The sequence below is a fragment of the Diadema antillarum genome, unplaced genomic scaffold (genome assembly GCF_040938485.1).
Source record: "Diadema antillarum isolate AM-2024a unplaced genomic scaffold, OU_Dant_1.0 seq00000526_RagTag, whole genome shotgun sequence".
Classification (NCBI taxonomy): Eukaryota; Metazoa; Echinodermata; class Echinoidea; order Diadematoida; family Diadematidae; genus Diadema; species Diadema antillarum.
The window spans coordinates 290,890-362,978 of NW_027271478.1; the positions used below are offsets into that span (position 1 = coordinate 290,890).

General features: G+C 38.1%; 3 protein-coding genes across 3 annotated transcripts in view; all 3 read left to right on the forward strand.

The window, feature by feature from the left end:
• LOC139734441 (histone demethylase UTY-like) overlaps positions 1 to 10,849 on the forward strand; it is a 24,778-nt gene extending 13,929 nt beyond the window's left edge. Inside the window, exons 12-23 of the mRNA XM_071645226.1 lie at positions 80 to 1,114; positions 2,441 to 2,689; positions 3,326 to 3,502; positions 4,592 to 4,726; positions 5,516 to 5,577; positions 6,058 to 6,135; positions 6,642 to 6,790; positions 7,304 to 7,418; positions 8,386 to 8,530; positions 9,063 to 9,374; positions 9,981 to 10,154; positions 10,729 to 10,849. Of these exons, the coding sequence (XP_071501327.1) occupies positions 80 to 1,114; positions 2,441 to 2,689; positions 3,326 to 3,502; positions 4,592 to 4,726; positions 5,516 to 5,577; positions 6,058 to 6,135; positions 6,642 to 6,790; positions 7,304 to 7,418; positions 8,386 to 8,530; positions 9,063 to 9,374; positions 9,981 to 10,154; positions 10,729 to 10,752 (2,655 nt within the window). The 3' untranslated portion in view covers positions 10,753 to 10,849. The remainder of the gene's footprint in view (positions 1 to 79; positions 1,115 to 2,440; positions 2,690 to 3,325; positions 3,503 to 4,591; positions 4,727 to 5,515; positions 5,578 to 6,057; positions 6,136 to 6,641; positions 6,791 to 7,303; positions 7,419 to 8,385; positions 8,531 to 9,062; positions 9,375 to 9,980; positions 10,155 to 10,728) is intronic.
• Positions 10,850 to 22,032: 11,183 nt separating this feature from the next.
• Positions 22,033 to 26,550, forward strand: LOC139734452 (transmembrane protein 254-like). The gene is made up of 4 exons (XM_071645237.1): positions 22,033 to 22,148; positions 23,503 to 23,606; positions 24,327 to 24,386; positions 26,292 to 26,550. Exons 1-4 carry the CDS (start codon positions 22,044 to 22,046, stop codon positions 26,548 to 26,550), a joined length of 528 nt encoding a protein of 175 aa, XP_071501338.1. The 5' UTR covers positions 22,033 to 22,043.
• Positions 26,551 to 41,346: 14,796 nt separating this feature from the next.
• Positions 41,347 to 45,181, forward strand: LOC139734427 (transmembrane protein 254-like). The gene is made up of 4 exons (XM_071645213.1): positions 41,347 to 41,480; positions 42,456 to 42,559; positions 44,146 to 44,205; positions 44,872 to 45,181. The coding sequence occupies exons 1-4, from the start codon at positions 41,394 to 41,396 to the stop codon at positions 44,993 to 44,995; spliced, it is 375 nt and encodes a 124-aa protein (XP_071501314.1). The 5' UTR covers positions 41,347 to 41,393; the 3' UTR covers positions 44,996 to 45,181.
• Positions 45,182 to 72,089: the final 26,908 nt, after the last annotated feature.

Here is a 72,089-nt window from a genome sequence, read left to right on the forward strand (position 1 = left end):
TCTTGAGTAAGTGTGTTCCTTTCTCAGTTGATATGTTTCATAATTAATGACATTTCATATTTTGTGCATCCGTTTTCAGAGTATAAACACCTTGCCTGGCTCTGATACCTCGATAAATGCCAACGCTGTGAGCTCCATGGGAAATGGGATTCCAAACATAGGCACACAGCCCGGAAATGTGGCCACCACCGTGGCAAGTTTGTTACAACAACAGCAGCAGCAACAGCAACAGCAAAGTGGTGGTGTCTCCGGCATGCCTGGTATTGGCCAGCAGCATCATGATGGCAACATTGTGCAGCCGATGTCGTCGGAGTTCTTCAACCCGCAGAAGTCGCAACAAGATCTGCCGCGCACGTTTTTCAATAACCAGATGCTCGGGAGCCCCATTAATTTAGGGGGACTACCAGGATCGTTACCGGGGCATTCGGGTGGAGCCCTTTCGCCGCTCCACACCCCAAAGGGTCTTTTGACACCGGTATCTTCAAACTCTACCAGTCCCAGACACATGGGTGCTGCTCCTACCCAGAATATCCTGGACTTCCCCGCGCCAAACGTTGTCGCACCCCAGAACCTTGACATGAGCCACAAACTCAAGGAGTTCAAATCGAGAACTGGTGCCGAGATCCGGCCGAACCTCATGTCGCCGCAGGAGATCGCGGACAACATGTTGGCGCAGCTCTCCCAGGGCGACCCACCAGCGAAACCAGCAACCTCATCATCATTCGGCGCCTCACCCGTAAACAGAACTTTGCACGGTCACCCGCAGAGTAGAACCAGTGTGGATTTACCTAGTGGGATGGGCGTTGCCACGAGCGGTATTCCTGCTGTAACGACGAATAGCGCGACGGACAATGGCCTATTTAAGACACCGCTGCCAGTCACCACCCCAAACCAGTTTTCTGCATCATTCCAGTCTGGTCTAACAGACAAGCAGTCGCAGGGGTCCATGGCGACAAACAGTGTGGCATTAAGTGAAGGAATCCAGCCGGCAACGAGGCCGCAAGTCGCGTCGCCCACTGGCATGCCACAAGCAATGAGGCAGGCAACCGACAATGGGGAGCTCCCCCAGCAGAACCATATAGGAGAGAAAACTTCAACTACAAACTTTGATGAGGTAATCAGGGGTTCCACAAAATCCTTGACAGAATCTTGTGTATTGTGGACCAAAAAACTGCAGCAAGATGTTGTACAATGATAATGATAATGAATAACATTTATATAGCGCTTAATACTGATGTTTCTAAGCGCATCAAATCGGGGAAAAATAATATATATAACGTAAAAACAAAATACAGCATTATGTACATATTATGATAACGACAGCAACAACAACAACAGCAAAATTAAGGTTGTGTAAACAGATGAGTTTTCAACAATGACTTAAACCTATCAACATTTTCAGCGTTACGAATATAAAAAGGGAGTTCATTCCAAAGAAGTGGGGAAATAACTGAAAAGGCCCTATCACCATAACGTGTACAGGTGCGGGGACCACGTGATAATTGGAGAGCGGAGGAAGAACGAAGAGAACGGGTTGAAGTGGAGGAGCGGAAGGAAATTAAATCTTTAAGATAAGATGGGGCAAGATTATTACATATCTTGTAAACAATAAGGAGGATTTTAAAAGTGATACGTTGATGGATGGGGAGCCAGTGGAGGGATTGGAAAACTGGAGTAATGTGGTCAGATCTTTTTGTAAGGGTCACAAGCCTAGCAGCTGTATTTTGAATTCTTTGAAGAGGTGCAGTACTTGAAGCAGGGAGACCAACAAGAAGGGAATTGCAGTAGTCAAGATGAGAGGAAACAAATGCGTGAATGAGACGTTCCGTGGAAGACTGATCCAATAATTTACGTATTTTACCAATTTTACAAATACCCCAAGCAGCAGAACGACATGAATTCTTAAGTAGATTTAGTAGATTAGTAGATTAAGTAGATAGATGAATTCTTCGTAGATGACAAATACAATAGTTGTCTTTCGAAATTTTGTCAATGTCAGTAACTTGTAACAGTTTGTCATGGGTATGCAGCTCGTTCATGTCTCTTGTAAAAGATTTAACCGCTAATTCCATAATGAGTAAACCGTAAACCAGAAACCATACAGAAATAATGTCAACCTTGTGTTTGTTGATCATACTGTCCAGATGGAAAACCTACTCAAATAGGCATTCCACAACTAGTCAAGGTTTCCATCTTACATTTTGCCTAGAAAATCAATAATGTTAAGACTGTGAAGACTAGTCCCCAGTATACTTGGGCAGGCTCCTGTGGGAAATGTGTGTCATAGCAAGATCAGATCATCCTCAAGGTGATGAACTCTAGCTGAATTCAAGTTTTGCATATGCAACTGTCCTGATATATTGTGCCAATACAAAGTTGACTGTACGTCATGGAGGGAGTGAACGGGAAGTACAATGCGGTTGTTTCTACTTTGATGCAGGTTTTGAGTGTGAACACCACCCTGAACTCGACGTCGGTCAAGTCGCTCACCTCGGCCCCCTCCCCGTCCTCCCTCTCCATCTACGCCAGCTCGGCCCGCATCCTGGAGGAGTGCCGGAAGCTGAAGGGGCGCAACGGTCTCCTCAACAACAGCATCTGGATGGAGAAGATGCCGCCGCCCGCCCCGCCCCAGATCCCCTACCCGCCCCTCCCCAAGGATCAACTGAATCCGCCAACACCAAGTGTCTATGTAAGCAGCGTCTCGCTACATGTAATCTTATTTCATTTGAAGTTCATGCTCTGTGTTTCAGGATGGTTTCATGGATTTTGTGTGTGTGTGTGTGTGTGTGTAAGTATGTGTGAATTTGATTGACCAATGGGAAATGATTGCTTTCCAGAATTAGCATCGTCCCAAAATATTACCTCTCATGACACGGTTGCATTGTCTATTGTCTCCAAGATGGAAAATTGGTAGCTGTATTGAAAAGGGATGGTACTTTTTTTGTGCATCCTATCGCTGTAGTTCTCGATTGGAAATCTAGCCCACCATGAAATTGTTGTAAATGTAAATATTGTGCCAATGAAAATATGTGATGTATAACAGTATGTGATGGTTTGTATAGACTATGGTACAACAAACTACATTGAAAGTACTGACGAGAATGTGAGGTCGGGAAGGCTGTGTGAAAACTTGTCATCAGGTGCAAGTGCATGCTTGGTGTTACCACATCACAAATATCGAGCATTCTGTAGTGTGCTATAGAATGGAATGGGGAAAAACATTAATGCAATGAATTCCATGAGATTTTCCTTTTGTAGCATGTGAGGCATTAGTTGATAGCGATGTTTTATGACAGTTGATACCTGATTGTCACAACCAACCCAGGTTCAGAACAAGACGGAAGCCTACTCGCAGGCGCTGGCCGACTACTGCATGTCCGCCGACCAGCCCATCACGGTCATCCGCGGTCTGGCCGCAGCACTCAAGCTGGACTTGGGTCTCTTCTCCACCAAGACGCTGGTGGAGACCCACGGTGACCACCCGGTGGAGGTCAGAACGCAGGTCAGTCAAGAAACACTGTGAGGTCAAGAGGTCAAGTTAGGCATCCATGTCTTTTCACTCTCTCTTTCTCTAGGGAGTTCCAAGAGCATTGGGGTGTTGGGGAAGGGAGGGAGGGGAAAATTCCTGAGAGATTTGTAGAATTGGGAGCATTGCGCTTATCGACGAATTGATTGAGATTAACGAGGCATTAAGCTGTTGTAGATTGTCTTTATGCACACTCGTCAAGACTGAATCCCATGACATCCCCATGCTGCTCGAGTCTTGAATTTGTCATTTTGATCAAAGGCAGTCCAGGTAATCATAAGTGCTTGCGTGTGAGGTATGATGAATCCATAGAGTGGATAGTGGGTGGAAAAATACATAGTTCTTTACACAGCTAGATGCTTCGATGGTCATAGGTCTTCCCTTGATGTAGTTCCAGTAATGTTCCAGCGTCCATTCTCATGGCAGTCTCGTTGGGAACTTCAGAACTTGTGGTGTAGTCATTTCATATGGTAGATAATGAGCTCAGAAATCATTCTGGTGGTGTGATATATGGCGGGCGGTGATGTTTAGAACTAGACATTTTCTGGAGAGGCGTTGGCAACCAGGTCGTGAAGGACCTTTGCTTATCTGTGGTTGCCATGCCTACGTCGAATGATCCTTGGAACGACGTCAGAGTTGAAGTGATAATCCTTACAGCACACGTAGTGAGAGAGAAAAAAAATTAGTCACTTTATGAATGATCATCGTATTTTGTCAAGACACTTGGCGCTGACGTGAATTAAGTTTTCATTGACGCAACGATTGGCCTTTTTGTATTTGTTATTTTTTTTTCTGTCATTCTTTTTTTATCTGATGCTTCTGTGGGCATAGGCACTAACATCATTACATGAGCGTATGTCATGAAGTACTGTATTGCAAGGACGTAGATGACAAATACTATGTAACTTTCTGCTGACGTAAATGATGAACATTACAAACTTTGTTTTATTGCGCTGTTTTTAATCTGGTGGCGGTGACGCGATCAGCAATATTGACGCGATGTTTTTGTTTTTCGGTTCTTTAAAAAATTGTATATGTTCGTTTTTTATCGGTTGCCACCAACAGAGGCAGCAGCCGCCTGACGAAAACTGGGACTCGCTGGGTCTGAAGAGGGTGTGGCGCTGCGAGAGCAGCCGCTCCTTCACCACCATCTCCAAGTACGCCCAGTACCAGGCGTCGTCATTTCAGGAATCACTCAGGGTGAGTCCCCTGTCCCCCCAGTCACCTGTGAGGGCGCCTTTGCATGCTGTCTTGTCCGTCCATCCATCCGTCTACCCATTCGTCTGGATGTCTGTTTGTGTGTCATTTGCCCTAGCTTCTTTTTTTTCTTTTTTTTTAACCTCCTCTGGTCATTCCCTGTTTGTGTGTGATTCACTTTTCTAATTCAGCTTCGTGGCATCCTGTTTTGCATTCTATTGCATGCTGGAAGGTGCTTCAGAATGATTTGAAGTGGGGGGGGGGGGTAATAATTTTGATATGGAAAGAAGATATGTTGTAGTTAGAACCTGATACAAAGAGATATTGCTCGTATAGCAATTAAATTTGATTAAGATGTTTCATATAACAATACATTTTCATCATCTCTCTCAAGATAACCATCAGGCAAGAAACAATCAACGGCTTGCAAAAGTGAGAGATATGAATGCTTTTAAGAAGAAGAAGAAGAAGAAGAAAAAAAAAAAAACAAGGCAGGAAGATGAAGAGGCTGGGAAATATGATTTTTTTTTTTTTAATATATAGTAAGCAGTAGGACTTAGCATCATAGGTAAACTTAGAGAAGATATATGAAAACAAAGCCGGAAAACAAAGAGGCTGAGAAAATTCTTATATTGTTTGATTTGTAATTAGTAGGAAGACCTAACCTTGTGAGCTTGGCTCTAAGAAATATTTTTAGTTTTGCTCACACAGTGAGATTAAGACAGAAAAAAAACAAAACATTCTCACTAAATTTGGCTGACCAAAGTTTTTGACCTTTTTCTCCTCGTGTAGGAAGAGGCCGAGAAGAATCAGAAGTATAACTCTGATAGCGACTCCTCGAGCACGTCAAAAAAGTGAGTATCAAGTTTGTCTTGGTCCTTGCGGGAATAAATGCTACTCAGTTGTTTTGCTACTTCAATCCTGTTATAATAGAAGACTGATTTACGGACTTGTTCTCATTTTGTGCCTTCCTTCGTGACAAGAGGTTGTTCCTTGACAACCAGTAAACTTGCCCACAGTTCTCCTGACGTAGCAGCAACTACAGCACAGATTCTGAATATTGGAAAAGTATCAAGTGCAAGCAGATGAATTAGAAATGAATGACAAGGTCCTTAGGGGACGATATCCAACCATGTTAATACATCAGAGGACTACCTTGCAATCCAAAAATGAACTGCTATGTGAGCTGGTGTTTGTTTGATCACTGATTTTGATGCAGAAACTGATATAACATCTCTGCTCCACTGTTTTGCTTTGGTTTTCACCTGTAGAAAATTCTTTATTATTTGCACACTATTTTCATCTTTTTGCTTTTCTTTTGTTTCCCATTACAGGAAAAAGAAGCACTCTGGAGGAAGAGAGTTCAAGATGTTGAAATTTGGCACCAACGTAGATCTCTCTGACGAAAGAAAGTAAGTCACACTACTGTCTCTGAGGCTTTGTGCTGTTATAGCATAGCTTTCAGTAATACTTAAACATCACATGAGATACTTGTAAATGCAGTTTGAATTAAAACTTCACTTCTTACCTTCAGCTTGTTTGCAGTAGGTACAGAAAGACTTGACTGTATGCCCATGGGAGAAGATAAATGCTAAACAAAGTTTTATATGAGATACACAGCACGCTTGATAATGCAATGTCAACTGCAGGTTGAAGTAACGATCCTGAGAGGACTGTCGTTGGCACTAGGATGATGTCAACCTAAATTTTGGTTTATTATTCCACCTCCCCCTTTACTCGGTGTACTGTTATTTATCAATTAAAAAAATAAAGAAACAAACATAGCCTTAATATTAGTTAGGAGGACTTCGAAGTTAAAAACCCATGGTGACCAAGAGCAATGTCCTGTTGGTCAAGTTAGCACCACTGTCCAGAGTTATCTTCACCATTCCATGTGTTCCTCCCCCCTCCTCCACAGGTGGAAAAAACAGCTGCAGGAGCTGACCAAGCTGCCGTCCTTCACGAGGGTCGTGTCGGCCGGCAACATGCTCAGCCACGTGGACTTCACCATCCTGGGCATGAACACCGTTCAGCTCTACATGAAGGTGCCTGGCAGCCGGACACCAGGTGAGGGCGCTGTTGACTATAGTTGAGATGTAGAGTCGTAGTTATTGTAGAGCCCTCTATGCTCTCCCTTCATAGATTCCTTTGTGAGTGAAAAGAGAATAACACTAAACATATGACAGTCTCTTTAGATGAATCCTGCATACCAGATAAATAAGGTTCCGCACCAACAAAAAAAGAAGTTTTTTATTTAGATGTAAAGAACCTTTTGCACCTGATGACATTAAAAACAAAAACACCTTCAACAATGTTTTAATAGTTGCTAAACAAAGATGAAATAGTCAAAGAGAAAAATTAAAATCCTTTGTGTCTCCCCTTCCAACATTTCAGTTTTTTCTTTGTTTTGTTTTGATCTAACTTGATGTCATATCAGGGCTTAAACCATAGACTTTCTTACTGATTGTGCACAGTGCAGAATCCACTAGACCTCAGTATCTTAATAAGCACTGTATGGGAAGTTCAATGAATTTGTCCATGGCATCTGATTGTGATTGACATTGTCTTCCCGGTTGACAGGCCACCAGGAAAACAACAACTTCTGCTCGGTGAACGTGAACATCGGTCCCGGCGACTGCGAGTGGTTTGCGGTGCCCGCCTCGTACTGGGGAGCCATCTACAATCTTTGTGAGAGGTACGCCTCGTGGGTTGGGTGCAGAGTTCTTGTTCTAGTCCAACAGACTGCTGACTGTTTGTCCATTCTTTATTTTGTTGCAATGTTTAAATTACAAGAGAGGCGAAGTAAATAGTAGATTGAGGGGATATGTCAACCCAATCTTGTGGACAGATTTTCTGGATTTTAAGTTTTTTCACCGCCTTAACTGTTTGTATATTAGTGTCATTCATCACGTAAACCCCTGGCGGCAGTTGATCACAATGACTTTCACTATTTCTTCACTGGATAGTAATCCCCAATTATTGATATCAATGTGGATAATAACTTTTAAAGGACAAGTTCACCTTCATAAACATAAGGATTGAGAGAATGTAGCAGTATTAGTAGAACACATCATTGAAAGTTTGAGGAAAATCAGACAATCCGTTCAAAAGTTATGAATTTTTGAAGTTTTTGTGCAGTACCCGCTGGATGAGAAGACTACTGCAGTGTATGAATAACTTAGATGTCACATGCGTACAACAATATAAGGAAAATATAAAGAGAATTTCACAAAATTCCATCTTTTGAAAAAAGCACACATTCCCCTGACTCGTTACCGACAAATGTTATGGGTAATATCATTCCCCCTGCCTATAGAAAGAGGCAAGTCAAGTGCTCTTTTATTATGCGAAAAAAGTGAAAATATGTTGAATTTTCTTTTACATTTTCTTTATACTGTTGTACGCATATGACTCACAAGCTGTAGTAGTCTCCTCATCCAGCGGTTCCAACACAAAAATTAAAAAAATTCATAACTTTTGCATCGATTGTCCAATTTTCCTCAAACTTTCATTGATGTGTTCTACTAATATTGTAGCATTTTCTCAATCCTTATGTTTATGAAGGTGAACTTGTCCTTTAAGCTAACTAATTGTTGTACTCCACATCGATGAATGTTTTAAAGATTGTGTGCCAACCTTTTTTTTCCCTGTGCAAATTGCAGAGCAAACATCAACTTCCTGAAGGGTTCGTGGTGGCCGGTGTTAGAGGATCTCTACGAGGAAGACATCCCCGTCTACCGCTTCATCCAGCGACCGGGGGACCTCGTCTGGGTCAACTCCGGCACGGTGCACTGGGTGCAGGCTGTGGTAAGTCCTGCTGCTTTTCACAAACATCCTCTCTAAAAGATGACTCTATATCTCCTGATGAAGAGCTGTTGGCAATGACTTATATGCAATTCCAGAAAACGGGAGTAGATTTGTCATATTGTCAGTCTGGAAAAAGATTGGAGATCATTCTGTGCTTGATTTTCTCTCTATGAATTGTTATTGAAAGAAAAACCCGAGAAGCATGCACATTTATACTGTTATTTATTCTAAATACTTTTCAGTTGTAGGAGTTTACTTTTATTCAGCCTTGCGCTTTTTGTGACTTCCCTGTCACATTATTTATTTCGTGTATTTATTTAAAAAAAAAAATGATTCCATTCGGTGCCACTTTGTTCTTTTTTTTTCTGTTAGTATTTTAATTAAAGTCTTTTTGTTTTGTTTCTGTTGAGATGTTTATTGTTAGAGGAAGATGATAAAAGATGCTGTGAAATCATAAGTATATCCAGCCTTTACTCATCATTTGTCCCTTCTTCCCCCACCCCCACCTCCTCTTTCTTGCTTGGAATTCTAGGGATGGTGCAATAACATTGCCTGGAACGTGGGCCCGCTGCTGTCCCACCAGTACAAGATGGCGGTGGAGCGCTATGAGTGGAACAAGCTGCAGCAGTACAAGTCCATCGTGCCCATGATCCACATGACGTGGAACATCGCCCGCAACATCCGCATCTCGGAGCCCAAGTACTTTGAGATGGTCAAGTACTGCCTGCTGCGGTCACTCAAGTACATCCAGATGACCAAGGAATACCTCAAGGACCTGAACATCGAGATCCACTGGCACGGCCGGGCCAAGAACGAGGCGGCGCACTACTGCACCAACTGCGAGGTGAGCTGGGAGATGGTGCACATTAGTCTGATGTTTGAAGCAGAATTTCAGGGCATGACTGTCTGTAGTTTGGGCTGATTGATTGATATTGCTGTTATAAAGGTCTGCATGATAGCAAGGTTTAGATCTGTGATGTGAACACTAAGATGAAGTTGTCATTCACAAAGTGGTGTTCAGCATATGCACAAGACGGCTGTTTACGTTGTACAACCCAAGAGGAGGCGTGTCATGAACACTGGCATTGCAGATCTAGAGCTTGCTATTATGGGACTAGGCAGCTTGCCTGAATAAGCCAAGAAACAAAATAACCATCAGACAAAACAAAAAGATAGATAAGCAGATACCACGCAGAATACCATGTACATTTCAGATCTGCCAATATGGGCAGGTACTGTTGGCACGATTTATTGTTAGCTGAAAGAAAACATTGTTATGGTGATTTGTAGCAATTTGGGATTAAAATACAATTTATTCAGAATTCATTTTGCCATTTGTGCAATAGTTTGTCTTCTGAGAAAAAGGGTACTTTGTCATAGTTTGTCAGAGACATTGTTTCTTCACTCTATGCTTTTTCTCTCAATTTGTTACCCCCTCCCCCCGAAACAGGTGGAAGTGTTTGACATCCTCTTCACGACGGAGAAGGACAAGAAGTACGAGGTGCACTGCCAGGACTGCGCCCGCAAGGCCAGCCCCGCCCTGGAGGGCTTCGTCATCCTGGAGCAGTACCGGCAGGAGGAGCTGATGGAGATCTACGACAACTTGGTGCTGCACACCAACGAGGTGAGTAGGGCGTTCACCGACGCGATAAGCGTGATTAAGGCAGTGAATACAAAGAATCAAATTCCTTGAGCTGTTAATGAATGGAGTCGCGTGGAGTTGAGTCGAGTTCAGCTTGAATTGAATGGAATCAACTGAATTTCTCTTGAAGAGAGAAAAGAGGAAAACGAAAATGATGATGCTGTTTCTACTTCTACTTCTGACAATAATGATAGTACAGTCCGAAGTACAGTCGGACTTTGATTATCCGGCCATCTCTTATCCGGATTATTACATCATCTGGACGATTCATAAACCTGTACATAAACATTGTTTCTCCTATATCTGGATGGGCGCCAGTCCCAACATGACTGGATAACAGAGTTCGGACTTTAATTCTGTCAGTTGTATTGATGATGAATGCTTATCTCATCTTGTGATAATTATCCTTGTTTATCTTTGTAGCTGTGGATGTGTGTGCTATAAACATGAGTTTATTTCTCCGAATTGCTGCCTTAGTGAGCATTTATACAATTTAGTAAACCTTTTCCTAATTTCTCCTTTTCCCTCCCTTTTTTCTTTCTCCGTGATCTGACAGAAAAGTGAATCTCAGCAGTCCTGACAACTAACGGAGCAGCCAGAGAGCTGCGCCATCCAGCCCGAGCGCTAGACAGTGTCGGCAGCGCCGGGGGTATGAAGCGGGGGAGATCGCGAAAACAAGGAAACGATGGACTCGACAAATCACTCAACATGCTGCCAACCTCTCTCCCAGAATCCCATCTCAGTATTGTGCCCCCCTTGACTTGATGCCCCCTGCCCCTAGCTACCCCCCTCTTCCCATGAGCCAACCTCTCACCCAGGATTCAGTCACGGTATTACGGCACTTCTCCTCCTCCGAACATCTCACTCATTCTTTCTAGGCATCGTTATTGCCACGATCACCCACTGTCAAAGAACACTTTTTTGTTTCCCTTCGACACACCTGCAAGGCAATCAAGGTGTCTTAACGAGGATGTCTACTTCTTTTGCAATTCTCAATCATATCGTGAATCTTTTGATGGTATTGTATTGAATAAGGAGAGTATAGAAATCTGTGGATGGCATTGTGTGATTCATTTTTTGTTTGTTTGTTTTTTCACGCTGAAAATTTTGGCGGTTTAGGAGCCTGCCACGAAAGAGCGTGTCTTGCAGATAACAGATTGCACCGTTTGCCTTAATATTCAGAGTTGTATGGGGCAACGTTTGACGCAAGTGTTCTCTTCGTGCATGTGTGTGTCCCGAGAATGCAGCACGCGACAGGAGGTAGCATTCTATCTGCCGAAGCATGATTGCAGCGGGGAACGCTTCTCTCGTTCCTCCCCCGTCTTATTTCGGCGGCGGTCTGAAAGAGTCCTACCTCAAGATCCCTGCAGAGTGTGCAAATCCCCGTAGACCTGTACACAGGATCAATGGAGCCACTGGGTACCCATGGTCAGTTGGGGGTTCAAGTGTTTGTAGCCACCACACAGCAAGATTGTCATGAAATATTTGAAGAGATTCTGTTTGCTAGTGGCTTTCTTTTTGGTTAAATTTTTCCTTGGCACTTTGACTTATTAGTAACTGACCTGTAGGCAGTTTTGCACATCTTTTATTGAGATTTTGCACTTTTTTGCACAGACAAAGAGCAATGATTATGCTCCCAGTTATTATGTATTTAGACAAAAATGATCGGTCAAATCTATGCAAATCATGTTGCCAGTCAACGACTGCGTGATCATATCTAGTTCGTGTTTTTTTTCTCTCATCCATGTTTTTTTCATTTCATTCATCAGTTCGGTCCATTTATATACCTTGACCTTTGCCAGTCAAGGGGGATAAATTGTATGAGTTATACACCACAAGTGTTTCTAAACCACACTTAAATTCACTTCATCTCAATTCCTGTGACAGTCCGTTTTCTATTTGTGCCACAACCAATGTTAGATACACTTCTTTATGTCTAGAAAAACAGCCAGATCTAATCAAGCTAGAGTTATTGTCATTTAGCTCAGATCAAAATCCAAAGCTAAAAAGTATCGCCCTTTGGGGTAATTAGTAGATAACCGGATTTTTTCCCCCTTTTTTTTTCAACAAGGAAAACGGATTTTACAAAATTTCAATGAAGATTGTTGCCATTTCCTTCTTTGTTTTTTTTTTTCACCCTTAAATAGCAACGATAGGTAAACCTTTTTGTATTCCACAGTCCCATGCATCGGCAATAATGTTGCATTTATAGAATGAAAGGTCAGAAAGCTAAGCTCTGCAGGTGAATGATCAGTAAAGGTCATGAGATAAAGAAATCATTTGAACTGCCATTCACCGGATCCTGTTGGCTTGATATTTGTTATCCCATTTGCTTATCCTTGTGAATTTGATTAGTGGCTACTTATCAGAGCGACTGTTACAAAATCCAAACAAAATGGCATATCAGTGTGCGTTTTTCTATGATTTGTATGATTAGGGTGTACTCGTGGACATTCTCTCGTCTTTCATAAGCAATAAGATCGTATTTTGACGGTCATTTTTGCCCCGTCCATGGAGCCACCCCCTGGTAAACTTCACTCAGAGTTCGTTAGCCAGTCGTTTCTCGTACTGTAACGCCGCGTTACTCACACGTGCTGTATGTTTGCTTGGAATCACATGATTCTTAATCTGTTTTCTTCTCTTTTGGAACCTCATCAGCAAAGTTCCCTTTGTGAGAAGCTGTTTTGTGCCGGTGATAGAGTCATTATGATGTCGACAGCTCCATTTAATACTCAATATGCAAGAGGAGTTTTAGTAGTTGTATTGTAGATGTTCCAACCGTGGGTTCAAGTAAAGTGCAGTATAAGGCTTGTAATAAATTGGAACACGTCTGTGAGTAAAGTATAAAGCGTTTGGAAGGTTAGAGAAACGGCACTTTGCCGGATACGGAGAGATGTATGTTGGAACAGAGAAACTAGACTTCCCCCACTATCAAACAAGTATTTGACTTGCACCAGTCATGAACGAAAATACCTCTTAAAGAAGAATTATTCCAAGCTCTGTAGAGATGAACAGGCAAGATGGCTGTTTGTGTATGCTAAAATTAATGTCAATGCAAACTCAAGAGTCAAAACAGTATCGTTAACTGAGAAAGAAATCCGTAGCTTCGTTGTCTCCCCACAGCAGTTTTCCCCAACTGAGACATTCCACAAATATTAATCAGATGTGAATAAAAGGCCACTTTAGCCAGTGATGCATCTATAGCCTTTCCTTCCAACCATACTGACATATCGAGAAGTCACACCAACTTTTGAACGGAAAGGAAGAGTATAAAAGTATTGGTGCATTTTCTAAACAGGAGCACCAGTGTGCAAGATAATCACTTCTCACTATGTCTACCTTCACTCAAATGATATAATGAAAAATCATGAATATGCTGTTCATTTCCTTAGTCATGAAAAAGCAAAAAACAAAACAGCACAAAGATTTAAAGGGAGAGGTCAGCGTGCGATGATTGACTGCATGAATACTTCTGTGTTTGAAGCATCTGGCACTGCACCCAGAAGTGTTCATCAGCTACCGCGCTCACACTCGAGAACGGTGCTAGAAACATTTAGTTGAGTCGAGATGATTAATCGATGCTAACTGGGTTTAGTGACTGCCGAGCACTTCCATAATTGCAAGCATTACTCATCTCCCAGATCGGGCGACGGTGGGAGGCGCTCTTGGGTCTGTTTGCGACTGATTTACAGTATTTTTAGTGCAATTTGTTCATTTCGACTTCACGTAGGTCGCCGTCGGAGACAGAAGTGCGCTGTGATTTGTACAAATTTTTGAACAGATGAAAATGAGAGCAAGAGAAAGAAATACATGTAGAGAGCTAGGGGGCCTTCTGTACAGATTATCGCATGTTGTTCCGTTGTCTTGTACCGGTATTAACTGCTACATTCAATGCTGTTTTGCCCTCGCGATGGCGTCACAATTTGTTACTGCAGAGCCGTGTGGATTCCAGAGGCCCGTTCTTGTGCCATGTCCAAGAGACCGTTGGACATTTAAATATCGAGGGTCACAGAATTCTTTTCTTTTCTTCGCGCCCCAGAAAAGGGCAACTCCCTAAAAGGTGGCGTTTCGAGGAAGGAGGCCTTGCTTTCAAATATCAGGCTGCATTTTGGGAAGTGTGGTAAAATGCTTTTGTAAAAAAAAAAAACCAACCTAAAACTGTATGTAAATTATGTATCTTAGCAAGATTTGTTTTGTAGTTCGCTTACCTACTTGTCTCAGGGAAAAAAAAAGAATAAGAGCGAGATTAACTCTTTGTTATAATTTTTGTTTTGTTTTCCTAAATAGATAACACTAACGTGTTACCGAAGTCTCAATGCTGCCATATTATTTCGGTGAAGAAGCAGAAATCTGGTCGTGAAACTGGGTTGAATCAGTGTCAGTGACCAATTACCAGAGTCGGGAGTAACCTCAATATTTCATATCTCTGAGGCAGAGGCATGGAAAAAAAAAACAGGAAAGAAAAGAAAAGAAGAAACAATCATCCATGTCTGATGTAAAGACAGCTATAAGCACTGGTCAATCGTAATAACAGTTGGAACTGAAGTGAATATGTGACTGTCGGGAATCGACATGGAAAGTGATCATGTAAATGGACAGGAGTCCGTAAGTACTGAACTGTGCATACTGAACGCAGGAAGTGAACTGGCTTGTTTCCTCGCTGCAGACTGGTCGGGTAGTTTTTGAACTTTGATTTGCTTTGCTTTAGTTTTTCTTTTTGTTTTGTTTTTCAGCAAACGCTAAGTTGCGGAAGAAACGGACTGTGCAGTGTCTAAAGAGGCATAATATATTATACCAGAGATGGGTAGAGAATATTTCGTTTTTGTGTTGTTGGTTTTTTTTCATCCTGTAATAATAACGCAAGAGAACTATCTGTACAAATGTGAACAATACGGAGTTAGCAGAGAGATGGCAATGTAAAGAGAGTCTTTGGTTTCAGAGCAAGTAGAAGGTTTTAGATTTTTATGGTGTGTCTCATGTGTAAAGTATTAGACAGAGATGTTTTATATCAGATTGTAAAGGAAAAGGATGCTGTGGAACGGGAAGGTAGGAAGAAGGAGTGAAAGAACGAGAGAGAGAGAGAGAGAGTGAGAGAGAGATGGATAGTTTAAAGAGCAAACTGAATAGTAGAGGCCGTACGTAGAATATTTTATGAGAGTTATGGTCGAAGACGATTCACTGCACCTGTGGTTTTGAGTCCTGCAATCTGCAGAACGGAAAGGGAAAATGAGAAATGTGGAGCTGATGGAGCCTTCCCCCAAAATGTGTTCAAACTTAAAAGAGAAATGAGGGGCAGTTCATTCTGTACTTAAAAGGACAAGTTTCCAGAGGGCAAAAAAGTAGCCAACCAGAGTGCAGACTGCAGTCCCACGCATTGTTTTCTGCGTAAATCACGACAATTTTGATTGAATTTCATCGGATGTTTTTGAGAGGTTAATCCTTTGTTTGTTCGTCAAAAAAAAAAAGGTGCTTCAGATGTATTCTCATGAATATGTTAATTCCGTTTCTGTTGGCCTATACTACTGTGTGTATCTTCTACGTTGTGTGTAGAAAGTGTCTTTGTGACCAAATTTGAGTAGTGAAAAGTTTGACATCAACTTGAAGTAAGTAATGTTTGGTACTAAAATAACAACAACAAAAAAGAGATGTACACTCTGATTAGAAACTCTGAATATTCACTATGCTCTCCAATATACTTTTGTATTGTGTAAATATACTGTACAAAGTGTGATTTTGTTTTTCTTTCATGCTTTTGGAAAGATTTAACACCTGTAGTGTGTACATTTGCCATAGTGGAAGTTAGAAATTCCTGTTTTATAACTGAGATGACTTTTTTTTTCTCTCTCAATTTGCACTGAAGTATTCACAGATTGTGAGTTGAGACAGAAACGATCTGAGTTTCGTTGGCCAAGGATAGAGAGAAAAATCTAGGCCGAGACGCATTAATTTCTGTGAAGATTTTTGTGAAATGCTTCATTGACAGAACTTTGTATATTGTGTAGCTGTTTCTAACAGAGTCTCGTTTTGAGTTGAACACTTCCTCTCTCGTATACTATTTGTTTCCTGAATTCTGAAGTGTGTAAATGTCATTCCATAAACCGAAGGAGATGTTAATTGACTTGAGTTGAATGATTTTCTGTTTGTTTATTACATTTTATGCATGTTTCGGGCAAACATGCAATGGTTTGGTAATTCTGTGATTAAGCTATTTTCTTGAGATATGTGTGAACCTAAACATAGCTACTTGAATATGTTAGAGCATTGCCTATATGTGTACATTTTTGGTGAATTTTTTTTTCCTCGCCTTTGTGAAAATTGAATGCCACCATAGTTATCTGGTTCTTTTTTCCCCTCTATTTGTAATTGATTTTCAGTGGTATTTTCATGTGTCAATGGTTGAAATCCTAGCTCATCATTTTTTCCCCAAAAATTCTCTTCTTTTCACTGATTGTAAATCATTGCATTTTGTATTTATTGAAAACTATGAGAAGGGTATTTATTATGAGCTTTTGTGCCAGAGTGATATGTTGAAAGGAAAGATGTCACCATTGGCATTTTTCAGCTGTTAATTTTTTCTCCTGTTTTTCTTTTCCTTTTTCCTTTTCTTTTTTTTTTATTTTGGTTTCAGTTTGACATTGTGGGGTGTAGAAAATTTGTATACATACCAAACAAGGCTGCCCTATGTCCAATAAAAAAACAAAAATATGAAACAGAGAATGGCTACCATTTTGTGTTGAGTTGCGGTGTGGTAGAAATGTTTTCAAGTAAATATAACTGTAGTGTCTCTTAACTCAAATGATCAGCTTTTAGAAATGAAAACTTACAGAAAAAGTGTTTTCACAATATTATGAGCTGAGATATTGGATTTTTGAATCATCCATACATATGTTTGATTTTTTCTGCCGTGTTTTGAAAAAAGTTGTCATTACTTGGTACTTTTACAGTTGTAGTCTCCTAGATTGTGACTGATTTTCTTGTATAACAGAACAAAATCTCACATTTTCATATCATATATTTTCACTTTAAATCATTATTGGGTTTACAAAGTTTGCATAAAAAGAAATCAAAATAACATTTTACCAAGTATGATAATGGCGGAATCATTAGAAGCAAAAATATGCTCATTGAAAATGATCCTTACACAAGTATTATGATTTACATACATGTAGTGAATTATCATTTGCAATTAGGTTGAAACAAACATTAACATTAAAAAAATATGCAACAGAATACCCATGAAATATTGGATAAGAAGTCATATCAAATGATGAGGACGAGAGGGGGAGGAAATTATACATCTGGCTGTAAATCAAGTTGGATGTCTTTGTACACACCTGATTGTGAAAAGAAAACACGAGTCTACCTTAGCTTTTCTAGTAACTTGCCAATAAAAAAAAACAACAAAATAAAAGCAAAACACACTCACAAACACACACTTTGTTTTCCCTTGATCTCTATTGATTTCATTCTCAAATCATACATAACAGGATACCAAATAAAACATACAAAGACAGCTCAAAGACAAAATCAACGCCATTTTTCAGTATTTACTGCCATAATCTCTCTCTTTAACATTGACAAGGAAAAAAAAAGTCAAACCACCTGAACTATACGAACGAAACAATACTTTCAATTCACTTGATCATGTTGACATATAAAACCATAATTCCCTTGAATGTGTAAACATATTCCACTTTAAGGAGAGTGAAATTATATGCAAAAAAAAAAACCAACATATATATACAACTCCCGAATGAAATCTTTTATAAAAGTCCTATCATCCGCTCCCAACGAAACAATGATATATTTCTATCATATCCTAAATGAGTGATCTTAACATATACTGTAATTCTTACTACAATTTTATCATTGATGGGCGGTGATTTGGCTCAGTCGGTAGATAGCGCATCTACCTCCAGATCCAAAGAACCCGGGTTTTTCAATTCAGTTCAATTCAATTTATTGATTTCATAAAAGCAATACAGCCAATATTTTGTACAGTAGTCAAATGTCGAGGAAGCCATGAAAAAGCCAGTGGCTTGAAGATTGTGATTCCCTATACAGAAGTACCTGTACATTAAAAACAGATTGGTATCAAAACACAAAAATGTTACATTATGAAATTGGTTACTTAATGAAAGACCAAAAAATACACATGAAGACAAAACATACATAAATACAACACAGAACAGGACGTCACGAATGTATATCGCTCCAATACCTTGATAAAACATAATCAATCATAAGATTCAAAGAGAGGTTTCAACACTTATGAAATAGTACAGAGCATACCATTTTAAGAGGAATTCAAAGTTTATTTGATGAAAATCGGGTTTGGAATAGCTGAAACATCCAAAAACAAAATACATAAAACAAAACGATCGTAATAAAATGTGGGTCCCACACTTTATTAGGATCACTCTGTTTTGGATATCTCAGCCATTTCAAAACCAATTTTCATCAAATACACTTTGAAATCCTCATGGAATTACATGCTCTTTCATATTTCATAAGAGGATTCTCACTATCTCACCAAAAAATGATAAAAACCTGAAGTTAAGTCTCAACCAAAACTATACGATCCTTTTAAGATAATCGGCATAAAAAATACACGGCAATATCGAATGTACAATTTAAACATAGAAATACTCGTTCTATAAAAGATCCTATCTTTAAGGGATAAACAGCCTACGTCTTTGAAAAGAGGAGGAGTGTGAGCGAGATAATGAGAGTTTGTACACAATCGAAAAGCTTTTTTTTTTCTGACGAACAGTAAGACGATTTAAGTCACGCTTAGTGGCTCCAGACCAAACCATCTAACTAAGGCAAGACAAGGGCGTTGTGTAACATTGATATGGTTTTCCTTGGTAATATCACACGAAGCTTATAAATCATCCCAATGGATTCACTGATCTTGCTATGAATGTGATTGATGTGACTTTTTCCAGGATAATCTCTCATCTATAATAACCCCGAGAAAATTAATTGAATCAATTCTGGAAATAACATTACCATCTGCGTATACCCTCTCATCATGTGACAGCTTCGTTCCGGAGGACTGATGATTTTGTTTTACTTGCATTCATGTTAGCTTTAAACCAATCACAAACTTTTTGCAGTTCATCATTCGTCATTTTGTTCAATATTGTTTTAATTGTCAGAATGAGAAGCCAACATTTTTACGTCGTCCGCATACAGCACAAAACGAAGTAGATTGGATGATTCGGTAGATTGATGATGTCATTCGCGTATACCAAAAGCAAAAGTGGTCCCAATACTAGTAGGTATGCTCCCTTGTGGTATCCCACACGTTATGGGTAGAATGCCTGAGTTGGTGCCCTTCAAACTAGTATATTGACTTCGACCACTGAGATAGCTCTCGAACCAGCGAAGGAGTACACCTCGAATGCCTTAGTGTTCTAATTTGTGTAGCAGAATACCATGGTCTATTGAATCGAATGCTTTAGACAGGTCAACAGAAATGGCCAAAGGAATTTCTGTTCTCTCTAAAGCTGTTGTAATCTGCTCCACGATATGTAAAAGGGCTGTTGCAGTAGAACAAGATGGTTCGATTCCCGAGTCTAACTGAGCATTGTTGTGCGTAATCGTACCGTCCCCTATAAGTATTAAAGAGGCATATAATAACACTCTGTCCCTGGGATATACAATTGTACAGGACAATAAAATGGAGGTCCCGTGTGTGAGAGAGTCACAAATCATGCACGTAAAAGATCCAGCCTCACTCATTCTTCATAAAGAGCAGAGGAAGGGATAGTAGACCTATTGAGATTTCATTAGAGACATCCTAGTGCTTCTTTTACTTATTTGACCACATTTAGGACACTGTTATCCCACAAAGTCCTATAAACGGCATGTCATATAGTTTTCTGTCTCTGTTATCTTTCACACTTTTTTATCCTATAATTCCAGTGATTCGTGAAGTAGAACAAAAACTTCTTTATTTTAGCCACATACTTATCATAGTATCGTCTTATTTGGTTGGTTGCAGAATTATCAATAGCCTCTATTTCAAAATTGCTAAATGCATAAGTGAACCTTAAATTGGCAATAGATTTAGGAAGATTCAAGTTTCGCTTTTCTGTCTCCAACTGCCAATTTTTGTAATTTCTTTGTTCTGATTTTGTTCAGCTTTAATGACTATAATGTGACCAATTCCGTCTAATGTTTCTCCAATGCAGTAAAATTCAGAATTGTTTATACTTTACGAACCCCCCCCCCCCGAGGATTTCTGCAACAAAATGATCACAGGAAGTGGGCTTATATTTTAACGGAACTACCCGAATAATGATTCATACAGTTTGAAGTATATTATATATACGCATTTTGCACAGAAAGATCAGAAAGACTTTCTATTTTGTTATGTCTTTTAGCAAAGTTGCGATGCGATTTCTCTGATAAATCTATAGAAATTCTAATGATATAGTAATCTTAGAATTCAATTATCGCATTGGCCATGAACTGCCCTGTCGTATTTCAGATACCCATGCCGAGTGTGACCGAATCTCGTAAAATAACCCTTCAATTACTCATTAAGGAATATTGAAGATACTTTGACACTATTCTTTGATTACTTGCATGAGTTTTTGAGGATTGTCAAAATAGTTTCCGATCTTACGGCAAACACTGTGCACTTAATGGGCCCCGTTGCAAGGAACATTTACCATTGCATAGAACAGTAACCCATATGAGATATTCTATGTAGCTATATATAATAGTTCTAACACCTATTATTCGATGGAGCTCCCTACTGTACGACTGAAAGTCTCCTTTTTTCACCTGTTAAACAGGGCCCTGGTGTTTGTTCATTTTCGACCTTTACCTTAACCCTCAAGTCAACTGCGAGCATCAAACGAGTGACTTGTCTTTACCATGACACATCGGGCTTATCAATATGCAAAGTTTGATTAGAGTTTTCCTCAGCTTTCTCGTCGGATAAACGCTCCTGAAATGTCGTATAGCCGGTGATCATGTTCCTCTGACCTTTATCCCAAGTTTGATTTTACTTTAGACACACGCGTATAATTATGGACAGAGTCAGTATATGCTACCTCAATGTATTCCCGAACTAAAGAGACATAGCAGTTAAGCCGTATTAACGGAGATAGGAATTGTATCAACAACCTATAACGTTTCTTTCACACGCGCGCAGTTAAGTCCTTCAGGCAAAATAGACATTAACTGCTGCTAGTTAAATTTGTTAGCTTTCATTTGACAAATAGGGAGCCTATGTGAAATGCCTTTGATTAATAACGCGAAAATATATGTTATTCATTTATATATGGTTTAGTTTTTTTGAATGAAAATATATCTCTGAAATTTCAGGAGAGTTAGTAGTCCATCACCTACTTTTTTTTTTTTTTATAAAGGTATTAGTTCAAACAACGGTAGCACGTTGTAGATTTTTCACGAGTTAATGTGGCCAGAGATTACTGTATTATTCTATTGACGTACAGTTGTGTCGTTTTACAGTAGGCCCTTCTGGTCTGAACTCCAGTCGATACACTCACTACATTTCATGTATCATTATTCGTGAGGCACAGAAATTTCGCAAGCCCCGGACAAGTTCAGACTTTGGACTTTGCATGGACTTTACCCTACTGCAACTGGAGATGATCAAACAAATAAGCACGTGGTTAAGATCAAGTTCATTTTCCATTTTTTGTTACTTTTATGTTGTTTTTATTGCGCATACTGCCTAGAATATTGGACGCCCGAAAGGAAACAAATGTAAGTAAGGAGCGTATTTCTGGGCAGTAGAAAGACACGGGTTCTCGTAGTGTGAGCATCGTATTCAGCAATCACGTTGACTGGCTGACAACGTGTATGGTTTGATCTCCACACTCAACGGCCATGATGCAGAAGTCCAAAATGGCGCCTAAGGGAGATCCAAACTATTTCCAGCTCCCAAGCGTGTTCATCATGTTCCTGATTGCATTCGGCATGACTTTGACTGCGGTAAGTAACTGTTATAAGATTTAGACTAGTGGTCTATGAATCTGTTCTGTTTAGGCGCTGTTTGTGTGTGTGTGTGTGTGTGTGCGTGCGTGTGTGTGTGTGTGTGTGTGTGTGTGTGTGTGTGTGTGTGAGTGTGTGTGTGTGTGTGTCAATGTATATTTCAGCCGTAACTGGGGGCTTCAGTATGTCCAAACAAGGGGTCATCCTACTAGAGCGACAGCCACGAGTCATACAACTCACGGGTTCGACATTGAAAAAAGGTCCATGAGTCATACAGCCCACGAGTTACACAGCCCGTGAGTTCGACACGAGGCCAATAAAGCCATCTATGAGTTCCACACTATGATTATAAAAAATATCCTACGAGTTCGACATTTACAACACGAGGCCTATGTGTTGGTCTGGTGGGCCTTGTTTCCTTTAATGTCGAACTCATGGGCTTTATGACTAATGGACCTTTTTACCAATTTACAAGATATGTGTATAGGGCATACTCACGTGGAATATGGCAAACACTGGCTAGAGATTCATATTAAAATTTCTCCATCAGAAAGGTTCACGCTAAAGGGTTTTAATGGTGTCAGTGTAAGAATGATTTGAAAGAACTTTTATCTTTAAAGGGATGCTTTAGTATTGGCTGAGGTGAGAATTCAGCTTTTAACTTTTGTAACAGACTTAGAAATCATTTTATTTGATGTTAAAAAAGAATACTGTTCTAAGAGGAATTCAAAGTTTATTCGATGAAAATCGGTTTTAAGATGGCTGAGATATATAAAATCTAAGTAAAAGAAAGAGATCTTAATAAAAGGTGGGTCCCACCTTTCATTAGGGTCGCTTTGTTTTGGATATCTCAACCATTTCAAAACCAATTTTCATCAAATAAACTTTGAATTCCTCTTGGAGTTTTATCCTTTTCATATTTCTTAAGAGGTTTCTCGTTATCTAAGATAAAATCATCAAAAATCGTTGGAAACCTTAAAACCCATCTCAACGGAAACTGTACCATCCCTTTAAGAAGTTTATAACAGCGTACATTCTTCAAGTTCTTCTCGAACTACGAGTCGCGTTATATACTTATAGGGTCGACACAACGATTGACATGTATAGACGTATAAACCTGTGCTACATAAACATGTGCTAATGAAGAGTAAGTATATTTATTGAGTTATTTAGCATAAATACTTGCAGTAACAATCATATGATATCTAAAGACCAGTTATTTTAGATGGAGAGTACACAATCTACATTGATCCACCATGTAACATACAAGTATATATAAATGTGAACTTTTCGTCATGCTAAATTCAGATTCTATTTTATTTCATTCTATTTTTTCCCACATTTTCGCAAACAGATGTGCGTTTACGCACCGAACTTGATACCTTTCAACTACCTGGGATTCATCGGGGATCTGGCTCGATACCTGGCCTACGAAAGACCGAAACTCATCGCAGGGATGTACGTGGCATTATAGTCTTGATATTGCTGAATTTGTACTAAAATATCGATGTTCTTCTCATAAGAACAAAGACAAGGAAAGAAAAACAGATTGAAAATAAAATCTAATGGGACTGGACGTAAAAAACAATAATTTCCACGAAGCTTTAAGAAGTGCTGATGGATTGGCATAGAATTTCATTCGTTACGGAAAGATAATGCTAAATATATATATGATTCAATAATAACAGAGTTAAAAACAATTGAAATGCGACTTTTGGTCGTCCCGTAAGGTCTAGGGTTCGAATCCCGCTGAGTTTTACATCTCTGGACAAGGGGTGAGGTTCTTACCTACCCACCAAATCCCAGTCCACCGAAGTGTGTAAAAATGATCACCTGGCAATTATGGAATTATACTCCCCTTAGTATTGTCCAGCAAAATGTCAGGCCCCTATGGTGCGGCAATACTGACGAGGGTATACCCTGTGAAATATGACCAATATCATTTTCATTGTCATTATTAGAATCCAGAAAAGCATGAATTACTACACGATAATAAATTGCAATATAGCCATCAACTCTGTAAGGAGGTGCTTGGGTTACATTAGTTCACGTTTTCTGGTCGATGCATATCATTGTATATTATAATGGCCTCCTTGTCAAAACTTTATGTGACTGTATTCGTGTACGTGTAAAGATTGGATCCTTATTTGGGATTATTTTCTTTCATTCTCTCTGCAGTTGGTACGGAGCAGTCGCAATTCACATATCTGAGGCAATATACGCTTTCTATCTGGCTGGGTGAGTAAACCACAAGAAGGAAACTTTTTTTTTTTCATGACCAATACTTTTATTTTCTTTCATTGTTTATTGAACAAAATCAAACCAAACAATGTATTACAGGAATTACACTGTCTTTTCATGATTACACAAATCCAAAATATGTCATTAAAAAGTCGTCTGTATTTTATATAAAAAACATAACTTTTCAAAGTATCAAAATCGAATTTGAAATTGAAGAACCAGTTTTCTGTCTTCTTTAGCAGATAAATAATACTTTAGATCTTTATTGCGTTTTAACTGAGTTGTGAGGCCAACAAAAGCAAGAGCTTTGACTTGGAATTGCAAATCCGATATAAATGCAATATTTAAACAGTAAACTTAAAACGTTAGAAACTTGTCAAAGCAATCAAGCATTATTTTTTGTCGAGAGAGATGGAAGGTGTAACGTTTTGATTCCCTTCTCATTGATAATCCTATTACATTATAATAGCAGTCAAAATTGACTTTACATTGAAACATTTGCATGAATATAAATAAGTGTATCATGATCTTTGCCACAAAATGTATAAGAGAGAAATCTGATCTTTTGATTTTGATCAAGAAGTCATTAAAAGTAATATGTTAAAAAATGCACAATTTCACACATTTATTTGTATATTTTGTTAAAGAAAGAGAATAAATTTTGAATGTGAAAATGTGAAATTTGAACAATTTTTCTTTGGAATATCTTAAAATAAAATGTACAAAGGCGAGCATTGTAGTACATTAAAGGACAAGTTCACCTTCATAAACATAAGGATTGAGAAAATGTAGCAATATTAGCAGAACACATCATTGAAAGTTTGAGGAAAATCGGACAACCCGTTCTAAAGTTATGAATTTTTGAAGTTTTTGTGCAGTAACCGCTGGATGAGAAGACTACTGCAGTGTACGATGTCACATGCGTACAACAATATAAGGAAAATATAAAGAGAATTTCCCAAAATTTCATCTTTTGAAAAAAGTACACATTCCCTTGACTCGTTACCGACATATGTCATGGGTAATATTATTCCCCCTACCTTTAGAAAGAGGCAAGTCAAATGCTCTTTTATTATGCGAAAAAAATGAAAATATGTTGAATTTTCTTTACATTTTCTTTATACTGTTGTATTCATATGACATCACAAGCTGTAGTAGTCTCCTCGTCCAGCAGTTCCAACACAAAAATTTTAAAAATTCATAACTTTTGCATCGATTGTCCAATTTTCCTCAAACTTTCACTGATGTGTTCTACTAATATTGCTGCATTTTCTCAATCCTTATGCTTATGAAGGTGAACTTGTCCTTTAAATGAACTTAGTTGTATGCATTTTCTCCATGACCACTATACATGTATATGCCTTATTGCATCTTTGCATCTCTGTTGAAAAAACAACGCAGAAGTAACAGCAAGGTAGTCAGATATCTCGGTTTACTGACCTATGACTAAGTCAGATATTTCGGGTATACACACACACACACGCACGCACACACACACACACACACACACAGAGAAATACATTCGCAGAAACTGATGCGCGGCGATTATTAATTTTTTTTTTTTTTACGGAGGAGAAACAAAATCTCTTTGAAAGAAACTTAAGGGGGTACGTACTAATGGAATAAAATGTCACCAGTTTACCCCATAAAGTCGAATCATGTCCCAGGTTCCATGTTAAAGGTTTCTCTGTATTTGTTTGCCTTTTTTAAACAATTGGTACCTAATGCCTCAGAATTCCAATAGTGCTTTCTTTGCTTTCCATTGATGTCCGTTTTCATTGAAATCATCACATTACGCTGACTCTTGCATAATAGGATCATTGCAAAGAGATTTTTCTCCTCCTCCTCACCTACTCATTATAAGCTCTTTTGGATCACTGTCACTTTAAATATTGCATATAGGAAGAAAGGCATCACCGGCTGTGCACGCATCAAATGGTTCATCTCCACGCTCAGCTTTGGGATAGGCTCACTTGGAATCCTTCTCAAATACGATCCCACCGAGGAGGGGGCTGTTGTCAAAACGGATCAAAAGTGGAGTGGAGAGAATCGCCCCAAGATCAAATTCGTGCAAGTTTTCCGAGACGAGAGCGATGACGATTCCGGTGGCGACATTCAAGAAGACAACGGTAGTCATGACAACAACAGTCGGTGTTCATAGGCTGGTGATACTGCATGCTATGTGTCATCTAGGGCCTATGCAAAAAAAAGTCGCCTGATTGAAGAGTGAATGGCTTTTGATATCACGTTTCGGGCGCTCCTGTAGGAAGGCCAGAATTTACTCTTGATTGGTCTCCACTCAGAAAGCACCAGTGTACTTGCAACGGTGACACCGTAGTATTCCTGTAAATACCTCTAGTCGGATTTTGAGCAACGAACAAACAAACAATCAAACAACTTCCCATGCACATCTTGGGACTGGATTGAAACAAAGAATACATTAGACTTTTGGGTGTCATTCATGACGTAATCCTTTATTTCATCATGGGGAGGGGGTATTTGCAATGGATCACACGGCAAGCAATGACCACTGAGACTGGTAAAATTATAAGTCCTCTTTTGGCAGCTCTATCGAGTGGCGCCAAGTCACCTCTGCAGACGACCTTTGGCTGTGGTTTAATTGTGTTTGTTTGTTTTTGTTTTTGTTTTTGTTTTTGTTTTTGTTGTTTTTTTTTTGGGGGGGGGAGGGGTGTGTGATGGCTACTGCATTACGTAGGAAGAAGTTAGTAGTGTTTAATATCAGGGTTTTTTTTTAATTCTTGTTTGATTGCTTTAGCTTTGTCACGTATCAAGTAAGTAAAAGAAAATACCTTTTGCGCTATGATAGTGTTCTGTCTGTTAACAACAAGATCCTAACAGAAACAAGACCATGTGTATGAATTATTGATGGGTTTCAGCAAGGTGCATAAAACCGTGATCAAATGTGTGTGTGCGTGTCTTTGTTTAGATGTTTGTATGCATTTGACGAAGGATGAACTTCCTATTTTTATGTGTGTACCTATTTGTCTGCGAATTGTACTGTCAAGTTTAGCCCTGTTTGAGCGTTTGCTGTCGTCGTGTCTATCCAGGATATTCGTATATAGTAAGGATCACTTTCGTTCTTCAATGATAATAATGCTCCCAAAGTGACAGCACGAATTCAATCTACTGTAGCCTGGATCAGCATAGTCCAGAGAATGTGAACGTTATATCCGTCCTGTAATACAATCTTCCGTGTGCGTGACCCGTTTCCTGAATTTAAACAAACAAATAGCGATGAATTGTCTCACATTTAAGATTGTCACAAACTTAAATCCGTCCATCACCGTGTATAATGGCCTCTATGTCTAACCTGATAAATATGAAATACATGTATAAGATGTTGAATATGTTTTGTAGTTTCTACACGAATACGGTATACGTGAGATGCGTCGTTTATAAGTATTTTCAGATAGTTGAAGCAAAACCATTTCAATGAGCCTAAGTATTTGGAAACTGAAATGTAAGATCGCAAATTACACTTAAGACATTTCCTACGTTTCAATGAAGATAAAAAAACCCAGAAACTCAGGAAATTTTACTTAATATATTATAAAGGACCAAAATATTGAAATATTGCATGAAAATATCCTTCATCTTATTGTTAGTATCAGAATTCATATTTTGATATGTCACTGAAGAGTGCTGGCTTAAGTCTGTTTATGTATTTTAGGAATGTAATGTAACATTTCCAGATTGTTTATTCTATATTTCCTATTTTTTTTTTTTTTTTTTACAATTGAAGGGTTTAGGCCCTACATCAATTTTTGTCTCTTGTCAATTATGTCGAAAGTGCAATTTTGTTGCGGAATAAATTCTCGAGAGAAAATGTCTACGATATACGTTCTGTGTAGCCCGTTTATTGTACGATGCTGAGAATAGCATTTTAAGCAGAAAGCAACTTCTGACGACTCACATTTCCTTGCATTCAAAACATTTCTTCAAAATGTCATCGCGCTGTGTATTATTCATTTCCCTTTTTCATAACATGCCTTTGTATTTTTCATTCCCCTTTCCTCCATCAAATCCTTCTTCTTTTTTCCAGCTAGTAGTTCTCTTTTTCTCTTTCTTGAGGTCATGATTTTTTTTTCTAAAACGTTCGTCCAGTTTGTCTCTCTCTGTAAATAGTAGAGGCTACTATGTAATCCCGTGAGATTTTTGTGCCAAAATTGATTTTTTGGGCTAACTTTGTCAATTTGGGGGTGCTGAATTCAAAAAACTTTGGTTCCATTTTTTCCAATCACGTCTTCAGCCGCCATTTTGAATTTCAAAATGGCCGCCATAGCAAACTGTATGTTGACCCATATTTCATAAAGTGAGCATTGTTGAAGCTTCAAATTTGGTGCAAAATGCATGAGTGTGATGTCAGACACTCTGATATATCTTTTTCTGATATTGTGGATTGTTTTAATACAATTTGTAGGCTGCCATCTTGAATTTCAAAATGGCCGCCATGGGAAACTGTAATTTGACCCATATCTCACAGAGTGAGCATTGTAGAAGCTTCAAATTTGGTTCAAAATGCCTCGTTCTGATGTCAGACACTCTGATATATCTTTTGCTAATATTGTGGATTGTTTTTTACAGTTTGTAGGCTGCCATCTTGAATTTCAAAATGGCCGCCGTAGCGTTTTTACCCATATCTTAGGTTGCAATTATTGTAGAAGCATCAAATTTTCAAGAATGCGCATGCTTGTGGTGTCCAACGTTCCAGTACAGCTGTTTCCTAGTTGTGGATCATTAGACAGGTAAACATGTTGAAATTCAAGATGGCTGCTATATAGAAAACATATAATACTGTTGTAAGCGCCTTAGATGAATATACCAAAATAGTTCTAGTTGGACCGAATTCATTTCCAGGTCAAGCAGAATGACAGCCATCTCTCAATTCAAAATGACAGCCATCTCTCAAAATGGTCGTCATAAATTCAAAATGTAAGGACGAGGTTCCAATGACGTCATCAAGCCATGCTGAGGGGCAAAAACTGAGCATGGGGGGGGGGGGGGGCATACCCTGTCCCATACATGTGGGCAAGCAAGCATGTAAGCGTTACATCCCATATAGTCAGGCGGGTATATGCTGTTCCCGAATTGCGCGCTAAAGCGGTTTGTTTTTGCCTCTCAGGGAACACATCACTTGGCATCGTGGAACCTCGTTAATGATTACATTTATTCCCAGTCAGTAAAATATTTGTACAAAAGCGACCATTGATACAATTGAAGGCGATCTTCAAAAACTTGATGCTGCCTCGAGAGATTGAAGACAAACAAGGAAAAGTCTTGCAATGGCAAGAAATGCCACGGTCACCCTACCAGGCATCCCATTCACAAGCTTGTTTGTTGGCCACAAACTGAAACAAGATTTGCTAGACACTAGATATATTTCTGGAATAATGCAGAATGAATAAGGAATGAGTAGCCGCTTTCCTGATTGCCCTTGAGTGGGTCATCTTCAATTATTAAGACTTCCAAGATGCTTACTGCTGTACAGCCTATGATTCTAAAACAACAAAGGAGCAATAATAGCTCAGTTCTGTGGCACTTTGCATGCATCAGAATTCCTCCGCAATTTAGAAGACCATCACCATCACATGAGGGTAATCTCAAAAATTGTCACTGCCTTGAAGCTGATGAATGTGGTGTTTGGCATTGAGCTATCGGAAACGTGCAAGGGGAATATTCTAGAAAGAGATGAAAAGGGCAGTTTTCATCTTCTGTACTAAGAATTTGTATCTAAGAGAATGAAAATATATTCATTTCTCGGATAGTATGAAAAGGCCAGACATTCAGCTCGTGCAATCAAAATACACCATGTAAGATTGGATCCAAAGTCATTAAGCATAAGAGGATCACCAACTTCTCAAAACATTTCTACTGGTTCTACAGTCTAATAGACCTGTCATTATCCAGTCATTGTTGGACGATACAATTATCGGAAGGTATAAGTTCTAAGCAATTTCACAATCACTCTTCATCTCATAATTTCGTGGCCTTCTCCTCATTCTCACTAACAAAGGTTCATTTTTCATACCCATGCCTTAGAAATCCACAAAACTGAGCCAAATAATCAGCCTGAAAGTTGGAATTTTGAGCAGTCATTTCTATTTGACACAGAGACCACATCACGGAAAGAAAAGAAACAAAGGGTTCATCAATGCCATGGGAGCTGTCACCCGTCACTCACAACGAGGAAACAGATATCCTCATTCCATTGTATGTATTAGATGCTACTTCAAGAGCAACGGGAAAATCAGAGATATTGATGATTACTACGTATACACTGACATTTCAATTCTCCTGATGGATCTTGTAAGTTTGCTTTACTTATAACTGCATTGCATGATGGCTGCTCCATCACTGGAAAATTGTTAAAATGATAAAAGTACAACTGACATTATTGAGAGATCATGTTCTGCAGTTCGTTGTGAAAAAACAAACAAACAACTATAAAGGTCTGCTTTTTCATGCCTTTTATGGTGCTGGCTGAAGTTGAAAATTTTAGGATGTCTCAAAGAGCAGATGGACCAAGAAGTATCTGAACCTGGAATCATGCAGAATGTGAAATGACACAGTCCATGCCTTCCAGAAGTTTGGCATGGATGACTTCAACCAAGACAATCTCCCGCTTTACCCTAGTAGAGTCTTTATACAACACATCGATAGAGCAAACCTCGTCAACTCTCACAACCTAATTTGTGCCTCTACCAGGGAAATATGATATATTACATTGTAGCTATTTCCAGAGCGTATAAATGAAATACTTGGAGCTTCCTACACCAACGCTGGCCACAGAATTCATTATCATGCTTATAGCAAGAAATGCAAAAGTCATTGTTTCTGGAAGAATTTTATACAAACCAATCCTCCCCGTGTACAGCCTTAAAGTGCTGTGACTTCAAAAACTCATGCAGGGAATGAGCCTAGAAGACATTATATCTATTAAAGTGACTATCCCACAAATTTTTGGAATATAGGGCTGATATTGTAAACTCTGCAACCAAATCGTCTAAATGGGGCATTTAGTCACTCAGACACAGTTATTAAGAGGTTCTTTTGAAAGTCATTTGTTTTGACGTCAGAATCACATGATTTCCCATTCACAATTTTTACCTAAACGCTACGCTTTTAAAGGAATGTATCCCATGGCAGCCATTTTGCATTTCAATATGGCAGTGTACCTACGGGACAGGAAGCAGTCCCGCCTACGCAATTCACTGAAGTGATCGACTTACACATGAGTGTTCCAGCATGCTTGGGTTTGCAGTTTAATGATCTTACAGCACCAAATATGGTCGAAATCCATTTTGAATTTCAAGAGTGGCGGCCAATGCGAATAATCCATTATTATAGAATGTATAGGCTCTATGTGTGTGTTTTTAAAAGAATGTACACTGTACGCCACCATAGACATTCATTGCTTGTAACCAGAGATATTATCTGAAAAGCAGCCATTTTGAATGTTAAGATGGTCGCCTCGAAAGTGATCTGCAATTTCAGGGAGGGGAAAATTGCATCTGAATGTTCAACATTACAAGCCTGGTTTATGACCGAAATGTGAATTTTCTTTATTGCTTACAACAGCCCCTAGCAACATGAGATATTGGTCAAAATATACGTTTTGGTGTGGCGGCCATTTTGAATTTCAAGATGGCCACCTTCAATATCAAAATGAACCATCGTTTCAGAAAAAGATGTTTCAGGATGTCTGATAGCATACGCATGCCCTTTGCCCCGAATTACAACCTTACTCAATGTATACGATATGAGATACAGGCCCAATTATGGTGGCCATTTTGAATTTCAAGATGGCGGCCAATGAAATGATCCATCATTAAAAAAAAAAATGTATATGTTAGTATGCCTGACATCACAAGCATGCTTTTTACCCCGAATGTATACTTTCCATAATGCTTACAACCTTAGATATGGGTAAAATATATTTAGCTATGGCGGCCATTTTGAATTTCAAGATGGCTGCCTAAAAATTGTATTAATACTATCTACAGTATCAGAAAATGGTGTACCAGAATGTCTGACATCATTAACATGCTTTTTTCATCAAATTTGAGCCTTCTATGATGCTCACATTATGAGAATTGGGTCAAAATACAGTTTGCCATGGCGGCCATTTTGAAATTCAAAATGGCGGCTGAAGACGTTGTCGGAAAAAATGGAACCAAAGTTTTTTGGATTCAGCACCCCCAAATTGACCAAGTCAGCCAAAAAAAATCAATTTTGGCACGAAAATCTCACGGGACCCAATATTTCGACATAGCAGACTGTACTAAAACCATTAATCACAAGACGCAATCTTATTTTGTTTTCTCGTCACATATTACATTCATGTAATGAAAAGTTTTTGATATCTTGTGTCTTGGTCGATCAAGGTGAAAGCATTCGTTGGCATCAGCCTGACTAACTACAAGGTTCTAAATAAATGGGAGCTCCAGACCAGTCAAAAGTCAGTGTGAAAAACAACACGGTGAAATTTTATGAGTTCAACAGTGAGAATTTAATCAAAATCAGATGAAGATTACGTAAACATGAAATTGTACACCTTCACTTTTTCATAGTTCTTGAACAGTCAATATGAATAGGCAAATACTAAGTTACGTATCCGGGCACTAACCCCCTGGGCAACTACCCTCCGGATAACTACCACCCGGATAATTACCCCCCAGGTCTATTCCCCCTTAGGGCAACTACCCCCCGGACAACTACCCTCCTAGGGCAATCACCCTCCAGGGCCATTACCCCCTAGGACAACTACCACCCGGTCATCTACCCTCCTAGGGCAACTACCCCCAAGGGCAATTACCCCTAGGACATCTACCCCCCGGATAACTACCCCCTGGGTAACTACCCCCTGGATGACTACCCCCCGGATAACTACCCCCCAGATAACTACCACCCGGATAACTACCCCCTGGATAACTACCCCCCCGGATAACTACCCCCTGGATAACTACCCCCCGGAGAACTACCCCCTGGGTAACTACCCCCCGGAGAACTACCCCCTGGGTAACTACCCCCGGAGATCTACCCCCCGGATAACTACCCCCCGATAACTACCCCCCGGATAACTACCCCCCGGATAACTACCCCCAGGATAACTACCACCCGGATAATTACTCCCCGGATAACTACCCCCAGGATAACTACCACCCGGATTACTACCCCCCCCCCCCATAACCATACCCCGAGCCGCCCCCTCCTGATACTTACCTACTGGACAACCCTCCCTCCCCGCCCCCCGAAAGTTACCACCCGTCGTATATTTTCCATAAGTTCATAACACCATATCAGAAGATGCACCTTTCTCTTACACTGTCATCACTCTTTTGGCTTGTCATTTATTTTCTACCGTTATAACACATGATAGACGATAAACATAAGAAAAGGAGAGTTGATTTCACTGCAATTCATATTCCCTTAACATTAGCGAGGGACTCTTCGATATAAAGCCATAATTTTTGATAGGATCCGGGCACGGTTTTATGAAAGTTATCAGTCCTGACAAGCTGTCAGTTCCACACAATTACCAATCGTTGTAGGTCGATCAAAGCAGGTCCATGGTAACAAGTCAGTGACTCGAGCTTATCAATCAAGCAGAACCCATGGTTTTATTGAAATTATTAGAGACTAACAAGATATCATAACTGGCAACTTTTATCAAAAGGTGCCCTAATCTGTCCTGAGAGTAAGATTACAGCTTGTTTTACATACAAGTAGAATTGTGCTAGTTTTCAAATTAAATGTTCTCGACACTTTAAGAGGAAATCCAGTTTAAATATAAGTTAGTCTCATTAGAAAGAGTAAAATATTACGAGTTTAACGGTATTTCTTTTTTTTTTTTTTTTTACAAAACACCCCTAGTTGTTAACGAAGTCTTTTGTCCTGCACCCTCTTTTTGAATAGATCTAGGGAGAGTTGTAGTTGACAGAATCCTTTTTACATTATAGGGCTGCTCTGTTTTATCCCGGCCATTTCAAGAGTATTTTTTTTTCAAAAAATTGAATCCTTCTTGGAATAACATGCTCTTTAATATTTCGTAAGGGGTTTCTAATTATCTCACCCAAAAGATGTTTAAAACCTGAAGTTAGGTCTCGACCAAAACCAGACGATATGAAAAAATGTTGTTGTTTTTTTCCAATTCAAATAGCAAACGTGTTCGAAAATAACAATGAGAGACGTAATTTTCTGGGTGAGAGTTATTGTAAGAGGGGTGATTGTTTGGAGCCTAATTTTAATAAGGAGTAATTGTCAAGGGAGGTAATGCTCTGCAGTGATCATACCAAGGAGGTGACAATCTCTTCCCACATCCTTGATATACTAGTTGTTAATATGCCCAATAATGCAGTAGGGCAATTCTGAAATGAGCGTTAACGGTATAACAGTAAAATAGTTACAAAATTGATGAAACAATGCAAAGAAAGCAAATTAAGACAGAGACGAAGTACACAAATAAAGATACAGTGCACTCCCGTTACAACGAACACGGTTATAACGAAATTTCGTTATAACGAAGCAAAACTTCTGGTCCCAAAATTATCGCCATTAAAGTCTATGGTACAAAATTCGCTTATAACGAAGACGGTTATAACAAATTTTCGTTATCACGAAGTCTTTTCTGAGCGCCACTGACAAAGAAAAACAAAAGAAATGCGCTCCGTTATAACGAAATGCGGATCGCATTCGAAAATGCGTAGCGGAACAAGCATTATTAAAGCGTCTCTGCATGAGCGAACGCATCATTGAATGTTCACTCCGTGTATCACGCAAAGTTTCCGAGGGGAACTTGCGTTGTTGTAATAAAATAATTTGAATTCAGATAAGGTTTGTTTCATTGCTCCGAAGTCCTTCAATACAAAACACACAGATTCTGATACAACTAAATGTCCGTTAGTTCGGAAATGAAAGAGGGTTTGTTATTAAGCACATTTTGGCGTTATTCCAAAGGTTCGTTAATTCGATAATAAAATATGGTCCTTATTCTTATTGTTATACGGTTCGTTAGTCCGAAAATGATAGGAATTCAAAACGTTCGTTAATCGGAACATTACAAAAAGTATCGTTAATCCATGGTAGAAAAAGGAGAGTACACTAACAAAACTTAAGAATTGCAATCTTTATAATCGTCTTAAGATAAATAAATCTTCGAAATAACTAACCTTTCTCATTTTTTTTTTCATCAACAAAATTTCTTCGGAATAACGAACCTTATTTCATTTTCGGATGAAAAAGCCTTCGGAACAACGGACTTTCTGACTATAGTGAACCTTTTTCTTTTTTTGATTTATAAACATTCAGAATGACGAACCTCATTTCATTTTCAGATCAACGAACCTTCGGAAAATGAACAATATATTATTTTGATCTAAATTATGAACTTTCGGAATAATGATTCTGCGGAAATGCGAACCTTCACATAAACAAACCATCGGAATCCCGGGAATGGCGAAACTTCGGAATAAGGAGTCTTCGGAGTAACGTACTTTAGTAAGAAAATAACCTTTGGAATAGCGAACTGTAACCAAATCCTACACCGTCATTTTCTACACATGTGTGACAACACAAACAAGTTTATGCTCTTTTTAAAATGTAATATTTAAACGAAATTAAAAAGGTATTCTCCCATTTCACATAGCTTTCCAGCGTATGATGAGGATTCAACAAACAGAATTTTTTTATGCGTGGTTTCCTTCTTTTCGTTATACATTGCATATTATATTTGTTCGGTTACAACGAAATTTCGTTAAAACGAAAAAAAAAAAAAAAACTGCCGGTCCTGAGCATTTCGTTTTAACGGGAGTGCACTGCACATGAACACACACGAGATAAATCCCTTGTAATGAGAGAAAGAGGAAAGGTGAGTTATGTGACAGGAATAGACTACCTTCACGGTGGACAGAGAAAAGCGAGAGGGAAGAGGAAGATGATGGGTCAAAACCAGGGCACGTGAAGCATGAGATATAAGCTCCTCAAAATAAAGAAGTGTTACATGGAGTTGTGGTAAACGATAGACAATTGTGGTTAAAAAAATATTGCAAAAAGTTTAACTCATTCTGAAGAGTAACATTTCTTCAAAATGTCTTTAGTTCAATGGTAAAGGCATTCAAACTTAAAACTTCTTTTATACTATACTATCAAGAGAAATCCGAAATTTCGGAACAGTAAAAGAAAATACAGATTTAGCGAAAATAGTTTGGTTAAAGGCATTGACATTTACTGGATTACCGGGTAGGATATGAAGGGACAGCTTCGTTTTTTTATGAACATAGAGTCAAAATACAGAGGGAGAAATTAAGCTTTTACATAAATTGTCCTAAGTGCAAACGATACAAATCGTAAATCTTTAAGATGTTGTTTTCATAAAATGATGTCCTGGGGGTAATTTTCGTCTTGATAGTTATAGGGGAGGGGGAGTTGTAGGCTTGCTTATCCGGGGTAATCATCCATGGGAAGTTATCGGAGGGTGTAGTTATCGGGTGGAAGTTATCTGGGGTCTAGTTATCGGAGGAGGGGGTAATTAACCTGGGGATAATTATCCTAGTGGTAATTATCGGGGGGGGGGGTAGTTATCCGGAGGGTAATTATCCGGGGGGGGGGTGATTATCCGGGGGGTAATTATCCGGGGGGTAATTATCCGAGGGGTAATTATCCGGGGGGTAGTTATCCGGGGGGTAGTTATCCTGGGGGTAGTTACCCAGGGGGTAGTTCTCCGGGGGGTAGTTACCCAGGGGGTAGTTCTCCGGGGGGTAGTTATCCAGGGGGTAGTTCTCCGGGGGGTAGTTACCCAGGGGGTAGTTTTCCGGGGGGTAGTTATCCAGGGGGTAGTTATCCGAGGGGGTAGTTATCCGAGGGGTAGTTATCCAGGGGGTAGTTTTCCTAAGGGGGAATTGCCCTGGGGGGTGATTGCCCTAGGAGGGTAGTTGTCCGGGGGGTAGTTGTCCTAGGGGGTAATTACCCTGGAGGGTAATTGCCCTTGGAGGGTAGTTGTCCGGGGGGTAGTTGCCCTAGGGGGAAATTGTCCTGGGGGGTAATTATCCGGGTGGTAGTTATCCGGAGGGTGGTTTTCCAGGGGGTACTGTTCCTAGAACCACTAAGTTAATGATGTTGTCGCATCAAAATTCGCTATACAGTTTGTACCTAAGTCCTTCAAATTTTCGGTTTTTTTTTTCGAACGCGATCAGGCCACAGTCTAAAATCATAGATCATTATTTTGAAGTTATTCAGCCGCACTGCAAAAAGTCCGGTGTTAAATAGTGAACACCGAGCTGGTGTTAAATTTTCGGTGCTCATTTATGGTGTTAAATTAACACCTCCGGTGTCATTTCCAAATATAAAACTGTTTTTTGAAGAGTTTCTTAGTAACTGCACTTCTTGTTGATTTTTAATCTAAACAAGACGATCAAGAATTTTACATTAAAATACTAGATTTTTGAAAAAATGTGAAAATAAATTTACACCACAGTAACACCAGCTGGTGTGGTCTCTTATTGAAGCTGGACGGGTGTTAAACCATTGATATTAACACCAACAAATATCAAATCAACACCATGTGGTGTCATTTTTGAATTAACACCAGTACAGTGTCAAAATAACACCAGGTACAGTGTCAAATTAACACCATGAAGTGTCAGGTGAACACTTTTCAACACCATCACAATGCTTTTTTCTACACCTGTGGGTGTGGTCCTCTATTGAAGTTTGATCGGTGTTAGATTTAACACCCATGGTGTTAAATCTAACACCGATGTTTTACAGTGCGGGAATAACATAACATTTTACACTTTTATGGTGAAAAAATGCTAAAGATCAATAGAAAATTGTTAGGCGATGACATCATATTAATTTCACTCATTTGCGTATCGATCCATTTCCCTTGGTTATCATGTTCCGTGACACTTACCGCTGCGGTAAGTCTAAAATTTCAGCGGTATTAGTCAGAAATCAGCGGTAACTTTCCATTGCATAGAAAGTTACCTTTTTTTTCCGCTCCGAAGGTACCAGTGTTTGGACCACTTAATTCATAATATTAACCCCTCCGTAGCTACTCTCTTGGCCTCCACATTGTTTTGTTAAACGTATGCAATTCTAAAATCCAATTACGTAGATGATTATATTCTGTGTAATAAAAATGGAGATTTCTACTCAATGTTTATGAGACTGTATCATTTTCATTGTGGAAAAGAAATCACTTTTGTTCTATTTCTATCATGATATTAGATGACCAGTTGATTGATTGATTCATTCATTCATTTTTTATTTCATTTCCGGCCAAACCATATAATATGACATTGCATATTGTGACAGAGCAAGTGGATCAATCCTGTGTCATACATGCACCACAAATTGATGATATTGAATATCAGCCATTTGAAAGGATGACATTTAATTTTACAGCATATAGTTAGTGCATCAATACTGCAGCCGCCATATTGGCTCTATGGTATAAAAGGTGATCATTCAGCAGAAAATTGTCTTCTCCTTTGCAAACCATAATATTAAGGGATACAAAGGAATTGTTGAGTTCGCAAACCATAATATAAAGAAATACAAAGAAGATGTTGAGTCTTTGGAAATTTGTGGAAAGTTTCGGTTGTTTCCCCAGTACAAACTGTTACAATTAAATATATAAGGAATGTCGAGTCTGGGGAAACTTATGGAAAGTTTTGGGAAGGGTGCTAGTCCCGGAGAGGCGGGAGAAGCACCACACATATATACATGGGATTTTCCATCATGACCAGCCAAGTGGTAGTAGACAGTCGCCAAGACAAAGTAGAGTGTAGTCTAGTGGTCAGCCTGATGGTCACTCTTGAACAGGCATGATCATGGCCTAAAGCCATGTAACCGACAACTGATTGGAGGATGGTTTGCATAAATCATGAAGGGGTGGAGCATGTAAATGCTATTATATTCATTATGTTGTTGCTAGGTGTTGCTAGGTGGTGCTAGACAAAATTTTCCATAGCACCATGTGCTGCACCCTCAGAATCATTATAAATAGAATGATTTTGTTCTTTGAAGTTAGTTGATTCGAGCATTCATGTATTCATCGGTCACTCATTGAGTGGGAGATACCCACTCTCTTATACCGCACCGGAAGACTTGTGAACTTCATCTACAAGACAATAAACGACCATCTTCGTACATATTGTACATCACTGTCTGCTTTGAAGTTCTTCAAAGTGTCATCGTGTGGTTGTTGAGCGTGAAGGGTACGCCAGTGTGCTGAGAATGCGGCATTGCTGAAAACCATCCAGTTACACATATACACAAAGTCAGTACAAAGTAACTTTTACATGTCCAAATGAAATTTAAATACACGTCATTTGTTTACATGAAACAAAAAACATATTTTGGTAGAAGAAGTACAAGGACAAAATGTGACTGAATCATAACAAAGAAAAGGTCGGAAATGGAGGGGACTGCTAAAAAGCCAAGCTTGTAGAATGCAGTCCCCTCGGAGTCGCAATATAATAGTAATACTCGAGACATTTTAACATAATCCACGGGAACCAGAACACAAAACGAGCACGCACTCAAACGCACACACATACAGTAACAAAGCAGCTCTCTTAAATACACGTGGAAAGGATAAAAAGGAGATAGAAAGGGACAGGAAGACAGAGGGAAGGGCAAAGGAGGAGAGTATTGGGGGTCGAAGCCAGGACACATGAGACCTTGGTCTTACCGAGAAGTTGTCTTCACATGAATGATATAACATAATGGTTATGAAATAAAGTAAACAAAATAAAGGCGTTAGCAGCAAGAGAAATCAGTTAGGAGCTTTCAAAATGCAAATCCCCAGTAATATAAGAATTAATAAGCATTTTCTTTGATTTCAAAGTAAAAGTGTTGAAACTTAGAGATTCTTTTATACTGCTGTCAAGGGAATTCCAGAGTTTAGGTCCAGCGAAGGAGAATATAGACTTTGCAAAAATTGTCCTAAACAGTGGTAAATGGAATTCATTGGTTTGTCTAGTGGGGTATGAATGTACAGTTTTATTTTGGATAAACATAGAGTCAAACACCAAAGGAAGGGAGTGATTTGTTAATTTGTACATAAACTGACCTAAATTAAAACAATACAAATCCTTGATTTTTAAAACATCATTTTGATGAAACAAGTCATTAGTATGACATCTCCACGATTCTCTACAAATGATACGATTATTGATTACTGCCGAACAGTGCTGGGACATGGAGTCTTATTGTTTTCTTTTTCTAATCTGTTCCATTTAATCATCTTTTCATTTATCACAAGACTTTATCTTCATTTCATTTCAGTTATTTCTTTATTTTGCTCATTCATTACTCAATACATTTATTGTAACTAAATCCATTCAGCAAGATTACGAAACAATGAAACATATGAGAATTGCTACGTTTAATGATTTCTTTCAGTTAACCAAATTTGCGTCCTGTTTCTATAGTCAATTTAATAGATCGTAATGAAAATCTCACGAATACAATGAATTAAAACCCCATACTTGTACTATTTGTAGGTTCGTTTCAACATTTTTCTTAAAGGGTTTGTGCAAAAAAAAAAGGGTCTGAACTTTGTATCTCTTGTTTTCTTGATGCGATTTTGTTTGTTTTGCGTTAATCGTGTAACTAACTTCGATGGTATTGTTTCTAAAATAAGAGGACGTCTGACCTAACCGTTACTGCGATTAGATTAGTGTTTTACTCGACCTTTGGCTTGCGTTCTTGAAAATCGAATAAGCAAGGTAACAGTGTGTTCAAATAATGGCTTTCAACGCAACAATGGTGGTGCTGTAGCGTGTGTAATAACAATAGTCTGGCGAGGGTCGCTAAGTATACTTTTCAACGGACGCACACTCTTCTATAGATTGCACATTTCAACACAGGCGTTTTACTTCTAGATCTGCAGCAACAAGGCCAGGCTCTTCTTTGCCTTATTTCCTGATATCACTGGACTACATAGTCATTTAAGTGTTTAGTAGCATATCAGTCGCGATGGCGCAGATAGTTGGACCAAACTATTTCCGACTGCCAAACATCTTGGGCATGATCCTTACACTGTTACTGCTGGGTATATTTCCGGTAAGTTAAGAACTTGACAAGAATTAGCAGCTGCATTGTGTCAGCAGACGACATTTTAGTTTTTTTTTTAATATTCATAGTTGCATAGTCACTAATGCAGTGTCTACGCTGGTGATCTTTTAATGGATTTTATTATTACGGGCTATCCTCTCCTACAGAAATGAGTCTTGATACCTAGCTGCAGTGAAGAAAAAAAAAACGTCGTTTAGCAGAAGGTCATTAATTGCTTTCCATGTTTGCTGTGCATGTGTGTGTGTGTGTGTGTGTGTGTGTGTGTTCGAGATTGCATATGTGTGGTCAATTACTATTATTTTCATAACGCACATGCTGGGGTATAGAAGCGTACGACGCCCAAGTCCAGCCTTCGTTTCACATCAACGTTACATGGAAACCGTTCGAGACTTGCTTTGGGAGAACTTTGACGCATAAGCAACGCACGTGGCACAAACGTCATTGTGAACTGCTATTAGTCCTCGTAATGGTGACGATTTCCATAACTTTCAGGCCAGTTATCATAAAGTAAATGTTTGCCTTCTCTTTCAGTAAACGTAAGAGAAGGCAAACGATGTGTAGTATATATCTTCTGTATGCTTGTTTGCATCTAACCATTCTTCCAGACCTACTCAGAGGCATTTTAAGTAGGCCTAGGACTATTCCTCTGCACTATTTTATCGTATAAATCGTAGGCCTACATGTATATTACATGCAAGGCAAAAATGTCCAAGCTAAATTAGCAAGCCATGCCAACGTAAAAGTACTGATGTGTATATTAAGGATCTCTAGCTGTTCTTGGAATGATTACTGGTGGAAGGTTCCTTGGGAATAACTTTTTAATCCATTGGCTATGTATACAGAACATTTCATTCTTGTTGTTTGATATTATATTACATGCTTACTGCTCATCTGCCGAAGAAAAAGAGGTTGTCATTTATTTGAATCAATGTGTCATCCCAGCTCTATGTTGCCAATTTGCAGATCTGCATGTACTTTCCTGACAAGATTCCGTATGGCTCTCTCGGTCCTCTTGGGAGCGTCCTCTACTACATGGCACACAACATACCCGTGTTTACCGCCAGAATGTGAGAATCCTTTAATTGTCCCTGCTACTCTAAGTGGCGTCACACTATCCCGAAATTTTCACACTGGTGGCAATACGCATATGGAATTTTCAGTTTCGTGCGGAGTTGGCCTCGAACTTGGTCCAAAGCTTTATCCAGAAGTTTAGCCAAAGGACACGCGAAGGAAACGCAATGGCTACACAAAGATTTTGCCACCGCTCACAAAGTTGCTGCTGGAGTCTGTATGAGAAACTCGGATCGGGTCTTACGAACGCTTAAATGCCTTCACGATCGACCCAATACTAATACGATCAAAGCCGAATTTGAATCTTTCCTTCATCGTATGTCCATCTTGTCTAAATTTCGGGACAGACGCAGGGACACGAATACTTACGTACATACATACACGTTTTGAATGATTGAATGACTGAATAAGCCAGTTCGGAGATAGCTCATGTGCACACGGGTACAAATGACCTTTCATTTTTCTCATTTGGTTAGGCACTTCACTCAATTCAAAGCGACATAATGCAGCAGCTTGCCCAACATAGCATTTCATGGAACTCGTATTCTAACAAAGAATGGACCTGTGTAGATGAAGTGATCAGAATGGTTTGTCAATCAACACTTTGGGAAGCATCCATTTCATTGTGCTGTTTTGAATACATTAACAAACTTTTTCTCTTAACATTGCCAAATACCAGGCTTGCTGTCAGGCGGATGTACTGGCAGGCAACATTTATAAGGATTACATGAATAATCATAGTATTAAAGATGCTTATCTCAGTGAATTTAAAAACCAACCTGTCTCTCGGTACAAATGAACTTTTTCTGCTCATGCTCAAACTGGAACCCCGAACTGGCTTATTAGTTACCGCTCTAATGAAGCGTTGAATGCTTTAATAGCTTAGCAGGCGTCACACTGCCTCGAAGTTGAGCAAAGATTTACACACAATAAAGAAAATTTTATGTATGAACGCTAGATTATACGGCCATTCGTACAACGTATATAAACGCCAGTGGAGCTTCTCGGCTTGATAAAAGAAGATTGTACACTATTTGTACTTGCTTTGGTTATTGTCCTGCTTTTGATTAAACTCGGGACCAACTTCGTGCGATATTGCAAATTCCATAGTCGTATTGCCATCTTGTGTCAACTTCGGGACAGTGTGACGTTAGCCTTATAGAAAGCAACCACGTGATGAACCAACTGCTTGAAGTCCCCATCCCTGAATATAAGATCATTGCCTTCCTTAACCAGAAACAGCAATTTGGGACGGAACAGTCTTTAGCCTTGTTAGGATTAATAAACCTAAACAAACAGACGCACACACAAACACATTATACATAGGACCCTATACATGTACATTATGCATGTACACAGCATACATGCATAAACACACACACGTATAAGATATTGCCATAGAAATTTATAACCATCTTTTCTGCGTACCGTATCAACACTGATCAAAACCTTTGTTTACTAATTAGATTTGTGACAGAGAATCAGAGAGAACAATTGCAAAAAAAAAAAAATCGTTAATGCGATGTACAGTGTACTCTTTCTTTTAAATTACGTTTCGATCTTTCTCAATTTCATCCCACAGATTTTACGTGATCGTCGCTGTTCATATCATGGAAGCCCTGTATGCATTCAGCCTGTCAGGGTAAGTTCAAAACAAGAATTATGCAAATAAGTAACTATGAATTGCACCAAAACCTAAACTCAGCCCCCTTCAGTCAATCATAATAGCATCAAGATTGTCAGTGAATATTTTGACACATCAATGAAAAGATCTGAGAAAATTTATAGACTGTCTCTCCACTTCCTTTGCAACATGTTGAAGGGTTGGTCAAATGCAAATCCGTTCTCATGTATTGCAACTTTAAAGATGCGTAGACCCTGTCTTATGAAGAGTTATAATTGATTATATAGTTGATTTCTATCATAAGTCAATGGCAGCCTGTGTGTTAAGAAAATTTAAAATCGATTATATCTTTTGATAAAACGGGGCCCCGGAGTGGAAATGGGTCTAAGCGTAAGCGCTATAGAGAGGAGTTGATAGCATCAGTGTCTGTAGGAAATTTGCGCCGTACGCCCAAGTAAGCATTCGACTACACCACCTGGGGCCCGTTTCATAAAACTTGTTATCAGTGACAACTGCCACATTTCTATGACAAATTTGATCTCAGTTAACCAGATGCAAGGATTTCAGTGGCTTGTCACATCTATGACAACTTGTCACTGATGACAAGTTTTATGAAACGAGCTCCGGGTCTGTGTGCCATTAACACGTTTTCGACTTTTCTCTATCTATCTTTTTCCATTGTAGGAAGGTCGGGATAGAAGGCCTTTACCGTGTCGCGTGGTTCATATCAACACTCATCTTTGGAATTGGATCTCTACGATGGCTGCTTAAAGCGAGAGCGGACATGGCGGTTAAGCACAAGGTTTAAAGAAGCCTTCAATCCTGTGTCAACCACATAGAAAAAGGGAAATTGGTCTAAAGTTTAGGGCATTTAAAACATTTCAGAAGCATTCCCGTAAAGGTATGTTTACAATTTGCAAATGTAACAGTCAATGACAGTATTTTACCTCACAATATAATTATTTAAAATTTAACGATAGAGGTGCTCGTTAAAAAAAAGAAAAGAAAAGAAAAAGATGATTGCAAAGGGTACTATTACAATAATGTTTACAGCAGAAATACCAAACATTACGTAGTACTGAGACGATTATAAGCGGTTTGTCCCGCCATGGAGAGATTTGACGTGTTTATGTAAGACTTTTTTAAAGAGGTATCATGCTGCATTTTAGGATTTCTCATGCTGCAAGCAGGACGCACGGAATTCATCTTTCTCCGATGCCCGAACACAAACTGTGTTCCATTATACAGTCCACTCTGTGATAATGCCTATGTATTGCATCTTAAGATCGCTTTCGCTAATGACTGTAATACAGATAGAGTAAAATGAAAATATAGATACCTTTACTAACAGCAGTAGGAATATGTACGCTATTGTTGACGCTGCCACTTCTTGTACTAAAAACGAGGATGATAATGATACATGTAATAAGTTTGGTGAACACTATCATAACAATTACTGTCTTTTGTCATCTTCAGTGTTCCCACTATTATTCCATCCGTCATTGTCCGCGGGCCATGTCGTTATTATTACCAGGTTATACCCTCTGATATACCTGGGCCCAAGCTGTTTCGTAAAGTTATTCGTAAAGTTACACACGACTTTGCGAACGACTTGAATATGCCAAGCAAAGTGGACGTCCCAATCACTGTTAATTTCAATATCTGAGGATGAAATTTACGATGATAATGATTATTCTTACATTTTAACACACGTTTTTAGTTGGAAGTGTATTTTTTGCCCCAATGTAGATGAAATATTGACGTAAAGTCGAATCTTCATAAGAGCGTAAGGGAAAAAAATGGGTATACGCATAATATTGACACTTCATATTCCAGTTCGTAAAGTCGTGCGTAACTTTACAAAGAGCACTAAACAAAACAAAAAAAAGGAAAAAAAAAACAGAGAAAAAACAGAGTATTGAACAGGGCCCTGTATGGGTCAAGAAGGACTCGGTGCATGGGTTAAGAATATCTTGTCCTGGGACGCAGGCACTTGACAGGATTCAACTTTGGACCTCCGACTGAAAGTCTTATCCACTATATACCACGGCGCCTCCACCGCAGTGATGGTAAAAGATGGTATACTATAGTATATTATTTTCTCAAGAATGGAAATTAGGGTGATAGATCTGATGAAAGAAAACAACGATTGTAATACAGCGCGACTATAATTCCGTCGCGATGACTATATTTTGTGTGCCTCGAATGATTGTAGTTGGCTGTACGGGCTTGCAATGACCTGTTCTTTGATATGGAGCTCGATATTTTGTTATTGCAGAATAGATTTTATAGAATCTGTACCAAGAAAACTTAGGGCTGAGACAGACACTAAGCAATTTAGAAAATCTCTGGGAGACTTTTTAAAAGCACATAGAGAGTTATCTAGATTACCATGCGCTGTATACGATCAAGTCTTTGTTATTATTATCATTATTACTGTTATCATTGTTATGAAGCTTAAATGGAGGATAAGAAAAAGCATTATGCATTTCGATAGAAAGTTTGTGTACATTTGTCACAATGCTAGTCGATATTGAATTTTTATTCAATGCTGATCTTGTGTTATGTGATTCATATTAATGGTTCAGTGTATAGATTGTGTTATCATGATCCAATATTAAATTTTAGCAGACATGTACAGTGTTTGCTCCATCTGATGTGCGATACATTATAGGATCCCTCCTCGTACGCATGCACCGTTCTTATGTCTGCTAAGTGTCAATAAGTATTACTGACTTTTAATATCTAATTTTGCATTATGATATAAATGAGGACTACAGATGCACTCATCATGTGAAATGGAACATTTTCAACTTCTCATCATTAATTTCTCTTTATTCAATTCAATTCAGTTCAAATAAATCTACTTGGAACTTTCTGCATTGTATATATATTACATATAAAATACAGTCATTTACTTTTGTTTTAAAGACAATAAAACATACAGTGCGTACATCCGAACACAACTTTCCGAACACATCCGAACACAACATTCTCGGTGTTTGATGGGATATTAATCACATTGAGTGATAGTTTTAGTTTTGATTTGTACACATGTGTTTCATTTTCATTTTTATGCTGACGACAATGATGATTATGTTTTAAGAGGTTAGAGGTTTAGGGTTGGTGGTCGGGTGGAAATCCAGGAATCTCCTACATTTATGTTGACGTATTTTTTTCAGTTTTTGAAATTAATGTGTGAATATATCTATAAATGAAGTCAAGGGTTGGATGATTATATTGGAATTGTATTGTGTGTGTGTTTTTTTAATGTTTTGAAGTTTGATAAGGATTATGGAGTTAAGGGGTGGGGATCAGGGGTTGAGTGATAATTTTTCAATGATTGTTAAATGTTTCTTAGGGGCGACATGTGTGGGTTCACATGCCTACGGGCAATAGTAAATGTATTTACTTTTGTGTGCCCTGACCCTCATGTAGTCTCCATTCATTTCATTTTCATTTTGTGTAATGTGTACAGTACAGTGTATCCTTTGTAATGTTCATTCTGGTTTTTGTTTCATGTTTGTGATTTTAATGATATGTATCCTATATTCTTTACCTGGTCGAATAAATAATAATAATAATAACTGAGATATACGTGTACAGATTAAAGAAAAGAATAAGAGCACAAGTTGATTTTGAACCACTCGGGTTAAAGTGAATCACATGGTCTGACTGAAATATGGCGCATGTATTGGGAGTGTGAAAGAACAAAAACGTGCAAGTATAGTCACCAATCTACCCACTCATAACATTTACTTTGCTTGTCCTGATACTAGGGGAAAATAGTTGTAAAGATTCCTTGATCGTGGAAATTGTACTCATTTTTACAGATACATACTCCATCAAGCTAGAGATAATGCTCGTGTGCTTCACGGGATCCGTCGTATAATGGAATTTCAGGTTTTACCCTTTTGAGAAATATTATTAGAAGCCACCTATTTTTATAGAAAAAAATGCAGAGCATACAATAATAACCGGAATTAAGGTCTACTTGATTAAATTCGGGTTTTCTTTATGGCTGAGATATCCACGAACAAAGTAAAACAAAGTGGTCGTAATGAAAGCGTATTTCATACCTATGATGACATTGTTTAATTATGTTGTCTGTAAATTAAGTTATAATCTATTAGCCATACCGTATTCATACTATCAAAACTGGAAATGATGTAAAAAGAAAACAAAATTGAGAGAAATTTGAAACAATAATAAACACTGACGGTCCACGTACACGGCCCTGTATGGCACGTGACCCTGCAATCAGCTGAGCTCAACGAATATTTTGTTTTCTATATAAATTATTTCCCGTATAAAATGTTTTCTATCAACGAAATTACTTCCCAGCCCATTCAATGGCTTTACAAGTTTATCTAGTCATGAAAGTGGTTAAGTTTATGAAGAAGTATGTCATAATTTAATATTCCTGTCCAAGGCCTTGGAGAAGTCTACAGACACCGGCAGTGTATTGGCACTTACCGATGGCCAGAGACACTTTTCCAGCATAATGATAGAATTGCATGTGATCTATGATGTCTTTGATTTTACCAAAAAGAAATTGATTCCTAAACAAAACGTCCATATTATTATTTCAGAAAAAATATGTAACTGTTGCAGATATAGGCAAATGTGAAGTGGGTCTCTTTACACATGTATTTGGATCTTTCCTATAACTTAAGAGTTAAATTATAGCGCGTATTTCACTCTTCTTTATTGTGTTAACAAATGAATTTTTCAGATGTGAGTCTCTTCAATTTTTCTCCCTCTACAAATGAAATTTGTTAAGATCGCACCTGCTGATCTGTAAATGAACAAACATGTCGGTAAAAAGGAACCAGTGGGACTCGAACCTGTCATCTACTGCTTTCCGGGCAGCGATACTACCAGCAGGCTGTCCGTGGCTGCCGGCAATGACTTGATGAACATAACAAATACTAAGCCCCGAAATGATTTTTTTTTTTTAATTGCCAGATTGTATCTGTAACCAACCTTTTGTTTTTGACAGATTAGGTTATGAAATAAACTTAATGTATTTATGAATAAATTATTAACCAGAATTTTGTCGTAGTCTAAAAAGGTAAACAAATGTATTTATATAATATTCCATCTTTACGTGGGAAGACCAAACAGAGTTGGAGGGTACCAACGAACAATTCTTTTGTGTGTGTGTGTGTGTGTGTGTGTGTGTGTGTACAAGCACGCTGTATGGTATATATGAGATGTCTTTATATCTTTGCTTGTGTGTCATAGAAAACGCTGTTGACGCTTGCAACAATTTTCCGAATAAATGAGATCTAAATCTCAAAATCTCTGGTACGGTAGTTTTCATCATATCAAGTGGGTCATCGCTTTCTGATTTTTCTGTCATTGCTGTAAATGCGTGAATCTTCTTCTTTTTTTCTTCTTTTTTTGGTCATACTTCATCCATGCGTCTTTATCCAAGTCATGCTTCTGTGATTTTCATTTTGAATTTTGAGTGAGATGTGATTTGACAATCAAGGAGTTTATTAAAAAAAAAAGAAATTTAAAAAAAAATTGTGAGTTAAGAGTAATTTCTTACCGGGGCTTTGGCATGTCACAATTTTGCTCTGTTTCGAAAGATCTTGGTCCGCCACGCCCATCAATGGAGCTGTTCCAGTCTGGAATGTAAATGGTCAGGAACACTGGCTACCACCAGAACGGCGTGCCAAGTCACCTGCGAAAACGGTTACAGCTCGTTATTCCGAAGGTTCGTTATTCCGAAGGCTCTTTATTCCTAAGATTCGTTATTCCGAAGGTTCATTGTTCCGAATTTCATTTTCGGATTAATCTTCGGAATAACGAACCTTCGGAATAAAGCCACAAATTTACAGGTTAACGAACCCTTCTTCATTTTCGGATTAACGAACCTCTAGGTATAGGAAATTTGCGTGTTTCGGATTAACGACCCTCGGAATAACGAACCTTCGGAATAGCTAACCTTCGGAATAACGAACAGCACCCGCGAAGACACGGCATACTCTCAGTGATGCATGTTGCCGTAACCATGGACCTACTACACATATGGACCTAAATGGACCATGAACGGAGGTCTTTCTTTGATCCAATTTTCACCACGCCACCTGATTTTGTGAATCTTCATGAGTACATTCAGACGTTTGGACAGTGACGATTGTGTAATCGTGCATCATCACTGACAAAAGAACCCGGTTTCCCTCATTTCAGTCATATTCGGCTGAGGTGCCTTTTCAGACTCAACTGCCTTTGAATAAACACCAATGATCGGGAGCACCAAGCCTGAAACAAGGACAAATTTTGCGTCACAAAATTGGTAATTACTGAAGCGGCCAATTGCGGCCATGCATGTAACATCCCTGAATGGCAAGACAAGCATGTCGTCTACTCTCACTGCCCATGTTTACTCTGAACAAGGAGGTTCAAGAGAATGGAGTCACAACTGTCGTATTTCCTTTGAAGTCACGTTGGATGCCGCCACTCGAAAGTATTTGAAGCATGTGGCAAACTGGATCTGCGGCTCAGATAGGAAGACAATTGACTAATTTCTAATTGCATAATCATCAGCTACTTTCTAACGAAAACATGTCTTTGTGATGGTGATTACTTTTCGCCATCCCTATACTTATAAAAGATAGGTGGTATACATGTATAGATAATGTATATTATCTAACCCTTATTCCACGAGTATCACGTTGGACCCTCTTGTTTTTCTTCATTGTAATGTTATTTGTTATCGGTTGCCAAAGTCAAGCTTTGTGCTTATTCTTGGCAATCGTTCTGTAGGCAAATTATTAAGATGTTACTCATGTAATTGTATTACAGATGCATTGTATGATTGACGAAAAGATGATAATTGTTGAAAGTATACTACCATTATTTTGTACTTTGTAAAGTATTTGAAAAAATGGCATACAGGGAATAAATAAATCAAATCAAATCAAATCAAAATTATAGCGTATAAATTTCACATTTTCAGTTATGAAATTGACAAATTTTAGACAAGAAAATTGCCTTTATTGTTTATTTTGGTCTTTAAATAATTGATTAATTATTTGTTATTATTATTTGTGATTAGATATAGGAAGGATACAAAGGATAGACATTAAATTATGACGGTGAAGGTTGTCTTCTTTTGAAGCATTATGACAATGTCTCGCATGTAATAATTCAAGCTAAAATGAGTAATCTATAGTCCTATATAACATACATTTCAAAACTGTAATTCAGAACGGTAGATATGTAATCGTAAGAACAAGATGAATATGTAACCACACAGCAATAACAATGCTATGTGCTTAAAAAAACACACAAACAAACATGTAGTCATAATAAAACAGCTTTATACCATTAGAACAATCCCTTTTCTATAACTAATATACACACATACAAACGACAAACCAGAATTTACCTGAATGATATTTTTCTCACATCCATCAAAGGACATAAACTGCAAACTGTGACCGTAAACACACGACTTACCTTTGTAACATTAACCATTTTTTTTAGAGTTAACTACTATCTATTACAGGTGATTTTAAATGCACTTTTATTGAATCCAATTTGAACTGTTCCTAATGACCATTGTATGGTACAATTTACATTCAAACTGACATTGTTGTATATTTGGGTGCTGTTCGTTATTCCGAAGGTTCGTTATCCCAAAGGTTCGTTTTTCCGAAGGTTCGTTAATCCGAAACACACAAATTTCCTATACCTAGAGGTTCGTTAATCCGAAAATGAAAGAGGGTTCGTTAATCCGAACATTTGTGGCGTTATTCCGAAGGTTCGTTGATCCAAAAATGAAATTTGGAAAAGCAAACCTTCGGAATAACGAACCTTCGGACAAAAGAGCCTTCGGAATAACGAACCTTCGGAATAACGAACTGTAACCGTTAATTTCTTCGCCCCATAATGTTTTCTTTATTTAATCGTTCATCATAATGTGTATTATGCTGTGCAACAATACATATGATTATGGGATATTGTCAATTTTTGTTATTTATATCGTAATGAAAATGGAATGCAGAAATGAACTAAACCAATCCCTTGTAGCAATTATTATGTCATTAGTGACATTCCACAAAATGTGTCATACAATGTATGCTATGCTGAATTATTAATCCCTGCTGCAACGTAATAATGACGTGCAAGGTTCGCCTCAGTGAAATTAAACTGCTTGTGAATAAAGTGATGATTTATATATTAGACTTAATGGACCACATCACGAGGCAATTTATAAACAATGTTTAATCGATGATCCTTTAATAATAAACTTACCCACCTTCAAAGTCACTAAAAGTGCATCTTTTGAAAGCTGATTAGTTTACTCCCATCTCGCAACTTCTGCTGTTGGGATTGATCTTATAACACCTGAAGTGTTTCTGCATAACATTTGCAAATGTTACCCCATGATAGAAATCAAACCTGGACAATACTTTCAGTGAAGAGTAGTGTGGCTTACGTTTTCTCTATTGAGTTGTTCAAGTCGCTGGAGAAGATTCTTCAGCATTTGCTTTTCAGCAGAGTGTTTTGCTGACGATCTTCTCTGATTCTTCCCCTCGAGCGATTTAGCAACGCTCGAATCTCTTTAACAGTAAAACATAGATATAAAATCACAATAAAGATGCGTTTTGAGTGTTGATTAATTACAAGGAGAATCGTTATACAAACAAACATCCGATTAAAGCCAGATATCTTATATGATCGTAAAAGATTCTCTTCACCCCGCAAAAAGAGCACAATTTATTTTCACTGTGTCTGCGTTCGGATAAAGTAGATGTGTGATAATGAATACCTTTTATATTCACAAGGATCTCTCAAAAATGGGTTCCAGTAGCGGCATGAGCATCATGCAACAAACCATCAACTACACTTACACGTCAAAACAACAACTTCGCGTCTACTGAACATCGGATTATCTTTCTCGCACTTCTTTTAGTTCAAGGAAGCTCGTTACGGCGAACACTATGTCGATTGTACCAGAATAGATGCGAAATGTCCTTGGTAGTCAGAGCGGGTGTCTGTTCACACAGTTGCCACTTGTCGACAAGATGCAGTAGAAATCTTTTCTCATTTTAGATGACTTTATAACCACAAGAAACGAGAAAGGAAGAACATACTACGTCGCTCACTACGACCGCAATCAAACTGGAAAAGGTGGCAATAAGAAGCAAGGTCGCGAGGAAATGTATGGTATACAACAAGTTGTTTCGTTTACTGATACTATTTCAAAGGGGTATCCCATTTGATTTTGTACGTTGTGGAGAAACGAGTCTTCTCTAGTGATAAATAAAATCCACGAAAATTAAACCGGCATCGCGAATCACAAAAGTAAGTTGCTGGAGATCGACTATTACTGGAAGATGTCTGCTTATTACAACCTAATAAACTCTTTTCATTTTTTTTTTTGTAGTGATATCTTTAATACCCAGTGGCAAGACCCATCTCTAAAGTCAAGCCTTATAAACTGGATGGATTGCTTTCATCTTATGATAGCATTTCTTTAAATTGCATATTTGGGCGAATACCACAACTGGATAAGATTTAGTTACAACACATTTTAGTTCTTGCTTACATGATGACCAACTAACAAACTCTTATCATCAATTGTTATTTCATGTTTAAAAAGAATATTTCTTTGTTATGTTTTTCTTAACAAAAATTCTTTGACAAAATTGATGTCAAGGGTTAAAGTTTCTTCAACTTTTCAAAATATGCGCTCAGTATGAAATTCTAACTTCCAGCGACATTGATTTATTCAAAAAAGGGATAATATATGTATCATACTGAAATGTCGTATGATATAATTACATTTCACTCCATCAAATTAAGGCGGCCAAAACCACCATAGAACTCCAACAGTTCTGACATTCATATTTCTTAAAATGAAAGGTTCTCCGATTTTTGTTTCAATAAATTCATTGTGTACCTGATGAAACATCCGTAGTCGTCTCGAATTCTTTTAATCCATCAAATAGGCATTCCTTATCTGTTTGAATTTAAACTAGGATGAATAGACAAATAAAGTTTTTTTTTTGGTACAATTCCTGTACACTGTAAAAACATCGGTGTTAGATTTAACACCACGGGTGTTAAATCTAACACCGATCAAACTTCAATAAAGGACCACACCCACAGGTGTTAAAAATGCACTGTGATGGTGTTGAAAAGTGTTCACTTGACACTTCGTGGTGTTAATTTGACACTGTACCTGGTGTTATTTTGACACTGTACTGGTGTTAATTCAAAAATGACACCACATGGTGTTGATTTGATGTTTGTTGGTGTTAATATCAATGGTTTAACACCCGTCCAGCTTCAATAAGAGACCACACCAGCTGGTGTTACTTTGGTGTAAATTCATTTTCACATTTTTTCAAAAATCTAGTATTTTAATGTAAAATACTTGATCGTCTTGTTTAAATTAAAAAACAAGAAGTGCAGTTACTAAGAAACTCTTCAAAAAACAGTTTAAAATTTGGAAATGACACCCGAGGGTGTTAATTTAACACCATAAATGAGCACCGAAAATTTAACACTAGCTCGGTGTTCACTATTTAACACCGGAATTTTTGCAGTGTACCGTCACCGTATGTGTGTATCTTTCAAAGTATTCATTCATATATATCTGTCTAGGTAAATTGATTTTGTATGTACATATATATATATATATATATATATATGTGTGTATGTATATGTCTTATTTCTACAAATACATTTACCTGGACACACACACACACACACACACACACACACACATATATATATATATATATATATAGGTAAATCTATCTCTCTGTAATATATCTATATATATATAATACTGATGGAGACTTATGTTAATACAGAATGAAACAAGCAACTCCGTAAATATGCTTCAGATGATAATTATGTAATGATTTCTACGAGTAAACACATCAATTGAAAATTTCTCAGGGCCAATTACAACTTTCATGAAAGATTTGGTGACACATTTAGACACATTTGTGTATTTCTGGGCAAACAGAGATGGTACCTGTAACAACAGTGACCATGCTAAAATCTAATGTAATAGCTAAAGCCTGTGTATGATATACTAAGTTTTTCATATTTCATTAATACAATCATACAGAATCACACTATTTACATACCAATTCAGCAGTTCATACTCTACTCATCTATTCCGTTTAGGGAAAATTACTTACACAAAATTTACATAATTCATGAACATATGAACATAAAATGACGATAAATAAATCGATGTGTTTAACGAATGAAGCAATGAATATATCTGTTATTGACGCACTTCCACACACCGGAGGAGGCAAAGATTTGGACCGGAGATTTGGAAGGTGGGGGAAAATGAAAAATTCCGTGTAAACTGTATGCATGTGCATGATTTCACTCAAAGTATGCACCAATTAAATCGTTGAATTTCAGTTCTGATATAGCAAAATCTCTCTCTCGCTCGGTCCTTTTCCCACAATACGTTTAGATTTACAGATTTCCGAATGTTTCTTTTAAGTGTGCATCATATCCATTACTTATTGTACTAATTGTAAAAGTTCCCTAATCCTCTTTTAATTTACTTTTCTCCCGCTCGGTTCCCATCCATTGATTTAGACTATGCACACTTTGGGGATTGACAATTATTTTCCGAATGATTCCACAAAAGTGTGCATCAGATCTTTTTATGTCAATCCTAAAAATGCAAAAGTTCCGTCGTGTGGGAGGGGAGTACCCTTTTCACACCCTCCCCCTTCCCCTGACAACTTCCATGTATATCATTAATTTTAGTAGGCCAGCACAGTGATAACGCACACTCGGAAAGAGAGATGAGATACCACGATTAATTCATTTAATTATCCATGAATATTTCTTTTTCTTACTTTTGTTTTATAAAATTCAACAATGCACCAAAAGTGTGCACCATATCGCTGAATTTCAGGTCTGAAAGTGCAAAATCTTCCTCGTGCGGGATACCCCCATCCCACACCTCCCCCCTCCCTCGCTCGGTCGCTCCGCTCCCTTGCACTGATATTATTCAAACTCCAAGTTCCCCTCTCCCAATCGTGACAACGGATCGACGCCCCTGCTCCTCCCATTCTTTCCCCCTCTCGGTCTCTCTGCTTTCTCACATAATATTTTCCATGTTTTGTCCCACCCCCACTCCATCGATTAACGTAACAATGTCCCTGGGGATGATTGCTTTAGATAATAGAAACGTAGTAGATATAAGGACATTATTACTACATTATTACATTCAAATGATATAGATATCTATTATTCCATTGTATTGATTTCATTGTTGCATTATACAGGGCGATGCTACGTTTTCAAAAGTGGGAGTGTCTAAAATCGTCTTTCAAAAACTAAAACAAAAGAAAAGAGAAACAGCAACCAAAAGGTCTCCATATTTTTGAGGTGTGATTTTCGACCGAAAGTCGGCTGACAAACAAAAACAAAACAAAACGAAATGAAAAGAACCAAAAGAGTCTTCATATTTTTTTGCTGCCACTTCCCTCCCACCATATATTTCATGCAAAAAAAAAAAAAATCGGGGATACGAACATGCAATCCCGTTGTCTTTTGCAAAAAAAAAAAAGAAAAAGAAAAAGAAAAACAGTCCCCCACAAGCCTATAGTGTGTGTATGTGTGTGGCACACATACACACACTATAGCTTCTGACCACATGAGCAAAGAGAATGGGTTTGGGACGAACACCGAACTAGGGCTTTCAATAGCTCAGTGGCTCAGGGTGTGAACCACACACTGCCATACACACTGATTGACCTCTGTCCAAAATTGAAATTTTGTATAGAGCAAAACCTGACACCTAACTTCAAAATAAATCTAGAATTTAATGAAACTGATTAATGCTATCGCTTTTAAATTACCTCCAAAATTGTACACTCTTCAGCTATTGCTTATATCAATGTCAGTGTTATCTGATATATAGTTTTTGGACTATTAAAGGATCAAAAGTGGGAAATGTTTTTTGTAACACCTATATCTGCCGAGTACTAGTAGATTATTAGAGACCGCAATACAATGAAACGACATTTGCAAAGAAACCAGGAGTGGCATAGGGGAAGAGGAGCCACGTAAAGTATCAGCGACCTGATATTGAGTAGTTAGAGTCACGTTAATAGCTACTATCACTCTTGTTTGACACGTACTTGACACGTAACTGACAGGATGAATTACACACACACACACACATATATATATATATATATGCATATGTATATCAATTTTCAAAAAGAGAAAGATGTGAAGTCTTTTATTACACCTATACACCTTCCCATAAAGAGAAATGCCACCGCCTACAAACAAAGAGAGACTGGTTATTAATCTTTATAAGCCGTGATGAAATTTGTGTCATTACCGCGCTACTCTGTGCTAATTGCCAAATTTTGAAATTTCATCGTACTAGAATATATATTCCGCCCATCAAAGAAACATGTAATATTAGCTGAAGATATACATGTATCTACGACTGCCGAGTACTACTAGCTTATTAGAGACAGCAATACCGTATGTCCCCACCTCCCCCCCCCAAAAAAAAAAGAATTACAACGGGACCCTTCGCATTGATATCTTTAAAACTAGTGAATCAATCTAAATACAAATTCTGGGTATGAAACTATAACTCATTGCCCACATCTTACAGAAAACCCCATTCGATTTGCTTCAGTGGTCAAAGAGATATGATGAGTTTTGTAGAGGATGTCAGAAATCTCTTCCATCCAAGTTCTGTCTATTGTATTCACATGCAAGAGCATCGAAGTGCTAAACTTGGAAGAATCAGACTCATGACATGCTTTACAACAATCCACATTTCTCTGTGACCGCTTATCCAAATTGAATGGGATTTTCTGCAAAATAGAGCTAAACTGTTATCTTTTAAGACTGTGAAGTAGCATTTAGACAGCTTAGTCACATTTGGTGTTGTCAATGCGAAAAACTGATTATATATATATATATATATATATATATATATATATTTTTTTTTTTTTGGGGGGGGGGGGGGGACATACTGTACAATGAAACGGCACTTGCAAAGATACCAGGAGTCGCATAGGGAGAGAGAAGCTACGTAAACTATCAGTGACCTGATATTAAATTGTTAGAGTCATGTTTATAGCTACTATCACACTCATTTGACACGTAACCGACGGGATGAATTATATATATATATATATATATATATATATATATATATCAGGTCTCTACACTAACTTTTTTGTTCAATTTCAAATTTTTGGTGGAGAGAGAGAAAAATCTGGTGGCCCCGAAAAAACCCCAATAAAAACATTAAAAGTCCTGTTTTTTTAATGAGGCAAATATCTAAGTTTTATCATAGTAAGATTTGGAAGTTGGACATACCTAGAACCTGCTCATAAATAAACCTCAACAAACTCGCAACACCCACTCTCATGCACTCATTCAGTCCTTTTCATCCATCCTTTAAAGAAATTTAACTGCTAATTTCCGGTGAAAAAAGTTACGAATTAATTGACACACTTTTCCAAAAATTTTGGTGGCCGAGGCGGGCCTCCAAATTTGCCCCTTTTTTGAAATTTGGTGGTCCAACTTTCATTTTTGGTGGCCCCGGGCCACCGGGCCACCGTTAGGGTCGAGCCCTGTATATATATGGGTCAGAATTTTGAACGATGTACAATTGAGCCAAAACAGGGCAAAATTTAAAAAGTAGGAAATTCTCCAAATTATTCATCTTACCTAAAAGAGTATAACTCAAGCTTTAATATGAACCCAATTATACTAGGATTTTCCCAGAGGAACAAGTTTTTATTCACCGCTGAAGTTCACCATGTCCAGAGCAGCGAACGTCCGTGAGGAATAGTACTGCACATACACTTGAATACCATTTAACATAGTTTGCAAAGATCTGATTCAGTTCAAAATCCTAACGAAATATTTTTAGGGACACGTGTACGTGCTTGCAGAATATTAAGCTTGTACTCTTAACCTGTACGTAATGGTAGACAACTGATGATTTAACTAAATTCGTCGTTTCTGTTGAAATATTGCTCTTCCGCTAAACACTTTCTCCACTTTACGCGCATTTTACAGAAACTCAATATTTTGACCTCTTATTTCGCTATTCCATACTTTAATCCTCACTCCCAAATAATAACAAACCTTTTTAAGATGTATCTGATCTAGGCAGTCTCTATAACCCTTCAAACATAGCATATTTTGCGTCACGGAGGTTCGCATGTAGCTCACGGACGTTCGGAACAAACAAGATGCAGCTCTCTTGACTTGGAAACGCATTCTACTCACAACAAACAGCAATTTCATGTCGAGAACAAACTCCTCTGCAAAATCCTGAATAGATATTACCAATTCTCAATTACATAAGCATGTTTATCTTCTCATACTGAGGTATCAAAGAAAACAATTTTTCCATCTCTCGTAAATGAATGTACAAACGTACGTGTAATCTCAGTGACGTAGTCCATCCTTGAGAACGAATATATTTATCAAAACTTCGTTATCATGAAGTAAAGATTCAGGTCCTAAATTTGTTATCTTAAGTCTACAATGCAAAATTTTGCTTATAACGAACATGGTCACAGCTAAAATTATGACAAAGAACTAACATAAAAAGACAACAGAAATGTGCTCCGTTATAGAAATACGAAGTTTAGCTGGGGAGGGCAAACGAACACGTTGGGAAGAAATCCCTCTATGTTTGCTTCTTGTGTTACACACTGTTACCGAGGAGAATTTGTATTATTATATTAGTCAGAAATGATAATAGGTTCGATACTGCGATGTTTCGTCATAACAAGACACAATAAGTCCATATAACTTGGATGGATGTTTGTGACTTCGATATCATACAATATGGTTTGTTATAACAAACATTTTGTAGCGCGTCATTTCGAAGGCTCGTTATTCATACAGTTTGTCAATACGAAACTTGATAGAGTTCGTATAATTATGAAGCTTTTTTATTCGGTAAATGATAGGAATCTCCGAAGGTTAATCGAAAGGTCTATTAATTGGAACATGAAAAATCGTGTTCGCTTATCCAAATGTGGAGAAACAAATTAACAACTAAAATCCTCCAAATTTCAAAACCTCATAATAACCGTTTTCACCTAAACGAATATCAGGCCCTCTCCACTTTTACAAGAACGGACCTAAAAATAATGATCCTTGATATTTATTTTTCGGACTAACAAACTATCGGAATAAGACAATTTTTAATAACAAACCTCCTTAATTAACTAAAAACTTTTTTTTTTCATTTTCGGAATAACAAACCTTTGGACATCGGAGGAACGAATCTTAGGAAGAGCGAACGTATCAAAGTGCAACCTTAAACCTATTCTTAATCATTACTTTGTTTAACATGTGTTTTCAAAGTAAGCACAAAAGCACAAACAAATTGACGATCTCTCTGTCTCTTAAATGTAAAATGAAAATAAAAATCTTGGAAAAAATTACAAATGAATATTGCTTTTCATTGATGAGTATAAAACAACACCATGTGATGATAAGCGGAGGATTTGTGTGTTTTCATCAGACAATAATTCTATACTGCATGATTTTTGTTCGCTTGTGACGGCATTTCGATGAATAAAAAACATAAACAAACAAACAAAAACTTCTCCAGAGGAATTTGGTATAACGGGAGTGCACTGGCAATTCTTTTCTCTGTGTGTTGGAGCTCGTTCCCTTCTCTGTTTCTCAGTCATTTTCATTCAACTGCTTCCACGTCCTTTTGAACTTTTCCGTTTCTTATTCAACACATGCTCATTACAGACTTCTTCCGTCATTATCCTGAATGTGATTGCGTAGCACTTTTCGGATTTGTTTTGTTTTGTTTTGTTGTGTTTTTGTTTTCTATTTGGTCGCAGCATGTTCAGGCTATTAGGGAATGAGATAAAAATCGTCATGAAGAGAAAAATAAGAATGAATTAAGGCATTTAATATCATGACAATTACAGCGAACGTCCGTTATGGTGACCAAAACTGGATGTGTTCTGTTTGAGACGGCAGCTACCATACTCAAAAGATAAACAGTTAGAGCACCTGTCACTAAAAAGTGGCACTGATCCTCTTTCTCCTTCTATGTAATCCACTGACTTATTCAACCAACGAACATCCGTGAAAAAAACGTTTTCCGTTTGTTATTACAGGTAAATTGAGTGCTGAACGCTATTCACTTTCGGGTATGAGCGGCTCGGTGATTTGGTAATATTTTCAACTAACATTAATCTTATGTGCAGTGATATATTTGTAATTGTCAGAAATTTCCTTTCTCGGACAGAACGTCCGTGAGCGAAACTTTCAGAACCTGTAACAGTACAAATTGTCTCCAGAACCTCATTAGAAAGAAATTTAAACGCACAGAAATTAAAGATTACGCAAAATTCCATTTTGCTATAACTTTGTTTTAAGTGTTTAGCTGTTTTTTGTATAATTAGAGAGAAAACAAGCGTAAAATTGTGAGTAAATTTTCAGTTGCTTGTTCATCATGATCACATAACGCCTTAAAAATTCTGAAACTACTAATCTAAACTCATTTCCTACTTTGTAAAACTTTATTTGTCGCTATTCGAGCCAAAAGTTTTAAAGAATACAGGACACTTTCGGGACAAGTTATCCCTATCGGAGGAATTGCATACGTCACGGACGTTCGCTGGAATTATCACGGACGTTCGTTCTACTACTAGGGTCATGTTCCAGGACGGATAACTAATCGGCAGAGATTACCAAGCCTTCCTAACTCTTTCAAAAAATTGAAAATGTATTGTCAATGCAAATTATAAGAAATTTGACATCCTTACAACATATGTATTGCTCAAAGGGGGATCAGGAGGTGAATTTTCAGAGAAAATATTAAATTTTTGCTTGGTTTTTGGTGAATTGCATGGTCCAAAAACTGCGGACGAACCTCAGTCCGCTCCAAAAATGGCATGCAGCTCCTCGGCTAGAGAGCCAAAGGTAAAATGCACCTTCGCCATCAAAGCAAGATGGTGTCCCACTCGAAAACGTTTTAATCATCACGGACGTTCTTTTTTTCTTGGAGGTTCGTCTAAAATTATAATTTCGGTTCCTATTTGACAAAGGATGGACAGAAACTCAAAACAAACATATTATCGTGTTGCTAGATCTTAGTTGATTACGACCCAGAACAATATCGCCAATAACGTTTCATGGGCTACGATCTTTATTAGAAAATAGCGGAGGCACGTCCGTGACGAAAACTGAGTATAATTTTGCATAAAAGAATATTACGTCCCATGTACAGCCAGCAGACGTACAATTTTTGCAGGATATGTTCATTAGGTGGAACACCAAATTTTCGTATACGTTACAGTTGGGACAACAAAGTAGAATTTGCAGCAGCGATAGAAATAAAAGAATCACGGACGTTCGTCTGTTTAGGACTTTGATATTTCAATTGTTCTCTGTGATTTCATACGTGCTCATAAAGTTCTTATAATTTTGTGGTACATACCCATGATATGTCAGATCCAGAACATGGTCAGATATTAGATGCCACGTACCATTAAAAATGCACATCATTAGTTTGAAAAACAAAGATTATTGTCAAAATAGCGTTTTTAGCGTATTTTTACGCTTTAAGTCCATGTCAAATGAAAAATATCAGGCAAAAGTCAACCAAACCATATATTTCCTGAAAGGAAATTTAGCAATCTTTGAGATGACATGAAAAAATCTGGTTTCTTAGATCATCCTGGCGTGTTCTAAGGGAAAGAATGTCATAAGGTACGAAAATTGGCAATTGTACATCGTTCAAAATTCTCACCCATTATATATATATATATATATATATATATATATATATATATATATAATGGTTCATGCTGTATTCACCAACGGTTTATTTCTGCAGACAAATTTTCGAGCAACTCACTCTTTCTCAAGTGTTGATACTGAGAGAACAATAGCAAAAATTTAGCCATAACAATATTGAAACCGTGTTACCAAGGGTGTGCGCTTTAACTCTTTATGTGCCACGTTCGCACGTCCAACTCAGTCGACGGCAAGCCAACTTCGCATATTCTGCTCAATAAACAAAGCCGCTAAAAGCGATCGACAAATCGCTAATCCCTGCTAATCCCGCGGCACAATGAAAGCGTTTTTCGTGCTTTTGTTCCTCTCATATACGGCTTGCATTCTATGTGGTGATTGACTATCAAGCGGAGTTCACAAATAGATTTGCTCGTACATTCTAAGTTTCTGTCACGGTTTTATGTGCAAAAGTCATGCCTTTACAGTAATGTAGCAACTGGTAATTCGAAAGAGAAATTGAAAATAGATTCGTCATAAAATTCATATCGAAACAAAGTTTGGCACTCCTCTTTAACTTTGCTTACTATTATGCCCATTTTAACAGAAATTTTTAGAGGTTATACAAATAAGAAAAACAAAATTCTTTCTCAAAGCATGACTACCTTCGTGTCCCGGAAAACGTGGCACACAGGGTGGTTTCACCATAAAGAGTTAAAGCATCAAAGCTGGGCATTCTAGCACCCAGCATCGACACACTGAAGATTATCTATACACTATAATTAAAGTTAATTTATGTGTATGTTGATTTGAAAGGAATAAAATTCTTTTGCATCACCACCGCAGCTGCGTCTTCAGAGAAATTACTTGTAAATCAATCGTGCCAATTTTTATTTACGTATGCTTTTACAATCGTTGTCATTGTATTGTGACGTAATAATGCACTGTCGTCAGGATGCGCGCTTATTATTTCGCCAACACGTTTATAAATTATCAAAGAGAGAGAGAGAGAAGTGAAATCTTTAATTACACCTATATACCTTCCCACAAGGAGAAATGCCACCGTCTACAACCAAAGAGCAACTGGTCATTAATCTTTATAAGCCGTGATGAAATTTGTGTCGTTACCGCGCTACTCTGTGATAATGGGCAACTTTTGAAATTTCATCGTACTTAATATATCCTTCCCATCACAGAAACATGTGATATAAGCTGGAGATATATCTACGACTGCCGAGTACTAGTGGATTAGTAGAGACAGGAATACAATGAAACGACATCTGCGTCAAAAGAAACAAGGGGTCGCATAGGGAGCATATTGAGTTTTTAGAGTCATGTTTATAACTATCATTATAGATATTACTCTTGTTTGACACGTACTTGACACATTACTGACAATGATGAATTGTGCATATATGATATATCACGAATCACTTAGAAAGCAAGATGAACTAGCAGGATGAACTAATGTCACTTTGGTGTCTGGCATGCCTCCTGATCGGTCTATAGTACGTCTTAACGATGTGTGATGACAGTTTAACATAATTGGCAAAATATTACAATGACATGTTTGTCACACATGTTTTGAATATTCCCTGGATGAATGGCTATATTTCCTAACAGAACATGTATTTAGCACTTTCAATTGACCTTTCACCTTTCGACTTTTGACTTTTTGGCAAAATAACTTCCCCGAGAATGTATGTTTCGTTATACATGTACACACTATGTTTCAAGAAAAACCCTGAAGACATGCCATTGATCCCTGACCTTTGCCTCCATGAAGTCCCTAGATAATCACTGCCAGTCAGTACATGCATACGTATTAACTTTCCTAAAAATACCCTGAACCATTTCCGAGATATGGAGAAAAGTATGAAAAATCAACATTTTCACTTAACATTTGACCTTTGACCTCATGACCCAAAACGCTGTCTAGAGAATCTTCTCTTGGTATGATAGTACATGTACACACTAAGTTTCAAGAAAATACCTTCAGCCACTGCTTAGATATGGGGGAAATAGTATAATTTTAAAATTGACCTTGACCTTTGAACTTTGACCTTGATCATGTGCACCCCAAAATTGATAGGCACAACTTCGCCCACTAATACATATACATGCAAAGTTTCTTCAGGATACCTCTTACGGGTTTTTTTTTTTAGTTACGCTGTCCACTATGATTACGGACTGACGGGCGGACCAAAGGGCGAAAAACCCGAAAAACCCGAAAAACCCGAAAAACCCGAAAGCCTCCGGAGACGCTTCGTGGCGGACGCACTTTAAAAGAGAGAGAAAACCTCTCAACATAGTAGTGGACTGAATACTCTTGTATGATTTGTAGCATTCATTGATTTATATGGGGAAATCCAATAATAATTAAGTTGCTTAAGTGACTCGACTTGAAGTCATACAATAAGAGTAAGAGTCTGTAAGTGAAGAAAAACTGGAAGAAAATAGATTCGTAGAAGGAAGGATTGTACCGGTTTATTGTAGGCTAAATATTGTGTTTACAAGAAAGAATAGATTGTAACATCTTATTGGAATGCCTGGATAAGATATACACTAAAATTGCTGGGAAGGACAGTTCGCCAGCAGATCTCGTACAAGCAAGACCGTGTGTCAGCTGCCTCCTAACTACCACCAAGTTGTACTGCCTCTACGATTATGAGAGCGAACCCGGAGCCCTACAATATTTATTTGATGTTTATCTATGGTACTTTAAGTGAAGAACAAATGAACTTGTGAGCTGTCCAGCACATTAAGAAAAAATGCCAGTCTTCTCTATTCTTCCTGTGGATAATTATTACAGGGACGCATTCCGAACACCAAATCCCTTTTTTGAAGACGATAAGAAAGCGAAAGATGTTGTGAAGCGTCAGTCAAGTCAGTCGGGTGAGACGTTCTGATGCATTGGATTGTGCCATTCACGATTGAGATCAGCGTTGGATTTCCACATAGCTCGGAAGAAGCGGAAAGCATGTGAATTCGACCGCGGTAAAACATCAAACCATAGGGCCAAATGTTGCGCACAGTATAGAAAATGCGAGGGGACGTGGTTCCGTCCATCTGCGCGCGCATGATTTTCAACGTTCCATCGTCTGTTGAGTGAAAGGACCAATACATCTGACGCCCTATACGGGAGAAAGAATATGAATAGTTTTATTTTGTCATAGGGGAAAGGTATATAAACTTTTTATCTGATAAATAAGGTAAAATGCTATACGTAAATTGCATACTCATTCATTTTCATTACGGTAAATTATGTAGACAAAAACCCTAAAATGTAAGCATTTGTATACATTATGTAAACATAGATATCTGCGGATGTGTGTGTGTGTGTCTGTGTTTGCATGTTTGTGTGAATCTGTGTGTTTCTGATTGTATTACATGTACCAAAAAATTATGTGTTACACAAAGGACGAGGTGACTCGCTTTTTATCGACTATTAATTCTGATGAAATGTTTCAATCAAGAGTCAATATTGGTTACTGTAGGTTTTCCCGCCAAATTTCATCAGATTTGCATTCGATTTAGCGATGAGGTCATTCAAGTTCGAGTGTATTTGAATAGTCACCGAGGTCGATATTCAGAAAGGTAACTAGTTCAATCAATTTAATCTTATCAGGATGCGATTTCATGAGTTTCTCACATAAGGGTGTAAAAGGGCATTCAAATTAAAGATGCAAGCTCAACGCATTCAAATTCAAATCGTTTTTGCTTTTATTCTTTGTAGTTATTCAGTTGTTTAAATATGCAAACTTAGTACCTTGAAATGTGATTTTTTACTCATACTAGCTAATAACTCGCAATACCCCACTTTCAAACACATACATTTTCATTTTATTCATACTCGATTTTATAGCCGCTGCTACACTACAGAGTATGCCTGAACATCTCAAATACAGACAGAATTAGTGGAAGAAGCATGACCTTGACAACCAGCAAAATTGGCGATATAACCCTTTGGTGAAACAGGTCTATATACGGCTGATCCGATTGCAGCAACTTCTGATATGGAAGCGGGGAACTAAGGGATGGAATCAAAATGGATCAATATGGATTTGGCCGGACTTATAGGACCCCTAATTCTGGGATATAGCTATTTCCTAAATGTTACATCCATACTGTTTTGGATGAATTGAAAGTGACAGAAAGGTCGACAGGAAAGACATATACATCCATTAAAATTACGATAATTAAATTAGACTTTGAAATGAAAATGAAATTATATCATCCAATCGTATGACAGTGAAAAAAGGCCAGTAGAAGTTGTGTTATGTTGACGGAATTCGAACCTTCAAAGTGCGAAGTTGTGTTTTTATAAATGAAATCGAACTGGTATTTGGCACGAATTTGAACGTCTACCAAGCTTGCATGCCAACCTTGAGTCGTTAAATTGAATGAATTTCTCTCTAAATTGCATGAAATATAATCTAATATGAATGACACGAAATGAAATTGAATTCTCGAAGAATTAAAATGAAACGTGAGAGAGCACAGCAGTGACCAAAATCATTTGAATATGAACGCCTTTTCATTATTTCGAATGCAAATCTGATGAAATTGAGTGGAAAAACCTATAATAGAATACAAAGGCAGGATCGAGGAGCAGATCGTAGTAGATCGATAAGTTGATCTATGGGCCAGCATGTGTGCTCAAGCACCTGCACGAAACAAGAACAATTCGACTGCTGTGTAGTTTACATATCAGCTTAATGTATGTTTCCTCTTTTCATGCAGCCAATTTACCTTTCGAACAGTTATACTTGGCACTTCATTTATCATCTCACCTTGAACAAAGACAACTTCCAGAAATTCAGTGCGAATTCTGCGTGGGCAGAGGCACAAAGAACACGACATTTGCAGCAAGACAGCTTCAAAAGAAGTGTCAAGACCAGAACAGGGACCGATAGACGAACAACAACAGTTACAATTTATGAAGATTCAGACTTGGAGTTCACAGCCGGAAAATGGCATCCTGTAATAACCTAAACGTTTCGATTCCTTTGACCTTGAGCTTTGATCTATCTCCTGTGTAATTTCAGGCAACTCAACTTATTCAATACATAATGATTCATTATCACCGGATATTTCACAGGAGTTATCCCTACATAATTTGCATAAATCATTGTATTTTGACAATAGGACGGTGTTCTTTGACCTATATACCACAACCAATGTAATGTTCATTAAAAACATTTGCTAATTTATTCGTAAACCTTTAAAGCACCACCTTGAATGAGAACTGGACAGTGTACAGTGATGTTGGACCTTTATCTTTTAGCTTTTACCAATGCAATTTTAGAAACAACTGCCTACTTATCTTTTTGCCCCCTCGCTCAGCAATTCCATACGACATGCATCGTACTTGGCAAAGAGTTATAAAAACAAAACAAATGAATTTAACATCACCAACTTCAACTAGAAATGTCGCTACAGCGACTGGTTATACCCCCGCCAAACAACATTTCATAAGCTTTGGTCAAAAAACTGAGGAAGTAGTTAAATCCGCAAGATCTTTCCTTGATCTTCTGCCATTAATATACCGTTACCATGGCAACGTACTTTCGGGTACTGTCGGAAAATGCGTCTTGCACATCTACAACCAAAGGCACACATCTGTACCAAGTTTCATGGAAATTGGGCAAAAACTGAGAAAGTAGTTTGCAACACAAAATTTTCCATCATTTTGGCTCATAATATGTGAGCTGTTACCATGGCAACATACTTTTTGTCACTGTCAAGAAATGTGTCATGCTAACCTATATCCTAAGACAAACATTCAATATGAATTCCATGAGAATTGGAAGAACACTGATGAAGCAGTTTTGCCATGAAGCATTTTGCCCTATATTTTACCAATAACATGCCGTTACCATGGCAACGCACTTTTTGCCGCTGCGGAAATATGTGTCTTGCACAGTAACATATTCAGATGAACATCTGTACCTAATTTCATAAAAATTGATCAAAAACTGTGGGAGGAGTTCGCGACGCAAGATTTGTACCCATTTTTGCCCATAATATGCCGTTACCATGGCAACGTACTTTTGGGTACTGTCAAAAAAATACGTCTTGCACATCTACAACCCAAGGCACACATCTGTGCCAAGTTTTATGGGAATCGGTTGAAAACTGAGGAAGTAGTTCGCGACGCAAGATTTGCAACGGACCGACCGCCCGACCGACCGCCCGACCGACCGTCCGCTGATTCCTATATACCCCCTTCAAACTTCGTTTGGCGGGGGTATAATAAAGTGATGTGGGTGCGACGCACAGACGGACCGACAGACAAATATGAATCATATCCTCTTTTTTTTCAGAGTCAATTACAAAGATCAAATAAAAAAGAAGATGAAGAAGAGGTACGAGTTTATCCATTAGTGTGTACAAGCCGTCAATACTCAATTTTGAAAATTACATACCGGGAATGTCTAATTCAAAGTTCTCTTCAGCGCCGAGTGTCGTGTACTCGATTCCGAGATCATACAATATCTGTCTGTTCTTGAGATCCATGTCCGCTACGTAGATTCCTCGTTTCATGAAGTAAACCCTCCTTCAAAGAAAGGCAATACCATTAGTTTTAAATATAATGAAATATTTTTGTTATTGCTGTTGATGATGTGCTCATGTATCAATACTGTGTTTATAGGATATTATAATTATGTAGCTAGGAGTGAATGCGCGCGTGTGTGTATCTATGTTTTAGTTTCATTGATTTTATTGTATCGGGTTTCAAATGTGATTAGTCATTTTATTTTTTAAAGCTGAACCCCTCAGAAGACCAGCACAACCATGAAGGACGAGCTGAGCAGGGCAATCCATCCGTTCACCTTCGGTTTTCTATTCCAATTGTATTGCACCATTATTATTTTGTGATTTTACAGTAAATAAAAAAACCCAAATAAATATATCAACTCCTTCACAAGTAATGCTATTGATCTTTATTATTGTGGGCCAATGAAATCCAAGAAATATAGAAGGGAAATTGATTGGGTATACTTCATGAAATATTAAAGATATAATTTCACGAAGAGAATGTTGACATTATACAACTATTTATGTTTTTGATTCATGTTATCAAAAATATTTATAAATTTATAAATCAAAAACGAATCTAATATCATTTCACTGGTACAAAATTGAAATTGCATGGCTTTGAAGGATGTAAAGGGGAGACTGGAGTCCAGTATGAAATTTGGCAAATAAATCCCCAAACATGAAACTTCGCAATTAAAAGCAACTTAAATGTCATCAAATATGTTCCGAGCCCAAACCCCCCAATAATAATAAGATAGTGAAATTTCATTTCATGTATTTTCCACGATTCGAGTATTCTAACTGTTCTGTATTTAAATGTCGTTTTAATTTCCTCACGTTCAACATCTACAGGATGATTCCGAAAGCTTGAAACCCCGTTTTTTACCGAGTTCTCTACCTTTCGTAAGGATGAATTTCAAAGAAGTTGAAGAATCTAATACCAGCAGCTACAGTTTCAACTGTCGTGGAAACTTCGCTCCTAATTCCTTTTCTTCTGAGGAAAAAGAAAGTGGTCCAGTACAGGAATCCTCCAAATTCATCCACTTCCATATCATCCACCTCTGTGTTTAGCGTGTAGTAAAAATGTAATCTTCTTTTAGCATGTGGCATTGGTAAAATCTCTTTAATATTTATTGCTTATCTTTTTTTAACCTTTGATATTGCAATCGTATATACGAGGAATTGGACTGTTCTCAAAAAAGAAATTGTTAAGATTATGATTAAGAGTAATCAGGGCCATATAGAAGAAATTCTAAATGAACTTAAAATGATATCACTACAATTAAGTGAATTCAGTGAGTGCAGAACCAAGATATAGGTTTTCCCGGCCAATTTCGCACTTTTGTCAGCCAGTTTGAAAGAAGGTTCATTCAACTTAGTAAAAACCCTCGTTATCGCACAGTCTGTTTTCAAAATTGCAGCTTGTGCGTTTAATCAATGAAATTTGCACATGCGGCTTTCGAATTCGTAAGCGGGACATTAAAATTGATTGGTATATTCTACGTTCATTCAAATTCTCATCACTTGCCGATAAGGGTATTTGAGTCATTCAATTTGGCGAATGGGCAGTCAAATTCCAAATACTTTCCGTTCAATTTTAGGTCATGTTATCTCTCTCTAAAAAAAAGTGAGAACAATTAAACTTGTATTTCTTTTTAACTTTTTGTTTCATCCACACACTGTTAAGCAGTAAAGATATCATATTTTTGACCCTGCATAACTCGAGATTGTTGTTCTGTGCCTCCCCTTTTCTTTCATACATGTCATTGATAGGCCTACATGTAACAATACTGCAGATTAGCTTCATCTTCTTTTACACCGAACCTATGAACATGCAGCGCGCTAAGCGAGTGAACCACACGGCTCTTCCAGTGTGTCGGCCAGTTCTAGAAGGTCAAGGCTATATGATCATCAAAAGTTCCTATGATTCTGCCATTTTTACCTGGCACCTGTTCGGAATGTTCACTCGGAATAAAGCGCTCAACGGCCAGATAAGTTGTAGCCACATCTCCTATCTTCGGACTGGGAGACTCAATAAGCACATTGAACAAAAGCTGTTGCCAAAATATCTAGAATGAATACATAAATACGAACTGTAAAGTAATGATGGTTACGAAGCAACTCTGATGAAAAAAAAAACAAACGTATAATGAAGAACCAAAGCATAAACATTCTAATTATGTGCTAAACTGACTGCAAAAGGTGTTAAATTAGATACCCAAAATGAATTCGAATGAACGAGTACAGCATATCACGTGACTAAATCATTCTAAAGTGAATGAACGAGTGACGAAATGTTGCTTGTCTTACGAATTTCGATTGAGAAAAGTATTAATTAGAATGAGATTAAAGGTAATTTGAATGCTCCAAAATGAATTAGAATGAAGAGAACATAAAGTTGAAACACCGAACATGCCATCTACGCTAAATGTTGCTATATTCAATGCAATAATAAGGAATTGGTTTGACAAAAGTGCGAAATTGGCTGGGAAAACCTGTGAAAACATCAGTGAATCTTGAAGAAAATCGGACAAACAAAAAAAGAGGTGTAAATGGTGACGTTTTAATTAAACCCACATTGATGCCGT

What these genes read in the sequence shown, in the direction of transcription:
- LOC139734452 (XM_071645237.1), top strand. Translation starts at nt 22,044, where the DNA reads ATGATGCAGAAGTCCAAAATGGCGCCTAAGGGAGATCCAAACTATTTC. An exon ending in TCGGCATGACTTTGACTGCG is followed by an intron (nt 22,149 to 23,502) that starts GTAAGTAACTGT and finishes TTTCGCAAACAG; the next exon opens with ATGTGCGTTTACGCACCGAA. An exon ending in TACGCTTTCTATCTGGCTGG is followed by an intron (nt 24,387 to 26,291) that starts GTGAGTAAACCA and finishes TATTGCATATAG; the next exon opens with GAAGAAAGGCATCACCGGCT.
- LOC139734427 (XM_071645213.1), top strand. Translation starts at nt 41,394, where the DNA reads ATGGCGCAGATAGTTGGACCAAACTATTTCCGACTGCCAAACATCTTG. An exon ending in TACTGCTGGGTATATTTCCG is followed by an intron (nt 41,481 to 42,455) that starts GTAAGTTAAGAA and finishes GCCAATTTGCAG; the next exon opens with ATCTGCATGTACTTTCCTGA. An exon ending in TATGCATTCAGCCTGTCAGG is followed by an intron (nt 44,206 to 44,871) that starts GTAAGTTCAAAA and finishes TTTCCATTGTAG; the next exon opens with GAAGGTCGGGATAGAAGGCC.